This window comes from Typha latifolia, chromosome 5 (assembly GCF_019914945.1).
Source record: "Typha latifolia isolate L0001 chromosome 5, TyphaL0001v2, whole genome shotgun sequence".
Lineage (NCBI taxonomy): Eukaryota > Viridiplantae > Streptophyta > Magnoliopsida > Poales > Typhaceae > Typha > Typha latifolia.
Genome location: NC_133090.1, coordinates 5,832,637 through 5,904,725, shown reverse-complemented (window position 1 = coordinate 5,904,725; position 72,089 = coordinate 5,832,637). Strand labels below are relative to the sequence as shown.

Below are 72,089 nucleotides of genomic sequence, written 5' to 3'. Positions count from 1 at the left end.
GTTTTTCCTCCTCCTTCTTCTTCTATCCCTTAATTGGCCACATCTTAGAAATAAGGAAGAAGACATTTGAAAAGAAGTTCAAAAACAAAATCAAGTTATTATCTATAATATTACCAAAACTTACAAAAGAAATCAACATGAAAACCATCTAGGCCAAGAGCCTTCTAGTCAGCATGGACCACATAACAAATCTTACTTTTGCCTCAATGGAAGTCTTGAGGAGGTCGTCATAGTTAGAGACATCAAGGGAGTAGGGACAACCAATTATTTTTTGGGTAGATGCCAACCACATCCTAGCTCAAATTCGAGAAAAAGTTCATAAAAATTATAAAGATGTGATTGGGCTAAGTCGTAAAGTCCATATCATTGAGAAAAAAAATTAATAGAGTCCTTGTGATTATAGATTTTACTAAACAACTAATAAAGCCTTCATATTAGAGCCACCGTCATGGACCCAATTGACTCGAGATTTACTTTACCACTTGAGGCCAATTTACTTATCTACATATTGTTGCTTCAAAGTTGCCAAGGCGTGAACTGTCATCCACACAGAGAGGACTCATTGCTTCCTTAGCTTTAGATCAACAACATCAATTCTAACTTTTTTCAAATTGACTTCAAGACGACCAAGGCTATGAGCATCATGTTATGAATGATCATGTAAATGCATAATGGTAGAGGGCTGCATGAATTGAATGATACCAAAATGGGCTATACCTCTTGGGCAAACCTTTGATGTCATAGACTTCTCTAGCATGATAAATTCAATTGGTAAGACAATGCTCAGCTATGAGAGATTTTCTCATCTCATGGAGCATAACCACAGATCTAGTACCACTAAGAAACCTGGCCTACTGTTTCCAAGTCCTAAATCCAATAAGACTCAAGAATCAAATTCTTTCCATATTCTTCCATATCAATGAAGAAGGAAGGACAAATACCTTCGTCAATCTCTTGCAATAAAATGAAAAGAGATGATATCAAAATAATACCATTTCAAAAGGAGTAAGTTTCAACATCTATTAAATCATGTAGTACAAGAAGGAATGTTAAATATGTTTGACTCCAAGTTCCCTAATCAAGTAAAAGAAATAGAGGATCTTCGATATTGTGCATATCACATATTTTCTCAGCCATCCTATTGAAGATTGTAAGCCATTCACAGACTAGCTAGCAAAAGCTACCAAGGAGGATTCTATTACTTTAAATGATACTGCAAAAAATTCAAAGTACAAAGAGCTTACATTTCAATAGGCTAATGTAGTCATAGTCTCTTTCAGAGTCATTAGTACTCCATTCGCACTTGAAGAGGGACTTCAATGGATGTCTATTGATATATAAATATTTTCAAAAACTCCAATCACTTTTTATGAATTGTGACCCAAATAAAAGTCATAATCTTGCTGAATGGACTAAAATGTAGAAAGATTATAGGAGAGCTGCTATAAATTTAACACGACAACTACTAGGGGAAAACTCTAGAATACCATTAATCAAGGACAATAGAGCCAAGAAAAAGACTAAAAAATTGAAGAAACACCTAGCGGTTCAACAACAAAGCAGGGGGGATTCAATGATTATTCCAAAACCGTAGGTTCTCAAATTTGTCAATCCTTCAAATGAAAGGAGACTTACACCTGATTATAGTATAGTGTCTCAATTGAAACAAGTTCCATCTCAAATCAATATGTATGATGCTCTATGCTAGATAAAGGAACTTAGTGAAGCTCTAGTTAAATCCTTAAATGATCTCAATGCCTATAAGATCACAAAACTTATTCAAAGTTAATGTTTCTTTTGGTGACTCTTACAAAAGGTTCTCACAATTTATAAAAGGGATTTTGAGATATAATAAAGTGATCCATCCAATCACCTAAAAAGAGCTTCACTTTGTTTCATTATGTAAGGAGTTATTAGTCCAATTGCTAGTCAAATATTCATCTTATAGCATTTTGGAGGAGGAGCTGAACTAGAGGTTAGAAGGATCAGGATCCATCTAGAGAGAACTCAAAAAGCTTAAAGTTCATCATCTATAAGTTTAGGGTTCCTTAGGGAGCATATTTACTATCTATTATGAGGAAAGCCATTTATATGTCTATGTGCTACGACCTTTGGAATTAATTCATACTAATAATTGGGGATCATGTTCCTTTGCATCTAAAAATGGTTTCCGCTATTAAATCTTGGCTTTATACTTTTAAATTGCATTGTGATGTTTGTGATATTTTTCTCAATTTCTTACACAAGTTTAGAAAATCTTTGAATACTAAGTCAAATTTCTCCAACTTGATGGTGCTAGTGAATTTCTGTCTAGAAAGTTCAAGTCCATACTTTTAACTAATAGAATTTGACACCGTATTTCTTGTCCTTACACACCTCAATAAAATGGAGGCATGGAAAAAAAATCAGCACCTTCTGGAAACTGGTCTTGTGCTTCCTTTCCAATCCGGTGTACCTATGACCTATCGGAACTTTGCTTTTTAAACTATGGTTTACGTTATTAACCATCTACCCTCTAAAGCATTACAATGGATGCCACCTTGGTAAGTTTTTCTTCACAAATCTCTAGATTACAACTTTCTTTAGGCTTTTAGTTATCTCTGTTTTCCATATCTTCAGCCTTATACTAAGCACAAATTGCCACCACGTTCTACTACATCTGTGTTTCTTGGCTATCCATCAAGATACTTAGGCTATTATACCTCATTATTGGTCGCATCTACATATTATGTCATGTCTTTTTATGAGCAAATTTTCCCTCTCGAACCTCTATCTCGCACCTTCTCTCTGCTAAAAAGATCTAACCATAACTCTCTTGTCACCATCTTGTTTTCTTCTAGCATGTATTGTGATGTCGTGTTTCCTTTTAGCACGTATTGTGATGCCGACCATCAACCCTGTCCACCAAGCCTTGCCAACACCACTACCCTCCAAGGATGGTACTCTTCCTTTATTTCACTCCGTTGAGCAACTATACCATGCAAGTCCTACAATTACATTTCTCTAGCAAGTATTCAAGCTCATGCTCCTCGCCATCCAAATAGATCACCACTTATCCTCTACCAACTATAGCTCCTCTGATAGCTACTACTATCGACTACACACCTTCTTCTCCTTGGCTACCTACTATAAAAGAAGAATTGGCTACGGTACCAACAATGATTGTCGATTTGACAATGGAAAGCACAAAATCACCAATAGCTACTATGACGTGTCCTTCTTTTCCTGCCACAACATATTCACTAGTCTCTCACACCTCTACCGCTCCTTCATGTCGACATGAGATGGTGACTCCGTCTCTTGATAGCATGCTAAACATTGCCGAATTTTTAGGAGTTGGCATCCTCTTGCCTTCACATTCGATGCAGATGATATTGAACCTACCTATTTTTCTAAAGCTGCCTAAAATGTGTGACGAAGATAAACAATGGAAAATGAGTATAACGCCTTGACCTATAATGGCACCTTGGACGCTAGAATCTCCTCTACCATCCAAAAATATGATTGGTTGCAAGAGGGTTTTCGAAATCAAAAGTCGCCCTAACAACACAATCATTAGCTACACGGCTCATCTTGTTATGAAGGGTTTCAAAATATGTGAAGGCATAGATCACAATGATATCTTCAATCCGTAATAAAATCTATGACCATTTGTATAGTTCTTGCTCTTGCTCTGTCTAGAGGTCAACAACTTCGTCAATTAGACGTGAGTAACACATATCTTCATTGTCATCTTGATGTGGTTGTTTACATGAAACCACTGTCATGCAATAATCCAAAAAAGGGTGGAGGGCAGCGGAAGCGGAAGCGATTTCCATTCACCCACAAACAAAAACAAATAGAATAACTATAGGTTAGGGTAATATTAGCTTAAGATAATATCAATATCAAATAGAAAATCCACAATCAAGATGCTAGATATAAAGAACTTTAAATACTCAAGATTAATCACAAACAAGAATTCCAAATTTATACAAACCACAAGAGAGAGAGAGAGAGAGAATACCACTAGTAGAGATGTAAATACAATATTTCTAAACCTCCAATCTAGTAGGGATGCAAATATAGAGGGTTTCTAAGCCTCCAATATTTTTAAGTATAATAGAGGAGTGCTCTCTTACAAAGCCCTCCCATCGTGCAAAATCCTATCTCACATTTTTCTCCTTTTTTATTTTTTATTCTTTTGCCCTAAAACTCAACAAAAGTATTTATAAGCTTGACTTGGAAGAGAAAAAAATCGGTAGGCTATTTGAACAAGTTGACACCATTCGAACGCCCGTGCACCATTGCAAACTTGTTTCGCAGACCGTTCAAATGGGTGGATGGCATTCAAATACCTGTGCACCACTGCAAACTTGTTTTGTAGACCGTTCAAATGAGTGGATGATATTTGAACGCTCGTGTATCGTTGAAAATTCGTTCGAACATATTTCGAACACTATCCCCTTCCAAACATCGTTCAAATGCCTCCATCTTATTCGAATGGAGGTAAGCATCATTTGAACGTTGGAACAAAAAAATCCAGAACATCAACAATATGCAACAAACTCGTTTGAACGTCATCAGCTCATTCAAAAAGTTTTCTTGATTCGGGCCACCTTCAACAATTGCCCTCGAATTTTGTCAATCTGACTAACCCTAATGTTGTCTGCCGACTTCGTCATTCTTTGTATGGCCTTAAGTAAGGTTCCGATGAGTGATTTCATCATCTTAGCGCTCCTTTACATCACCTTGGCTTTGTGGGTTCCAAGGTTGATTCTCTCTCTTTATTAAATGCACCGATAAGTTCATCATTTTCATGTTGGTCTATGTTGATAATATTATTCTAACATGCACCCTAGTGCACCAATTGATGACATGGTTCAATCTCTTCATAAGGAATTTGCTATGAAAGGCTTAGGCACCCTAAGTTACTTTCTAGGTGTTGAGGTAACTTCTCTATTTCCTCATTTTTGGTAGTTTTTTGTGATTGGCAAATTTGTGAGATAGCAAAGTCTTTCATAATAGAAATCATCTAGATTTATTGTAAAGATCAATAGTACAACCTCTTTCCATTTGAAAATTAAAATTTAAGCTATTTTAGTTTGAAGAATAGTATTGCAAGAATTCTGTTCGAAATTTGTTCGAATGAGATTTAAATCGATTTGAACGAAATTTTCTGAAGCCTCACTATATCCAACATGGGAAAGACATTCGAACAAGATTTTTCAAAGAGCTCATTATATACATCATGAGAAAGACATTTGAATGAGATTTTTTAGAGAGCTCACTATAATCAATGAGAAGGGCGTTCAAACGAGATTCACAAGCATTTGGAGCATAGAAGTTTCACCATTTTCAGTCTGAATTGTTACCAAATTATGGCTTTTTGAGAGCCTATCTTTGGGATTATAAAAGAAAGTCTTGAGAAAACTATCATAAAATTTCTAGAGGCTATTGAAAATATTTTGGGAGAGCAAAATTAGAAGAGCTGGAAGAGTTGAATAGTGCGGTTTTTGTACCATATTTTGATAGAGCTCTACTAGATTCAAGATTGTGTTTGCCATTGCTTTAGGAATCACCGAGATAAGTCTTCAATTTTGAGGGTCACTAGGGCACTAAGCACGAAAAGCAGTGTATTGAGGGAGAGTCAAGCAAATCATTTCTAAAATAGTTATGGGTAACAACGAACGGAGAAGGAGTTTGAGGATTTTAACTTTTGTTTGATAAGTGGTTTTTCCACGTTAAAAATATTGTGTTTATGTATGCTCTTGTATTTCCTATTTTGACCCTTGTTTAGCATTCTAATTAAGAAAACATCTTCTACCAAGTAATTAAATATTTTTAATTGGTATTTGAGTGGAACTCTCACCTTATAGAGAGATCCTTTAGAAATAGAACTTCCTAGAGAAGGATTGTTTACTCTTAGACATCCACTACTCGATGGCTCAAACTATCCATACTAAAAAGCCATGATGCGAGCTTTTAAAATCGATTGATGAACGTGTTTGGCTTTATGTTGTTCATGGTTGTAAATCTCCAATTATTATTAATGAAAATAGAAATGTTATTTAAAAAAACCTATTTCTGAGTGAGTTAAGATGTTAAGATTGATTATAAAAACTCTAGTTTAATAGCAAAGCAATTAATGCCATTCTCAATGGGGTTAGTCCTGAGGAATTTCGTTGAATATATACTTGTGAGATAGCTAAAGATACAAGGGATATCTTTCAGAGTACCCATGAGGGGACTCCCTATATTAAACTTTCAAAACTTCAAAGGCTAACTACTAGCCTTGAGACTCTCCTTATAGAGGAGAATAAAACCTTTGATGATTTATATGTCAAGCTATCTATGTTAATTCTAGTTTTAACCTTAGTGAGCGGATACCCGACTGAAAGATTTCAAGCAAAAGTGATTGCTATAGAAGAGAGCAAAGATATTAACTCTCTTAGAGTTGAACAACTTATAAGTAATCTTCAGACCTATGAGACTACCCTTTGGCCCCCTCCCCGCGCAAAAAAAGGTAAAGAATTTGCCGTAGTGTCCATCAAAAGAGATGATGATGAGTTTGATGAAGAATTTGATCTTGAGATGATGGAGCTTATGAAGAAATTTTGGAAAATTTTCAAAACTTCAAGAGATACCATAGGCAACAAGCTCAAGGCCAAAGTCGTAGAGAAGAATAAAATTTTTAGTGAATCCCCCACTATCCCTATTACTAAATGCTCAAAGTCTAAGAGCAAAAGTCAAGTGAAAGAGGTTTAAGGTTATGATTGTCAAGGTTATGGTCACTTTGTTAAAGAGTGTCATCATAAAAAGAGAGAGAAATTTGCAAGCTACTTGGTATGATATTGAATCTGATAGTCATAAACTTGATCAAGGAATGTTTATTGCTTTTATTGCTTCATTGTTATCCACTAATAATTCTTGCGAGATGTCTATTGCGTGAACAAAGGGAAAATGATTCTGATGGTGATGGAGAGATGAACATTCAAACCACCTATGACAAACTATTTAGAGAATTCTACAAGCTTAAAAAGGCTAATTTAAAGCTTGTAGGAAAATTAAAAACAGCGACAAATGAACAAACCAAGATGATGAAGCAATATAAAGACAATATGAATGACTTATAGGAGGAGAAAAATAAACTTCAAAAGAAACTGGATAACTCTCTTTTTATCTCTTGAATTTTAACTTCTAAAAATTATTTGCTACTTAGTAAAATTAAACTTTTATAAGTGAATTTGTATAAGCAAGTTATCTTGCGAGAAAATTGGGTGAACCAACAAATTTGATGCAAGTTCAAAAAGCTTGAACCAACAACTTGGAGATCAAAAAGAAGGGATGAAGAAGCAAGGGATACAATTCAGAGTCGAAGCCTCAACTTTATAATATTTAGAAAAGCTTTATAATGTATCTCTATCTTCTTATTTTATAAAATTTACTTGCGATACATATCCTTCGTAAGAATGATGTTAAAATTGCTAAATATTATTGTGTTAAGCATAATATATCTAGGAATTAATCATAAAGTGAAATCTTTTATTTTTATTTGTCATCGATGTGATATCAAGGGTCACATTAAATCATGATGTCAGTTACCATGCGGCAACCCTTTAAACCACACAAACCATCACTCACCCAGATATAATAACTTGCATGTTCAAAAAATCAAATTTGGTGGTTTAGATGATATTTGTGACTATTTGTATACCATCCACATTTAATAATTTACACAGATCTTTTAAAAATGATGTGAAGGTAAAAAATAAGCCTGTGTAAAACAAGAAGAGTGATCTGTAATGATTTTGTATCTGAAATCAAAATCCTTCCCTGCCGGCCAACAACTTTCCTTGTGGTCACCACAATGGGTAGGAGCAGACCATAATTTCAAATGAGTTTACGTGAGTTTTCCCCACCTCTCTTTCGTTCCTTTACTACCATTGCTGGCATTTCCTGATAAACGTCGATAAAAGTTAGAAAACATCGGAAAATATGTATAATTGCAATCAATTTTGCCAAATGCCGTTAAAAGTCAATTTTGGTGTTGTGCATTCTCAGTAGGAGACTACTACTCCCAGTTAGACTGAGACTCATCATTAGGAGGGCTAATCCAATAAATTGTTTATCCATACATGAAGTCAACAAATACTCAAACCAGTCGACTATTATCGAGGCAATTGATGTATTTCACTGGGGTTCTCGTTATCTCATTTTTCTCTGAGTGGGACCTTGAAAAGTTAAACAACCTTTCTTGTGTGGAACAGATTTTATAAGGTAAGATTATCAAATTCTGGGCTGATAGATGGACTAGGTTATTACATCTTTACAAGGAATTTCCCTCTTTGCATTCTACTTCTCAATCTTGAAATCTTCTGTAGTAGATTGTCCTTTGCCAAACAATCTGATCGCTATCGAGTATACAAGATTGTCCCTCGTCCTTGAATACCAAATATATCAAAAAAAAAATCCTACAAACGTACTATGTTGGTTTCTTCTAATTAGCTTTCTTTTGTGGCAAATTTGGAAAGATTGTCTCTCTCCTAATACACCTCCCCCACGAAGCACTAGGTGTTGCTCTAAGTACACCAGTGACCCCCCTCGCCCATCTTCTTCTTCCTCTAGTGCAACAATGTGCAATTGTAGTGGGCTTTTTCTATTTTCCCCCTTTTATTTGTTTTTCAATTAATTATTCATTCTATTTTTCTTAGTTAATTTAAATTATATCATTTGGGTAGTTAATTTTTTTAAGATATATAATCACTAACATAATTATCTACATATAATTAGTACAATTAGTAATTAACTATAGCTATAAGCATTTCAACATAAATATATTTATAGCCTATATACTTTTAGAATAGTATAAATAGCTCTAGTTATAATTAGATTCATATATACACTCATATTCTTATATTCATTAGAATTGTATAAATAGCTTTAGAATGTATGTATTTCAAGCATTTTTTTATATACCATTATGTATAAATGAAATAATAGACCTACATATTTATTATTTTACATGCTTAAGTAAAGACTATTTTATATGTAATTCTTGATTAGTCAAGCAAAAGTAAGTATCACAAAATAATTATAATTAAATTTTGTATATACTATATTTCTATTTATTATTATATACATAAAAAGGATTAATCATTATATGCTTATTCTATAATTAGCAAACTAAGATTATTTATAAATAAGTACAATTTCCAATAGTAGGATATTAATATTATTAGAATTAACTATGTACTATAAATCTAGTTATTTTTAAAAAGTAAAAAGGAGTAATTAGAAACCTAATAAATCATTATATTTTATACGAAATGATTTTAATCGAATAAACGACTAACTTCATACTATTTAAATATTTTCAAATCTCGAATCTCTTATTTAAGATAGCATGGACTCTGTTAGCGATGAGTTGTTTAGTTAACAGATGTACACACATATAGTGTATTTATGATTATAGTGTGAGTAGTTATTGATACGAACCAGATCTAGATAAATATAGACATAAAAATATCATGTTCAGATAGTTACGAATCTAGTGGCTTTAGCTTCATATAAATCAGAGGTTTAGATGAAAAGTTAAAAATAAATAGTGGAAGAAGGTCATAACGAGACATAAGTGAAAATATTTGACATCGTGGGGGTCTTCGGAGGGTGGCGAACAACTAAGATGGTAGAGATAGCCATATAATATGGTAGCTCGTGGTGGAGGATGATGGCTAGAGTTTGGAAGCTTAGATTGGGTTTTATTGTTACGATCTACTCTTAGATAGATAAATAACAACGATAAAAAATAAAAATAAGATAATAAAAAAAACTAAACTCAATTCTCGTTCCACGATAATAATCAACTCATGACCACTCTTATTTATAAAAGTAAAATCCTAGGTCATATCCGCATATAGATTATTCACTTTATTTAAATTTAAAAATAATAAATAAATCTAACTAACTAACTTGACGCGACTTAAGCAAGGATCATAACGGTCTTACCTTATATTTAGTCCCAAATTATGATATATTATATATTTATATATACGTATCTTGCTTTGGCTTTCAACATAGTTATATGATCAGATATGGAGATGAACAAGTATAAACATATTCTTCATACTTTATTTACTAAGTTGATCTTTGACATATATATGCATATTATGGACATATGGCTAGAGAATACATTGCATCATGTACTTTTTAACTTTTTGACTACCTAAATTTTTAAATTGCATGCTTTATTATAATATTAGATAAATATATATCAATTATCATGTTAGAAGGAATTTATGAAGTCATATTAGTAGATAGTTGATAAAATGCTTTAGAATACCCGACATTACGGCTAGGGATGCCTCAAAAGAGTTTGATGGCTAGAGATGTGATCTCATGGCCAATATTTGACGTTAGTAGTCTATGTATATGGTAGACATCTAGACATACTCCATTTGCTAGTGCATATGTGGTGAGTCATTCACATATAATTTTCTATCAATAAGAAGGGTACTTGGTTTAGATGGATATTGATATATCTTTAATATATGACAATGTATAATTATGACTAATATACCCTTAATATACAACAATGTATGGTTTGAGCCTTCGAGCGAGATTATGAGATCGGGTATTGGGTGTGAGTCTGGTGGTCTAATTATGATTGTGTTATTTATAGTTCATATTAATGATTGAGATATTCAAAAATATATTAATTCTAGATGTTAAGAAATATATTAATTCTATCATATTTTGATATACTTAGTTGTTGAGTAGTTGTGCTTGAAATTTTTATAGCATGGTTATAGTTGTTATGCATCATAAGTTGTTATATTTAAAAAAATTATAGTATATTTATATCATAGGATATATATATATATATATATATATATTGTTGAGAATATATTTACATGCTCATTTATGACATAATATCTCCAAACTTCAAGTATTTAAAATAAAAAATAATTCACAAATTAAAAGATTTAACATTTGTGTAACATTCGCCACTAAATATAGTGAAACTCATGTGATGTCCACGTGACATATTGGTCAATGTTTCTACACAATAAATAAAAAAAAATTATATTTTTATAAATAATACAAAATAGAAAGAAACTCATAACACCCTAGGCCACAACAAGCCCAAAAAAATATAACCATAAACAGATCCTAATGTCCGCATAAGAGCTACAAGCCATCTAGCTTACTTTACAAGAATAAAATAAATAAAAAGAAACTAAAACTAGTCTTCGTTAGATCTTCAACGGGCTTAGAGCCATTCATCGATATGAAAATATTTTCACCAAAAAGTGATGAGTATAAAGCCCAGCAAGTATCCACTGCCATAATCTAAAAGTAGTGTTAAGGATGCCATAATAGGTAAATGCGAACATGCACAATATAAATAAATTAATGCATCAGTACAACATACTCATCATGTTCATCTAGTACGCACATGCATTAACAATCAATAACATAACATGCATCAATCCAGATTATCAAGTTTTCAAACTCGATGCCACACCGGACTCTACTCATAAACCATGTCAACACTACACCACATGATATGCATCACCCAAACTATCAAATCTATAACTTAGGAACATGTAGAGCTACTCCGTAGGCCACATCAATACTCATACCCGATTACACAATATTCATAAGGGAGAGTAGATCCTAGCAGTAAAATTGCTAGCCCAACATCCGACGAACAACATGATCGATTGTCTGCTATCGTAGACTAAAAACTTAAGTCATAAGCCTATCACATAGGTCAGTATTGCACATCAATACTATCATCTGAGCTCTCGGCTCCATATCATCGCATCATCGTGAGGGAATCATGAGTCGTTGCTCACGAACACCCTCACTCTACGTCATTGGGTACCGCTAAGTGTACGTCATCCTACCATTAGCTTTCAAATTTAAATACCCTAAAGGGTTTGATTTTCGTTAATCAACTATAAATCACCCATCATTCAATGAAATGACTACCTAATTATCTATAATCAATAAACTAAGACCTCAAATGTGGACCTTAATATATAAGTATAATAATATCCTCCATCCCTAACCCTAGCTAGAAAATGTCAAGTATTATCAAGACGTAGAAATCACCCCTTTTGTGGTCGTGCACATATGCAAGTGACATATTATTATACAATACAACAACCATAATAGAACATAAATCATTATTATATATTATGTGCTAGCACAGATGATCACACCCAATAGATATGCATTAATAATAGTAAGAAAACATATGCATATGTATGATATGGATGCGATGATGCCATAAGATAAGACATTATATTCTTTTACACTCTTACATTATAGAAGTTTTACTTACCTGATATTATTTTCTAGATAATTAATTATAGTTGCGCCATAAGATCATAAAACATGAGCAACACATTCCTATCACTAAATAATTAAATAATCCTACTAATATCCGCTATAGGCTTGGGTAAGTCCATTTAGGAATTCTCATATTCATTAGTCAAGTATGACTAGCAAAAATGTACCAATTCCTAACACATTATTAAAACTAATTTTAAATAATTTACTTCGGATTATCATTCCACTAATTATTATCAAGTTAAGATAAATCACATAGGTAGGATGTAAAATGATCTGCTTAATATAATTTTCCTATGGCAATTTGTACTAATTATCCAACATGAGCAATTAATACCGATATCCCAGGTCAACGACTCATTTGTTAAAATTAATTTAACTAAAATATAATTGGCCATACTAAACCCTAATTAGAGATAATTTCCTATTATGAGTTACTTATAATGGCACTCTTAGGCCAGAGTAGCCCGCCGCCCGAGTTGGGCTAGGCAGCCCAACCCACACACGTCACCTCGCCACCTCCTTCTTCTCACTTGACAGAAGACCAACTAACAAACAAACAACTGAGGCCGGTGCACTGGCTGACAGCCATAGCAGGGACGGCACCCGAAGTGTGACTCAGCCAAAGGCCGAGCAAGGAGTCATTAGCAAGGAAGGCTCCACAACGGAGAAGGAGTTGGGGGGGGGGAGGGGGGGGGGGTAATTGGCAATCTCTGCCACTGACACTCCCACCCACTGCACCACCACTACACCAAACCCACCCACATGACACACATAATCCACACAATGTGGCGCAAGGTAGGACGAGGTAGCCAACAACAATCAAGCCCCCATGCTATGGCCGACGGCTAGGGAAATGAGTCACCTGATGAACCCAACCCCGAGGGCATCAAAAGATGGCTCCGAGAGCTTCATCTTGTGAAAAGAAAAGCTTCTGACCGGACAAGGGGAGGAGATGGCATTGATAGAGACTGGATTCACCCGCGAAAGCTAGTGGGAAGAGGTCACTTGGTGTGGCCTCTCCCAAAGGCGTGAAGAACCCACGAAGGGCTCTAATCATGAGAGCTTCACGAGGTGAAGCTCCTAGGACTGGTGCGGCGGTGACCCATGGTTGCTGGCTGTCCAATCGATCGATGAGGCTAAAAGAGGAAAAAGGAAGGGGAAAACACCATAGGGCTAAATTAAAGTAAAATTAACTTCACCTGATGGGAGAGGATTCATTGGTGATCATCTTCGTGGCGACGGCAAGCTCCGGTGACACTTCGTGGCAACGAGGAGCTAAAGGGAAAAACGTCTATGGGGAGGGAGGGAAGGAAAGAAAGAAAAGAAGAAGAAAGAAAAAAAAAGAAAGGAAAAGAAGGGGGAGAGGGAAAAGAAGATAGCGCGCGTGCAAGCAATATTTTTTTAGGATGTTACAATGTGAGTTCACATATCATATTTAAGTATTTTGGTTGATGTACTCAAGAATTTCAAATTGATTTATGAATGAAGTCAAACTCATTATAAAGTCATGAGAAAATAGATATAAAAATATTTATATTAACATATTATAAACTAAGCGATTTGATGGCCCAAAATTGTTAAAAAAAAAATCCAATCGTAATGTCTTGATAATTCACTCTAGTAAAGCATGAAAACATAAGGTAATTTTAAGACATCAAACATCAAAAGGAGACACTAAACTGAATTCAAATTGAACATAATTCATATTCTTCCCTTTCAATTCAAATATTTATTATTTATCATTTTTTTTCTATTTTTCTCCACTTGTTTCTTTTTTTATATTAAATAACTATTTTGGTATAATGACAATTTTCACACACGAGTTACATAGTCTTTTTATTACAATGCACCATATTGAAAGATTATATGACTCATGAATGATATAGAGGTGCATAGTGTCAAATTAGACACTTTCAAAATGGCTTTCACACTAATCACGTGATAGCCCTTTTCATTGATATTTTAATAAGAAAAAAATATTAGGTGATGAAATTAAGTCAAAAGGTCAAGCAATGAATATCAATTTAATGATTATGATATTTAAAAAAATATCTCATGAAATAATGCTCACATTACAATAACTATAATAGATATGCATATAAGGTGGTAAAGAATATCCAAATTTAAATAATATACTTAGAGATAATATATCAAATGTTCGTACAAGTCACTATAACTCTAACAATAATGCTATAATAGGAGGATTTCATATTATAAGAGACTCTAATTCAGTAAGTGCATCAAAATTTTTAATTTTCTCATTTTTTCTTTTAAATAAAGCCAACTATAATCCAAAGGAAAAACGAAATAAGAAATATATAGCTAGGGAATATAAATAAAAAATTAAAATATATAAATGATCGACCACAAAAATTAGATATGCACACAAAACATATAGCTAGGGAATATAAATAAAAAAAATTAAACTCCCACTAGCTAGCATATCCCACTAAGGGATCATCTCTTAGAGATAAGATAAATATCTCATTAAGATAAAGTAAATACCTATCAAAGATAAGACGAAAAGTTCTTTAAATAAGTTTCACGAAGTAGCAAATTTTTTAAAGATTCGCGATTTCGTTCGAATGCAAGTTCACCCTATTCGAATGGCCTGACTTAAGTCTCTGTATCTTCAAACACTTCAAACATTTTCTAGGGCGTATTCAAACAGCTCTAGAGTGCGTTCGAACAGACTTAGTGTGTTCTCTTCAAATGATAGAGTAGACATTTGAATGCAGAGTAGTCGTTTATGTGCCCTTAGGTTTTTTTTTTTCTATTACTCCCATCATCATGACACTGTTTGAGTACTTCAATAATGATTCTAAAATTATTTTGAACAGACATCTAAATCAATATTCAACTTTAAATATTTTTTGTCAAACATATTGTAACTGGTTATAACTTATGCATATACTCATAAATAATATCTAAACACATTACATGAATAAAAATTATGTTTTGAGGTAAAATTCGTCAATCATATAAGTACAAATAAAACCTAACAAATAGCTAATTTGAAATGAAATAAGCAAAACTCGACTCAACTAAATCGATCCATTAACTTGTGCTCGGACTCAAACTCCACCTAGATCATAAAAAGAAACTACTCATTGGTTATTTTGGAAATTATTTTTATCTTCTAATTGTTATCTTTCTTTCACACTCCACTTCTCTTTCTAAATTAACTTATTTACCTTAATATTATAATGGGATTTTCCTATTTCTAACCTTTTTGTCGTGCCAATTCATGAATTAAGTGAGATGGGGGTAAAAGAGAGCCTTCTATGGTCTGCGTGTCACATTTCATTTCTCTTTTTTAAATTAACTATTTTTCTTAGTATTATAACGGGACTTTCCTATTTCTAACCTTTTTGGTGTGCCCTATAGTCTGTTGTGTATGAGCTTTTATACTATTTTATACGAGTATATGTATCTTTTATCTTGCGTAGTGGATCTATTATTGGCCTGTAATTTTTTCTTGGTTTGATGGTTTTCCATATATATCTTTATGCTTAAGATTTCTTTAGTTGTTTTAACTTTTATTGCTTGGCGAGATCAAAACATGCACAAAGTTTTGGTTGTAGGTGTAAATGCTGTGGAGCCAGTCTTAACTCTTGGTTCGGAATTTAGGGTGGTGCTGCTTGTTGCGGTTCAGGTGGCTGTAAATATGGGGGTCATTCTACCTTCAATTAACGTCAATATTTTTGAGACAGGCTCTGTGATCTTGTCTCAATTTTTGACCAAAAGGATCTCATTCCCTAGGGTTTTTTGGGACATAAGGATAGGATCATCTATAACTTGAATAGATTTAACAACACCAAAGTTAACTACGATTTTTTAGAAGGAAACTTATATTGAGAAAATTAGGAGAAACTTATTTATGGCCTTTTGGTTCTTATCACAACCGCTTATGTAAAATTTGTATCCTTTTGATGTTTCTGCTTCCCACTCCGGTCAATTTTATAATCTCAGCTCCCCATTCTGCACCAGAAAAAATAAAAATAAAAAAAATAAAAAATTGTAGTTCTGGCTTGAATGCAGAAAGATATTTCTATAGAACATAATAAGGAGAGTGTCCTGTTAGTTGAAAGTATGAGACAAAAAATAGTCCCTTTTAAAAACTTTTTACAGTTTACTTAAAAATATTTTTTTATTTTAAAATACAACTTATTTTTATAGAATAATAACTAAATATTATAATAATTTTATTCTAGAATACAAATATTATTTACATCTTATACTACACATTAACGAAATTATTCATTTACATTTAATATCTATCCCATCAACCTACTTTATATCAAATCAAATACTATTTATTATAATTTAATAAAAAATTAAAAAAAATTCTAAAAGTAATTATAACACCTTTATAAGTGAACATATAGTTATTTTTAAAATAGAGACCTTATTTTACAATAACAAATAGGAATACAGCGCATACTAAAATTGACCTTAGCTAAAATTATAGAAAATAAATTAAAGAAGTAACTCGGTACCTCTCCGATATAGAAAATAAATTATAGACCTTATTATTATTATTATTATAAAATGAAGAGAGAGTTTCCCATACCTCTCTCACTCCACGGCGATGCACATCATGCCATTTGTGGTCCTTAGATCATATCTTTATCGGTCGGGCAGGTAGGTCAATAGAACACCGTAGCTTTCTCTCGGATACAATATGTACTTTCCCGAATTGGAAATCTGAGATAAATCCACTGGCAGTTGCATCAAAAAGGCCCAAATCCAACAAAATTCCCGCCTGCACGAGGGCGCTGTAAAGCACGGGGGGATGACGTAGGTGCAGTAAATATGAAAGAAATAGTGGGTCGTGCCATCCACCAATCATATGCTGCCGTGGCGGCGCCACCACGAAGAAGCGGGTGGACGGCTACGATCGAGACGTCACGTCAGTTTACCGTGGACTCGAACTTCGAGCCCAAACGGACGGCCGCGATGCTGTACGTTTCGGCGACAAATTTACCGGTGGGCCCACGCTACATTGATAGCTGCTCCGAGATTCGAGCCCACCATCCCCAACGACAACGCCTGACCCAGACCCACATGGATCTCCGCTGGGCCCGGGGTTAGAAAGAGCCCCGCGATTTTCTGCAAACTACGAGAATGGCCCTACGACGATTAGGCAACGTGTTCCGCACTCTTGTTTGTCCGTATCTACGGTCAAATGCGCATTCGCTGACTCGTTCCTCATTAGTGGCAGCAGCGTAGTAAAGGACAAAAAGGACATCTAACGGAGTGCAGGAGCGGAGCGGAGCGGGGTTATTAGTTAAAAGACAGTTAATATAAGTAATCAGATTTAATCTATTTATCAATCCTCTCCACTCTTTCATTTGCTTCCTTCCCTCTCCCTATGTATTTTAGTTTTGAATCTACAGCAATTTTTCAGTTTTTTATTTTTTATTTTTTATTTTCTTCTTGAAATCGAATAAACACTCTGATGAAAAAAAATATACGAAAAATTTTAATTATAGGACTCGTAGATACAGAAGGTGGGGAATGTGGCAGAGGGTATAGTCGGAAGGCATGGAGGAAAAACGAGAGGACGGGGTTAAGGTCGAGGTGGGCCCCTATGCACGCTGTCTTGGTCGATACCAAACTCCGTCGTCATCCATTTGCCCTTCCTCTCCCTCATCCCCCTCCTTCCACCCCCTACCTTTGACCTGCTCTGCAACCCTAACACTTGCCCCAAAATGTGTACCTCCTTCCCAATCCCTCCACAAAGGTCCAAGAAAGGAAAGAAGAAGCAAGAATGAGGAGATGGCAAGATTCTGCGGGCGGGGAGTGGGTGAGTTGAAGTTAGTAGTGTGCATCACGAGCTGCCCATTTCTTCTGGCATAAGCGATTGAATTGAAATTGCCCTACCACTCCTATTTGAGGTTAGTAATTAACTTTAAAGGTGAATTAAGATGGATCCTTTAGCAGCGTCTTCTCATGGGCACCACTTCCCTTCTCCGTTCCACGCTCGAGACTTCCACTCCCTCCACCTCACGCCGCAATTCCAGCACCTCCAGCAATCCAAGCTGGAACAAGAGCCAAACGCTGGGAGGAAACGCGAGCTCGAGGACGACAGCAGCGGAGACAACAAGGATCTGCTCCCCGCTCAAGAAACCAACACCGGCGGTGAGAGCGAGGTCACACGCCGGCCACGTGGTCGCCCTGCAGGGTCGAAGAACAGGCCCAAGCCGCCCATCATCATCACGCAGGACAGCGCCAACGCGCTCCGGTCGCACGTGATGGAGGTGGCCACCGGGTGCGACATCGTCGACAGCGTCGCCTCCTTCGCCCACCGCCGCCAGCGCGGGATCTGCGTGCTCAGCGGCACCGGCGCCGTCAACAACGTCACAATCCGCCAGCCTGGCACGGCGAGCGGCGTGGTCAGCCTCCACGGCCGGTTCGAGATACTATCCCTCTCCGGATCCTTCCTTCCGCCTCCGGCGCCTCCCGCTGCCACCGGGCTTACGGTATATTTGGCCGGCGGGCAGGGGCAGGTGGTAGGAGGGAGCGTCGTCGGTCCCCTAATCGCTTCCGGCCCCGTGGTGATCATGGCGGCGTCGTTCGGGAACGCCGCATACGAGCGTCTCCCCGTCGAGGAAGAAGAGCCTCTTGCACCGGTTCAGCATCAGCAGCAACAACTACTTCCTGAATCGAGTTCGCCACTTCTCCATGGGCTGTCTACTAATCTACTTAATAATAACGTTGCATTGCATGGAGAGCCCTACGGATGGGCAAGCAATGGAGGAAGACCGCCGTTTTGATTCTATCATTCTTTCACTTCGTTTGTTATCGTTCAAGGTAGATGAGAAACTACAGCAGTTGGAAGTATTTGTTCTCTTTAATCTTTATGTCCGTGTTGATTTAAGAAGCTTGTGTAGAGGAAGGATAGAAACCAAGAATTAATGATGAGGAAATGAGCATTTGTTTCTGTTGACCAGCCATGGAGATTGCTCGAGTACCACTTGAGATCTGGTACGATCTTATGTTGATTTGGATTAATTTCTTTGCTAATTTGGAGTTCAGGAAAGAGAAGGGGAAAAAAGGGGAGTAGATAGCGGTAACTGTAAAGATAGGATTCAAACCTTGTGCTCTGAGCATTTCTTTCTTTCTTTCTATCTGTTACTTTGATTGCTCTGAAGCATGTAGCACTGTACCTGCATCAATGTCTGTACTGTTACTCCAGACCGACAACAGCTGCTCATTTTTTTCTCTTTCTTTCTTCAGCTTTAAACTACTTCTGGTAATATCTTTTATTTCTTCCTACCTGCTGAAAGTTTAGGGTTTCTTTCTGTCCTTTTCTTTCGAAGAAATTTAGCAGGATTTATACCATTAGTTTTTCTGTTTTCCCTATCTATACTACTGCAACAAATTATACTACTGTTGTAAATTAAGTTAAATTGGTTGGGAATGAGTCAACATACAGTAGAGGAGGTATTGGTAGCGTTTGTTTATAATTTATGGGCATTCTTTAGTTGGAAGCCTGCGGCGTTAAAAGACTGTAACGCCATCCAAAGGTATGGGTTCTCCCTGAAAGGGGTGTGAATGACTACTCTCTAGAGTTCGCTTTGGACGAGCCCTTTCCAAGGAAAAGATTTCGAATATGCGTGCAGTGACAATTAGAAGAAGACACAATCGTTCAAGTTTGCTTTTCGCGAGCACAGGATAAGATGAAAGCATGCAGTAAAGGGCCACATGGTCGACTCCTGCGTTAGCTACTTCTCTTTTTTATCTTCTTCATCCACTCCTCAATGGACCTCGATCTCTGTTCAAATTATTTTAGGAGTATCTTCTTTATTGCGTAAGCTGGTGATCTGAGTGGAGATGATCCATTCATTCTTCCTTTTCTAATTTTTTATAATTAAGTTACTGTAGTTAATGATCATTGCAATTATTTTGTCATAGTAAATTTGTGATAAAATTACTCGTACAAATTAGATTCATGTACATGATCAAAACACACTGCAGATCAATTGTGCGAAGAAATCAAAGATTAGTGTGAAGAGAATTCAGATTCAATAGATGTATTAGACCCAATTCAAACAACACTATGCTGCATTCGAACACCGGCGTATAAAAGACATACTTCACAAAAGAAAACTCAATAACGTTCAAATGACACGCGACACTTATGGGATTCGAATGACACACGTAGAACCAGAAAAGGATAGCTCTTTCTTAAATTCAGACATGAATTTTCCTCAGAGATATCCTCACGCTCTATATAAGGATTCCAAAGATATTCACAAGGATCCATTCAATCCAAGAAATCAAGGATCCTTCAAGAAACAAAGCTTACTACAAAATAAAATTATAGCGGCATTACTGAATGCTGCCTAATGAGTCATTAATAGTCACTAAATATTTTCCATCATTTGTATTTATATGCGTTCTATGCGTGCTTTGGCAATTCATTATCGACATTTAGACATAATGCTAGTAATATATTACTATTAGCGACAGTACGAAATGCAAACAAATGGTATAAAGATGCCGACATTTAACAATGCCGATATTTATGGTATCTAATAGAGGCATTTATTAATACTGGTGATTATGAAATCTTTCCTAACACTTATAAATGTTGTAAGCTAGGCATTTTTATTTACAATATTTCATGCTTTTACTATCTGATTATTACAATGAACTTCACAATCTATCTATACATAGTCAATTTAAAATATAAATACTATATAGAGGCCATAATACATATAGATACTACATAGAGGTCACATTACATATATATCAAACAAACAATGATAGATAAAAATAATAATCATTACATAATGATACAAATAGGAATTTAATCGATTTATTGATCACAAAAGTTGAACATCTAAGCTATAATTATTCATGGATCATCCCCTACATAGAGGCCATATATAGTGCATATATAAGCTATTCTTATATCAAAATAAATGTAGTTTGCATATAGACAAAATCATTACAAAAATTGCTCTACAATTTTTTCTAATGCTTGCTCTATCCTTTATAATTATAACCATTGAAACCATACGAGCTAGTAATCATTCAGTATTGCCAACTTATTATGATTAAAATCCATGTCGGATGAAAATTTATTGGGGAGAGATAAAGAGTCCTGGACCGACTATGATATGAAAATAGAAATAGCACAACAAAGTCAAAAGTTTATAAAACAAATTCAAATTGGTTCAGGAAAAATGAATTCTATTAGGTTTAGAAAACCGATTAAGAATCAAACTTTGAATCATGGCAAACACAATAACACAATATTTTTAAAATGGAAATCTCTTAGAGCATCAAGAGGAAAAAACTACGAATCTGTCCAAACAGGAGCAATCTATATTGAAAAAAAATAAATTTAGACATGTGTATGTAACTAAACCATAGGCAATGATATCAATCATTTGCTTAAATAAATGTGGAATAAATATTAAAGAGTAAAATAAAGATGAACACTAAGATTTTTATGTGGAAAAACTCAAACGGGAAAAAAATCACAGATCTAAACTCGGATTAAAACCAATCATTAAACTTATAACAATTACAAGACTGACTTACAAAATAGTTCATCGATCCCCACGACTTTGTTTCTCTCAATCTTACTCGCTAGAATCCGCGATTCACCACTTTTCGTGATTTATCTCCAATCTCAGTAGCCCTCGAGATTAATCCTTCACCTAGATGAATTTTAAGACAAAAGCTTGGTGCGTTGTAAAAGAGATGGACCTTGTTAGTGGAAGAACGTTGTAGCTCCAAAAATCCTTTTCAAAAGTAATCACTCACCTCTCTAGAGTTAGGGCATCCCAACCCTTATATAGGTTAACAAAATAAGTCCAAGTCTAAGTCAAAACATAACTCTTGTAAGTCCAAAAACTTGCATGTTACATGAATGTGTTCGAACGCGGCTCGAGTGCATTTACACAGCCAAAACGTGTTATCTGTATATGCAAACGCTTGATTTCGCATTCGAACGCGGTGTGAACGGCTGCAGGGTGCGTTTGAACCGAACTAAAGTGCGTTCGAACGCCCTGTTCAAACAACAGACTAGACAATTGAATGTAAAGTGTCTGTTTCTGTCTTTAAGAAAAATTTCATACGTTTTCAACCACCATGACAGCGTTTAATCACTTCAATAACGATTCCACTTTTATATATTCTTCATCAAATATTTTATAACTTGTCATAACTTGTCATAACTTATGCATATACTCATATATAAAATCTAGACACATTACATAAATATAATTATATTTTGAAATATAATTTATTAATTATATTAGTACAAATAAAATCTAATATATATCATGTTGTTCGTAGAAAAAAATAATCCCCTTAACAATTTGTCGTGTGTTGAAGTCCGCATCTCTTACTCAAACTCCATCTTAATTAACTACTTAACTATTAGATTGTCTCGAGTCTGGTTCCCAGTACTTCGCTACGGATCGTTTCTAAAACTCTTCAATGGTCGGTGGTGATAGATTGTCAGATTGCCTATAAAAGGTGATCGTGTTAAAAGATGGTCGTTCCAACTTAGCCTCAAATATGTAACCAAAATCTAATGGAAGATGACTTTGAAAATGTGGACCTGAACAAGCAGCCAGAGGGTCTATTGGAATCTTTTCACTCTCTTTAGTGCCCTTCATATTTATTACTGGTAGAACAAGTCATATTTCTGCAAGGATAATATATAAACATCAATCATGAAAATATTAAAGAACTTTATAAAGAAAAACCAACAAAAAATGTATTCCCCAAGAGAAGTTTAAATGCAGAATGATTTTTCAATCAAGTCCGTTATAATGACATAGAAAGCATAGGAATACTCTCGACCTGAAAAATATCTTGTAGCTGGCTAGAGAACATCACAACCTAAACATTGAGAAATAAAGTATTTTTTTTCAGAATAATGATAACAAGAACCATGTACCATCAGCATGCAATATTTTTCAAAACAGTAATAATAAAAACCATGTTATTTATAATATTAATAACAAGAACTATGTTATTCAAAAACAGTAACAACAAGAACCATATTTTCTAGAACAGTAATAATAAGAACCATATTTCTAATATTTTCAACAGTTAAATAATATCAAGCAATGGGCATAATGTTGTCGACGTGACCATCTCGAGACTCAAAATTCTCTTCACGGTATGTTTTAGCAACTTGGGTATGTAGTAAAGGCATATCAATTGTTGTCCCACGCATATCACTTCTTATCCAATCTAAACTATTATCTTCATGATTTTCTCTACTGTCCAACAAATCCTTATGAAAAGAAAATTCTAATCTAGCATACTTACAAACTTCCTCTTGCATGTAAAATAGGTCCCTTGATTTAGTGTTGACAACAATAAGCCAATCTTTATCAATAGGATCTTGTGCATGACCTGCATTGCTTGAGCAGTGAATATGAATGATTCAACAAACAATTGCTGCCCGTTAAAAAGCAAGCACTTGAAATATACTAGAGTGAAGCTTAAGTCATCCTTTTTAATTCCCCTACCCTGTGAATGAACATCTGCCCGGTCATACTTGAACAATACAATTTTGAGGTGCTCATTACGGTCTAACTCAATAATGTCCTTCAAAATCCCATATTAAGTAACATCACCTGCAACTAGGTTAGCATCTCTAACACTTGAAAAGTTTGATGTTTTTGCAGTGACAAGAACTCCACAATTTCATGTATCTCATTTTACTTCAGAAGATTTAGTATGAAACCTAAAGCCATTAATGATAAACCCTTCGTACCTACTTGCTACCCTTAGAGGGCCACGAGCAAGTAAAATGATCTCCTCTAAGTATATGCTTATTTCCTTCCTCAAGCAAGTTGTAAACCTATTTTAATAAGGTTAGTAGGTTAGCTCTATAGTTTAATATGTCTATCAAAGTAATGCATTATCTTAGTATGCTTGATAAAAATCTTGATACGTACTCGAATGAGCTCTAAACCAATCAGGAAAACTTTCATTATGCATGTGTTCTACTTCCATTTGTCTTGTGCGACAGTTCCTCCTCTTAAATATACTAATATGTTTCTTGTGATGTTTTAGTAAAAGTAAATAACCTTAAATAAATTGAAATAATTTAAATTTGGGTCAACACTTTTATAAATTATATCTTACTCGAGATATGGAGCAATAACATCATAATTGAATAAAACATAATGATGAGATTGCACCTAGGAAATATTATCTAATTTAAACCCATCTAGCTCTATGCTGCCTCGACCTCTTTCTAAGAATATGAATTGCCCAATTTGTTGGTTGCTAACATCATCTTTGTGATTCTGAATAGGCCCAATTGAGCTTTGTCTCAACACCGCCCAAGTAACATGAGCATCGTGTTAGGTTTTTATTTGTTGGCAATTGTGTACAAAATATACTAAGTATAATTTTTCATGTATATGAGCTTTACACAAGTCTAGAATATCTCTGGTTTGAAGAATTGCAAGATTATTGGAGAAAAGCCGTCGAGTTCACACCGCGTTCACAAACGCGTTCGAACGCGATGCGTTCACAAACGAGTTCGAACTCAAAATCTGCGTTCACACAGACAGAGAGCTGCGTTCACAAACGAGTTCGAACGCGAAATCTGCGTTCACACAGACAGAGAACCGCGTTCACAAACGCGTTCGAACGCGAAATATGCGTTCACACAGACAGAGAGCCGCGTTCACAAATGTGTTCGAACGCGGGTACTGCGTTCACACAGACCGAGAGCTGCGTTCACAAACGCGTTCGAACGCAACCTGAAAAATTCAAGCGGTCGCGTTCGAACGCACTCGAGCCCGTTCGAACGCACCAACAAAGTTTAAGAATATTGGACTTTCGTGAGTACGGATAAGACTCGGATTTGGCTCTATCTTGAAGATCGTGAGTATGGATAAGATTTAGATTTGGCTATATCTTGAAGATCGTGAGTATGGATAAGATTTGGATTTGGCTCTATCTTGTACTTTCGTGAGTACGGATAAGATTATGATTTGGCTCTATCTTGTACTTTCGTGAGTACGGATAATATTTTGATTTGGCTCTATCTTGGAGATGATATATAAGGATTGTGAAACCCTATCTCTAGTGGGGTTGAAGAAGCATTATTAAAGGAGACTTCTTGAGGCTACATCGGTTCTTCAACTAACAAGGCTCTTCTCATCTACAAATCTTAATATTTCGTCTTAAGGGCTATCTAGACAAAAGATCAATCTCGAGGGTTACTGAGATTGGACTTCAATCACGAGAAGCGGTGAATCGTGGGTTCTAGAGAGCAAGACTGAGAGGAACAAAGTCGTTTGGATCGACGGGTTGTTTTGAGAGTCAGTCTTGTAACTGCTACTATTCTAGTGATTGGTTTTGATCCGAGTTTGGATCCGTGGTTTTTTCCCATTTGGGTTTTTCCACGTTAAAATCTTGGCGTTCATCTCTACTTTCGTTTTTAATGTTTCTTCCGACTTTTACTTAAGCGAACGAGTGAGATCATTGCCTAGTGTTTAGATACATACTTGTGTCTAGAGGTTTTTTCACATCGAAATACACTTTTGCAATTGAACTCTTCGGGTGGCTTCGATTATTTACGCGCAAGTACCTTATTAGCGCTATAGTTTTAATGATTTACTATTTAATTTTAACAATTAATAATAAGAAAATTAATTAGTTATATTATTTTAATGATAGCAAATAACTTATAATTTGCAATTTATACTTTTCTTTTAATACAAAGAGTGAAATATTTTTGACATGTGATAGTATTTTGAACATAACTTTGATATCAATATGAATCTTTTTGATTTGGGAGGAACAATCATTTCTCTCAATTTTTACTATAGTATATAGTTTTGAATTCTCATGTTTTATTTGTCATATTTATGTCACAGTTGAGAGAATATAAAACTGTATTTTTGGCAAATATATTGTTGACATATTGCGGTTCTTGATTTAGATACAGATTGGACTCGATCAAATTGCTTCAAATTATATCATTTTTTGTCTTTCTTTAAGAAAATTAAGATGACTTTTCGCAGGTGTATTTGAACGCAAATGGAGAGCGTTCGAACGCCTAATTTGTGTTGGCACATACAGAGCACGATTTTTTATCGTTCGAACGCCTAATTCATGTTTGCACATCCAGAGTACTATTTTTGGGCGTTTGAGCGCACGATGGATAAGTTTTTTCATAATAGAATTTTTTTAGAATTTTTGAATGATTGGCTAGTCTCTAAATATGTGGAAAAGCAGCAAACTTGGAATTATTGATTATTTATTAGAACTTGTTTTGCATCTAGGCTTGAGCTAACTTCTCCCTCCTCCTTCCTCCTCCTCAGAATCCAACCCGAACTCTTGTCTACGGCCGAGGTTAATCCTCTGTTGCTTCTACCTCAGCGACCAGTCATACTTGGAAGCTTCCTTCCCCCAGTTCATCTTGTTCAAGGCACTAATCCATCCACCATAGCTATCATCATCCCCCATAACCTTAGCCACATAACCCACGTCAATCCCTCCACAGTTGATGAAGTGGCTTGGGAGCTCAAGCTGAATCTAGACTGCTTTCATAAGTTCGCACTTGGAGGACAAAGTGAGTGAATGTATGGTGGAGTAATGTGATTCGAACCTAATTGGGTCACATGGGATGATATTGGGCTCAATGAATCGAGTCTATTTATATTATTTATTTTATTTGCTTATATATAGTTTAGCCAAAGTTCTAATTGTTTAAGCTGTTTGCATTTGCATAAGCTAGTCGGATTTCATCAAAGTTCAGTAAGAAATTAGTCTAAATCTCTTAATTGTAGGAAATTACAATTTGCACAATTCAAGAAAAAATTTATAAGATACTCATATGAGGTCCAAATAATGTGAAACTAGATAGATTAGATCGATGATGTCATAATCTGCAACTTTTGTATTAGACTTTTTTCCAATTCTAACTCTATTTAAGGCAAAATATAGTTTAGATAAGTCAAAGTATTTGTTTCTTATTTGGTATATGACTCTTTCATTTTTATTCTCTATAAATAGGGTCTTATGATTTGTTTCTTGGGCATACTTTTAAATTATTGAATAGACTACTCTTTTCTTCTAGCTCTCTCAATTTCTCTTGGCCTTAGTTTTCTCTCTTTCTGTCTCCGACTTCTCTCCTTTCATCTCTCCGTCTTAACCATCTCTAGCTCTCGTATGGTTCTCGCATTGTTATGCACTGCCATGTACCGCTATATATTTGCAAGTTCACATATGTTTTTAATACAAATCTATAGAGTATTTAAGCCCGTATTTGTAATAAAAAATAATATCATTTCAAAAAATTACTATTTACTACTATTATTTTATATATACTCAAGGATATTTTAATATATTTTATATCACATCAAATATAATTATTATACTAAATATTAGAATAGCTTATACTAATATTAACTTTTTTTTTCTTCTTATATTAAAAATTAAAGTAGTTATACTTATTTCACCCTTATTTCACGAGTAAACACAAGTTACATAAATTGAATTGCCAATTTAAGAGCCTATGGGATTTTCATAAAAAAAAGGGCTAAAATAAGTGGAGCCTATAAAAAAGAAATACTCAGTCTAATATTTTTATGGAAACTTCTAGTAAGAAGAGACTAAGAAAACAAGAAACAAAGAAGGAAAAAGGAAGAGTCTCCAAAATGAAATTCCACAGAACATCTTCTCGTCCCGTCTATAATTATGTCAAAATCACTTCGTATGACATAAGTTTGGCATATCATTATTGCATGGTAACTGATTTATTTATACAAGCATATTAGGCAGGCCAGTGGTTATCAACATGGAGTAGAATAATTCAGTTTCCAGTGACCTGCAAGCTCTTTGATTGCAAACTATAAAATAATAAACATCCTCACCTTTACAATATTCACATATACGATTACACGGAGGCAGCTGACAATCTCATATGGAGATTATCAGCTTCAACAAAAGAATTGAGAAACTCTGTTCTCTCTCTGTCTCTGTCTCTCTGTCTCTCTCCATTTTAGGGGTTATAAATCAATGAGTTGTCTTCACTGAATGATTCTGAAAATTAATAAATACTTGCGCCCTCATAAGATCAAGTAGACCCAAACAACTGACACGCTAAGCTGGTCAGGCAAAGCCTTGGTACATTCAATCACTAATTCTTTGCAAAGTGCCACCACCTAAAAATTAAAACTCGGTTCTTCAATACTCTATCCGTAATCTTCTCAACTCTGCTTGAAGAGTGGGACTAGAAGACAGTGTACGGTAGGCCAGCATCCTAATATCTTCTCGAGAACAATCGCGTGAAATCCGAACAAGTTCCCACAAGGCTCCCTCACTAATCATATCATCTGCATTTACCTCTGCAAGTAATAATTGAGATTATGAAACCAAAAACATGTAAAATTTCCAATAGCTAGATCCAGAGATAAAGCGAACTTACCATGTTGTGCCAAATGACACAAGGCAAGCTCAATGTGACGTCTAATTGGTGAAGCTTCATTATTGGCATTTTTTACAATCCAAGGAAGTGCGCCATCATCAATTAAAAGAGATTTCTGGACCTTATGTCCTGCATCAATCATTCCAGAGATGACATATTTTACATCAAGATGTTTGCAAGACCATTTTAAGTTAACTAGCAATATTACCAGCAATATTACCAATAAAAAGTAGCTTAAAATGGTGTCATTATTGTTGTCATCATTAAATCTTTCCACCAAAAGTAAACTGAGCAATCAACTCATCAAAGGTTGTCAACAAGAATGTCCATCTAGTGAAACATTGTTCTATCGAAGGGAGCTATCCAAATCTGAATAAGCATCTATTGCCATAAGCATTAAGACGCTTAAATGATCCTTACATTGCAAATTAAGCGAACAGACCATTATAAGAGAGGTCAAGGATGAGTTACTTAAATGGGAGGCTGTAGCAACTTTTGTGCTCCTAAACAAATTTCAATGGATAATATGCAGGTGACATTTCAAGTAAGGGATGTCTTATGAAAGAATAATTAGGACTTAGGAGTTAAGATTCACTTAGCTAAGAATAGAAGCTTATGGAATTAAATGAATTGAGAACATGCAAGGCTCTAGTTAGAGCAAATTCTCTGTCCCTGTATCATTAAATGGATTTATGGACCCAACTACAACAAAGTTTGATTAGTTATCAGCTTATTAGTTTGTTTTAGGTCGATTTGATTCAAATTTAGTTTAGTTTGGTCCACTTGGTGAGCGATCTAGTAGTTTGAGCTAGTGCAGGTATGAGGATTATTCCCAATGATGAGTATGCAAGTTAGGTCACAAGTAGAACAGGAATGAAAGTAGAACCAAACTCAAACAATTACTTTCTTTTGGACTCCTAATTTGTCGAATTGAGGTTTAAATGTTTCCTAATTAAGGTAAACACTTCTGATTAAGACTCTTCATCTGTTTCCTACTAGATTACAAATAAGTAGGCTACAAAAAGAGACTCAAAGGAAGATATAGAAAGAGTGAATAAAGCATAGTGTTTGTAACCCTATTCTCCTCCTTTTCATCTGTCAAGTCATATTGTCTAGCCCATAAAAAAGATCCTCCAATGATTTCATTTTTAAAGAACTTTCAACACATGAAGCAAGAGATGACATCTAAGCAATTTGCTCCACCAATGCACTAACAAGAACACAACTTTGTTGATCATCCTTTGTTGTTAAGATAAATTGTTTCTTCCCACTAAAAGCCTTATTTTTTCTAACTTAAAACTTTTAAAATGGTTGATGAGTTAATATGGTATCATAATAGGAGATAAATTCAAATCATGCCAGGCCTACCTTGTCAATTAAATAGAAAAAAACTCCAGCCATTTAAATCATGTCCGCTGTAATAAGGTATATTTAACCTCCAGCCTTTTATTGGTTTCTTGATAAGCTATATCTTATATTCTTATACAGTTTTATCTCTATCAACTCAAGTGAGGGTCAGCCAAATCCCCCATTCCCATCAAATGGTTTTCTCAATAAAAGAATAAGATAAAATAAAAGAGGAAGGAAGAAAGAAACTGCTGCCTGCACACTTTGTGCGCATGCAGAGATGACTTCTGGGGAAATCCTAACAAGCAAATCTTTAAGACTTCTACAACAGAATAATATATATAGCATGATTCAAAATTATGAAATTGTCTAGAAAACAACCCTTTCATATAATATTGTCTATTGCACATAAATATAAAAGTTGATGCGATCCGGGTCAGATCGGATCAATCATAAGAACATTGAGCTCGATGGATCAAACCTATTTCTATTTTAATTGATTCATGCTTATATAAGCTCTTAAGACAAATCTAGTTAAGTCATGTAAGCCACTAAGGCAAGTTCAATTAAATTATGTAAATCACTAAAGCAAATTCAATTAAGTCATGTAAGCCTCTAAGATAAGTCCTAGTATGAGTCGTATAAGCCTTTAGGGCTAAGTTCGAGTAGGGCTGTCAAAATAATTGAGCCGACTTGAGCTCAGCCGATAAGGCTCAATCAAGCTCCGCTTGAGAAAAGACTGAGCCGAGCTTGATCTTAAAGCTAGGCTTGAAATTAAATCTAAGCCAAGCTTGATCCTGAAGCCAGCTCAATCGAGTCGGCTCAATAAGGCTCGAAAATATATATATACATATATATATAATTATTAATATATATATATATTTGGATTGCTTGTAGTTTTCTAACACAATTATCTTTATTGCTTGTAATTTATATTTTGATAATATTTATATCTTTATAGTTGAATTAGGTTTTATTTCAAGCTTGCTCAGGCTCGAAAATGGCTTGAATTGATAAGGCTTGAAATTGCTAATTGAGCAGCTCTTTTAAGCTCGAGCTCGGCTCGAGTTCGAAATAAGCTCGAAATTGGCTCCAATTGAAATTATTTCAATTCAAGCTTGATCAAAGAGCCAGGCTCAAAATTAATTTCAATCCAAGCTTGATCAGAGCCAGGCTCAATCAAGCTCGACTTATTTACACCTCTAAGTCCAAGCAGGACTCATTGTACTCGACCTTTATATATAGAGAGGTTGGGCTTTTATCCATCCTAGTATCCAAGTACATCCAAGCATTGAAAATTAATTGAGTCTATTTTATTTTAATTATCACATTTACCATTTTTATCGCAACAATTAAATCAGCTTTATCTTCATAGGAGTAGACCGTAGAACCCTTCCAAGCACCCAAACCCTAGCCACCACCTTCCTCTAGTAGCCACCCTACTATACAGCCATCCACCACCACCCTTGGCCGTCCGCCACCCTCCAACGACCACCGCAACATTGGATATTTACCGTTCTGCCCCATTTTGACCTTGCTCTACTGATTTAATTATATCTTTTCATCTAAATAATTGACGTGAAACTAAAGCCATTAGAACTCTATCTCGTAAGGCTATCACCATCTAAATTTTTATAATTTTTATCTGGTCCGTAACAAAAGTGTGTATCATTTATACTCAAAATGAAAGATACCACTAATGAGAACTATCTGGTAAAAACATACGTAATTTTTACTCCAAGTATCCTTTATAACTCCTAAATAAAAAGGAAGATATTAAGACCCCTAAACTATCGTAATTTTTAAGATAAGTTAAGATCCATAATCACTTAAAAACAGAATCTACATTCTTTATCACTTAAATGAGGTTCCAATAAGCTATCACTTTAATGATTATCTTCTTCCCTTATCCTGTTATCCATGATCCACACCTCTTCCCTTCGAAAATCCTAGTGTAGAGGCAGCAGCTGTGGTGATTTCAGATGGAGGGATGGCGGTGAATGGTTCCAAACCAATATCTTATTTTCTGTGATGACTGTGCAATGTGCCAGCCTGGCAATCATTGCCCTAGATTATCAAACATTTCAAAATAACCTCCATTTACCTATCGTTTGTTTTTCCATCGAAATCAGCATGTGAATCCTCTCTCCCCTCAAAATTTCCCCTTCTAATAGCAACCTCCATTGTTATATGCTGTCCAGTTTTCCATTACTCTCCTTCCTCTCAAACTCTCTTAACCTCTCTCCCTCCTCTTTGTGAACCTCTCTACCGCTCCCCTTCACTCCATATGCTCTCTCGTTCACAAGCTTCATGTGATATTGCTTCCAGTATGTCTTCTTGTCAATCTCCCCCAATCTTTATCAACCTCTCCCTTCTCTTGTAATCCAAATATGCACAAGTACAATGGGAAATCTTGTAAAATCAACTTTTCCATCAACAATGTACCGCTACATCTAACTTATCTTCCATCATCTTCTCCATGTGATTCATAATAAGAAAAAAAAAAAGAAAACCCTAGCATGGAGGCCGCAGTCGCAAGCCGGTCAACTTCTCCAGCTTCTCCACCCAACTAAGGAATGTCTTGATGGGATTCCATCTCCTCTGACTTCTTTGGGTTACTGCAAAAACCCTAGGCAAGTTTTTTTCTCACTCATCAGAAGGCTTTAAAGCCTTTCGGAGGAGTGTTCGTCAGCACTCACTGAGCCATGTGCTAGCCTAGCCTACATCAGCACAGTGTCAGCCGGCATAGCAATCCATGATCTAGGGGAATCTTAGTGTCAGCTTTTCACTTTAAGAAGCACAAGTGACGCTAGGTGATAATTCATGACATTTGGGTGTAATTTAGCCTAAAAGTAAATGTAACTTAATTTTTCTCTGTAATCATGGTCTCTTATTTTCTTTACCTGCCATAATCAAAAACCCCAATTCATTTCTGCATCCACAACACTAATATCTTTATATTTTTCACCAAATCCAATGCTACTGTCTACTGAAAAATCCACTCCCAAGTCCTAATACACTTTATAGGTTCAATCATATGGAATCCATGTACATACTTTTTTTTTCATAACAATTCAAATGCCCTGCAGAAAAAGATGCCTCACTATGTAATTCTACATAACACCTACCTCCAGATAAAAATTGTAAGAAATAATATGCATCAATTTAACCTTGGAGTAGCATCTCCAGACTATTCATGAGCTTTTTTATATCACATAAATAAAATATAAGATACCAAATAAAAACACAATGCCAAATGGTAAAGACGTAGGTCAGAACAGTTAGATATCATTACCTTGAGTAGCAGATCTAGACTCGCATTTTGCAAAGTTTGCAATTCCCCGTGCAACTTGGGCAAGAACATCAGGGTGCCCGCACTTAACCATCCCTAGCAGAGCTTTAATGCCACCTTCTCCTCTCAGCCTGGCTTGTAGCTTATCTGTGAAAAAAATAAGAAAAGGCAATTTAGCAAATATGTAGGCTAAAAAATGCTACTTCCTTAACGCAATTGCATCTGCATCACATATTTTTGGAAGAAAGATCAGTGGTATTCTAACAGATAGTTTATTGGAAATAATCAAATAACACACTGATAAGCTTACAGCATTTTTCACTGTCCTCTATTACCAAATTCTATGAACTCTCAAGAAAGTGCAGATCTTCTTGCAGCATTTGTAATCTCATTTTTGTATGGTAGTTCAATTTCAATATAGCAATCAGGAATCACTGGAAGCAACTAAAATACACAATTTGCAGCATCATTTGAAATTGCAAAAAAATGTAGGAAGAGTTACCGTTGCCACAAAGATTAGCAATGGCTCCAGCAACCATCCGTAGAGTTTGAGGGTCCTCAGCATCAGCTGCAGTCATGGACAATAAACTAATACCTCCTTGAGCCATGATTAGCTCTTGATTGGTTTCTGCTAAGAGAGAAAGTTAAGAGAGGAAATATTAGTATGTAAACAAAACTGTCAAGATAGACTTCTACAAGTCAGAATTTGAAAGCAAGTTCTTCAATTAAAAAGCTGTTGGATACTGTCATAATCAACTGGCAGTACTCACATACCATTCATTGCAAGGTTAGCAATTGCTCCTGCTGCTACTCTACGTATAGTTTCATCCTCTGAGTTTCTTAGAAGCATCAGCAATGAAGTGAGGCCACCAGCCTCTACAATCTTTTCCTGATTTGCTTCTGAAGAAAAGGTCATGTTAAATGTACTGATAAAAGAAAAGTTATAATGAATAGATGACACCATGAAAAAAATGAGACATGATACAGAGTATGATACAAGGATCCTAATAAATGCAATTCTTGAAGAGGTTAAGATCACTATTAGTTGGTTTTAATCATTTTAGCTTCTAAAATTGTAAAAGATGCAGTTCTATCTATTTCCTAGATGAGCCAATTCGGAAGTGAAATACGGTATCTTTCATTGACAACTTAAAGTCAACTTTCAAATCACTTTGAGATACTTGCATTCATGAAGAAAGTTTACACCTACAGTCCTTGATACAGATGAGCTCCATAAGAATGGCAATATTATTGATACTGATGTTCAGCAAATATTTTCAAGTGACAACTTAGCAGACTTATGTACCAAGTCTGCCAACGATGACATTTACAAAACTAGTGCACAACATTGGAAATGTGTTGTCTTGATGATTTTATATATGCTGAACAACTGAAGTATTTACGTGCTAAAGAGGGAGTAAGTGACATTTGATTCTTGCACTCTTTCTTCATTACTAAGTTCTCCCACTAGGTTTTCTCAGCAAGGCTTTCAATGAGGCAACCGGATTGTACTCATGACCATTATAACCTACACAAGAATTATGTGCACTTGTTTTCCTTCATGAAGTTTTTATCTCACAAGATTTCTCTTAGCAAGTTTCTTAGCAAGACATATTCCATGTACTTGCCATCCAGGGGTGAGTGTTTTAAATATGACACATGGCATAATGTGCATAGGGCGGATGATCATCACTCTTTAACTCCCACCCATTGACAACTCACCTCTTGATACACAATGCAGGTAACGTTGACCCCTTAGGTCACCCTACTATGGTTGGGTTGACCATTAACTCTTAAGACAACTTATTATGGTTGTAACCCACACCCTTTGAGTTACTATTTGTACATATATACAAAGGGATCTGAAGTTGAGATGAATAGACAACATGAGAAAATCAATTCTATTATCTCTCTTGTGCCTTGCAAGTTCATTCTTGTAATATCTCTTATAGTTTGTGCTCAAGCACATGACCTCTAGATTTTAGCACATCAAATCCTTTTTTCTTTATCCTCATTCTTTATATGCCATGGAACCATGAGGATTGATATTCCTTTCACCAAACTTGATAGATTTCAGATATTGTATCAATCTGTGTCAGGCTGTCCTCGAGCAAGCGCTTAGCTTTCACTGTGCATTCATAGAAGCATAATAGGAGGAAGAATGAAAAGAAACATTGAATCAGTTATTTCATGAAGTTTAAATTTGGGTTTCCATCACATTCATATATCATGCTCAATAAATTAGCATTTAGAGTTTACTTTTAAACACAGAACCATCTTGACCTTGTAGGAAATCTTTATTTTAACGTACCGTTGAAGTCTGAACCCTCGAATATATCCAAGGGGTATCCCAAATCTAGGACTATTTGTTTTCTATTTTTACTGTGAAAAAATCGGATACAAAAGCAAGTATCTAATACTAGTCCACAAACGGCTAGAAACAATGCTATTGAATCAGCAAGTTAGCAATTGAGGCCTTAGAATCTTCAAATTCTGTGGGAATACTGATATACTTAGATACATTTGGCCAGATCCGCCTATAAAATAATGAGTTAAATATTAGCAGTAACCATCAATACCTTCAAATTGGTATTCTGGAGGTTCATAAATGCATCACAGAAAAAAAAAAAAAAAAGCATGAGAAGAAAATCATTATTGTGGCTTTGTAGTTCATTTGGTAACTACTGCATGCTTGTATAATATATTCAATTTCGTGAAAGACTCCCTTACAAATGGAACTGAATACTAGAAAGTACACTTGGAAGCCAGTCAATCATATAGTATATATCACATAGAAGTTCTTTCAACTGTTTGAATAAAGGAAACCAGAATTTTGAATTGAGTATGAACAATGTCAAACACACCTTCAGCTGCTAAATTTGCAACCACTTTTACTGCATGAACACGAACATCAGCATCCTCTGATTCAAGCAATGACAATATCTTCTGCAACCCCACTGCATATTAAAGGACCACTCAATGAAAATACATTTATATGGTTGGTTCTAATAGCTCAGTCTAAAGGCTTGATTGTTTCTGTCTCTCACAGCAATATATAGAATAGTAAATAGATTGCACTTTCCAGAAAATAATTAAGTTCTCGAGGAACACAGTAAAAATTCACTCAAGTACCTTGCTCAAAAAGTTTAGCAATGGGTGCCTTAGGTCCATTTCCTTGCTCTCTAAGCTGTGAATTCTTAGCTTGAGACAGAAGGGAGTCTAATCCAGGAAAGATTTTTCCAGACCCGCCTCTATCAAGGCTCCTCCGCGTCTAACAGAGATTCAAAAAATTATTGTTATGCTATGATCACATAAATTTATTATAGAACAAGACACATCAATAATAAGTAATGCAGATATATGAAAGTATGAACCATAAGAATGATTACAAGCATGCCCAAGAAAACATGATATTTGCTTGAACGAAAAAAATCAGGAAAATGAACATTGTTCTATTAAATTGACATCATACATCATATGAAGGACAAACTGATTTGTGCATTTAGTACCATACCAAAGGAAAAATGGATGTTCACAGACATGGTTAATGGAGTAGATAGCAACACATAATCACTGAACCTACCTCATCAGCCTCAACACTCAACTGCAACAACTGACTCTTCAAACCTGCTATCTCTTCTTCTAGCTTATCTTTCTGATTGGCTTCATTTTCTAGCATCTTGTGGAGCTTTACGATCTCAGCATTTCCAGCTGCCTGACAAAATGGAAGTGCAGAGCAATATGCTATAAAGACAGTCAAAGTCTTGGTATGAGGTGATTATATTAATCCAACAGAAAGTATTGCTTGTTGATCATACCTCCAACTTTTTCCAGTGCAATATTTGATTTTTGAGGTCATTAACCTCATCTTCAGTGGATTCTCGCAAGATCTTTTCATTCTGGAGTAGTTTTCTTACTTCAATGAGTTCATCTGAGGCAGATGCACTTGGAACCTATGCAACACAGAATGATAATCAACATATTGAGGACAAAAATGAGAAAACATGCACTTATCAGATAAAAATCATGAATCCTTGTAAATGGATTCTTTGCAAATTGCATTGATCAAGTAGCTATAAGCGAGACGCAATTATCGACATCATCATGCAAATCCTTTCCTATTAGATATAGAGCGGACCACAACTTGAAGCTTCATTGAGATATTGTGCAATTTTAAGGCTAGCGGAATACTATCATAATTCACAATGGATTTAAAAATTGTTATCAAGAACTTAAAAGGACAAGTTCAGACAACCAACTTGGTTATACTCAAATATTGGGAGTGATTATTGGGCATGGAGCCATGGACACCTTTATTTATGTTTAGTTTAATCTCATGTAAAGATGTGGGACAGTGGGAGAGAATATAAAATGTGGATCGACATAATTCACCGAAAGTACCTATTGTACATATTTCTTTGGCACAATTACGAGAGGGTGGTCAATAAGTACCTCATCACTGCATGCTTTCTCCAAACATTGGCAATTGTGCTCAGATCTAGGCTTATCATTGCCATTGGATTGTTGGCTCACCATCCACTTCTCCTCAAGCTTCTTAATTGAATCCATATAATCTTGTTGGTACTTTAACCTCTCATTCTAGATGAAAGAAAAGAAAAGAACAATAATGCAAAAATGTCAGCAAAAAATGTACTTTAAGGATGGACCATAATATGATGGGCAGAGTATAACATTAAAACTGATATAAATTTGCTGATAAGATTTACATAAGATGGTTCCTCAAAATTCACAATAATGGCCGAGCCAACAGCATTCTGGGTGGCATGAGGGGTGTGGCACGACACCCCTCTTCTCACCTCCTAGCAGCAACCCAAGTTGTTGCGGTTCTCCATTTGCCGTCACCTTAACAGCTCGTTGTTGCCATTGCCCTCGCCATTGCCATCTTCCTCACCCTCTCATGCCCTAGCCAGAGGAGGAAGAAGATGACAAAGGCCGGATCGGGTCAGTAAAAACAATCCGCTTTGCGGATCTAAATTAAGTTTCGGCTGGTCCTCTCTCTCTCTCTCTCTTGGGGTTGGGGTTGGTAGAGCCTCTACTTTTATGGCATGGCCGACGAGTGCCGCAGCACATTATGAATGGTAGTAGGTGTTGTAGTTAAGAAGTCATTATGAACGGTAGTAGGTGTTGTAGTTAAGACTTAAGAATGAACTTCACAAAAGAAAAGGAGGAAAAACATAACTAGATTATGATCTTATACAGCATATGAGAAACTTCTCCAACAGAAAACCAGTAATCATTTCAACAAAATGTAGGAAATTCTAAATTTAGATCACTTTATTGGTATATGTGGGAGAAAATAATCTATTGTTTACTGTACAAAGCAAACCCATAGATTAATCCCAGACCTCACAAGCAAACCATCATAGTTCCAAGGAAGAAACCAAGAATGGTAATGCCATTTCATGTAGATCAATGTCAGCAGCACCAGGCAGGCAGGAAGCCAGTGAACGTGCCATGTAGCAACTCTCTCTCACCCCTTCCACTTTGCACCAGGTTGTAAAAGAAGATAAAGGAAGAAATTAGTTAGTCTCTTTTCCCTTCTTCACAAATGTGCCTGATGATGGTTAACAGAAAACTTCCATGGCAAAAGTGAAGTTGCCACTCATAGTGAGAACAGCCCATAAAATCTGACAACAAGTACCTTATTATTGATGGGAATTACTTGAGAATAATGGCTCATATATGAGTAATCTATACAACCATTTTATCTCCTAAATTCTAATTATTCAGAAAGCAATTTTTTGTAATTCAAACCTGACCTATATGAGCTGTGAGAAAATTTTGAAGCATTGTCAACTATAGTTCCAAAAAAAGTAGGACAGTGCAGCTACCTTGAAGCTAATATCAAATGCAAATTGCCAAATATTAGATCCTGACCTATTAAGACTAGCAGCTAAAATAAAATGACACAACATAGTTCAAACAAGGACATAGAAATAATCAGAACATATCAAATCCCTGATCATATCAGATCAGAAATTCCAGTCAAAAGAGGGCATATTAGTTTGGTAGGAACAAAATTGTCTTGTTCAATAGATGTTTTACACTTTCTCGTAAAAATCTCAAAACAGGAGTCTGATGGAGCACCAGTACTATGTTATCAATCCATTCATTTCCTAAAAGTAGTAACACAAAAATTATGTTTTCAATCAAGGCCAATAAGAGATTTTAGAAGATTGTAAAGCATGTTCTACCTTAAATTCAAAAGTGCCATACATCAATTTGGCAATCTCAGAGCTCATCCTGCATACAGAATTAATTTATTCTTTTCCAGACTACCAACAGATAATAAGATTGACTTGGAACAAATTCTTCTACAACTAACTCTTAGAGAGATATTATTTCTTCCAAAGTCAACACAATCATTAAAACTGAAACCATCATTACTAGAATTAAGCTTAGAACATTTCTAACTTTTGCACTTAATATCCATTCATTTATATCATATACAACCTACAGCAATTATCACTAATATCAACAATTGACTCATCTGCATGACAATATATAATTGGTTAGACACAACAAAGACTTGAGAAGGCACTGAGAAGTTATAAGATTGGGTTGTTCTTAAGAATGGCAGTCAAATTCAGCAATCCTCTAGAAAAGGACACCACATATTGACGATCGTGAAAGCAAGCAATAGAGGAAGCCATCATGGAATAGATAAGGTCATTTGGCAGGTAGAGTTATCTAACTTACAGACAATTTTGGCTCTTTGAACTGAGTATAAGCATCCTCTGGACATGAAAAGAATCTGGATTAAGGTGAAATATGATGGCATCAAGAGAACATGTCCTAATCTCTATGGCATCAACAAATCAAAAGGTCGAAGAGAACACCACCTCATAATATGGCCCATGACAAAGTACGTCAATATAGATTTCAAATATGGGGATTTTCGCATTACTCAGAAAAGCAAAAAGTGCATTATCAAGACATTTATCATTATTCCAATTAATATTGCAGGCAATAGTTTAGAAAGAATTCCTCAAACCACTACCAACATCACTCCAACAAATTGGCAACATAAATGCAATGAATACATCCAAGCAAAAGATAAGTCTCCAAGAATAAAGGAAAAGTCATTCAAGATTTCAAGGAAACATGAGGAAAAATGGTGCTACAGCAAGTCCAGAAGATAACTTACAGGTAATAAAACAATATACTCCAAAGAAGGATAAATCAAATTATCATAATGCAAAAAGCAATAACATTTTGGAGAGCATATAGTTGTGAAGTAAATCATGACAAATTTGATGAATGAAAGATGTGATTATTAGCCAAGAGAAAGAACCAGACCTCCAGAGAATTCCTATAGTTTCTTTCAGCCTCTGTAATGCAACTTTGAGCTTCTGCTCTTATCCTTTCAACCTCGTCTTCAAAAACTTTTCTTTGCCTCTCATTTTCTGTGATCAACTTATCTAACTCAATATCAAGCCTCCTGCACAAACTTTTGTAGTCAAATTCCTCCTTCAATTTTACCATGTTCTCCACCTTCATTGCCTACAAGCATGACAACATGGAAAGGAACTCAGGCACTCATAAAAGAAGAATTAGTTGTACCTCATTTGACCAGATATTATAAGATTCTTCTCCATTATCAAGATATATAGAAAATAGAGGACTTACTAAAAGTAGTATGAATTGTAATGTGGTAAACTTTTTAGTCCCTTCACTCAAAATACAAAATGGCTATATTAACTAACCAAGTACTTTAAAAGCTTAAGCTATTAGAGAAGGATAGTTCTAATCTTTTATATTCTTAACATTCCTCCTTGCTTCTAGGCTCAGGACATCTTAACATGCCAAAGAACCAAAGAAGTGAATTTGAATTAAATGAGTAGAGGTTTCATATTTAAATGAAAGATAGGCTTGGCAGAATTTGAATTTAGGACATCCTGCTATGATACATCATAGAAAGTTTTCTATCCCTTAGACACAATACAAGAAATGCATGAAAATACATCAACAGGCCCAAGTAAAACAAAACTCAAATTAAAATAACGCAATCTGAAGCAATTATGACTAATACTCTGATATAAAAAATTGTTGTTACTCTTGTGGTGAACCTTCATATTGAATAGATAATTGTTTGATCTCTCATCCATACAGTGATTTTCTTTGTGTTTTTTGTGTCACTTAGGCTTTAAAGAGGTAAATATCCAAGGATTGTTTGCCAATTGCAGGCCCTGTGACAACAAGGGATCTCTACGACATGTGTGCTGCCAACACAAAGGCCAGATAACACAGCATGACAACCATGGCACGCCTTTCCACTTTTTTCTATTTATTAGAGCTCTATGCTAATTATAAAGTATATTTATAGATTGCTATTTTTCAACCACTAAAGTGGCAACAATATTTGGGGTTAGGGATATTCAAAATAAAGACTATCATATAACAAAAGAAGTAAAGAACTACATTAAAGTTCATTAGCATAAGATAAGTATAAACTACAACTTGAGGTACATTTACCATAGATCTACATTGTAGATCTACCTCAATCATGGTACATCTATACTCCAATATAGTAGCTGACTCGATTAGAACTATCTTATTAGTTGACCTAATTGTTTAACATTCCATGATAAAGGTATGATTACCCAAATAGGTACCTAATATCTAAATGATTCAAAACACAACCATTTGGGGTTTTAGTACAATTCAGCAATCATGAGGTACTTAATTGCAAATATTTACAAAGTGACATATAAAAACCTGGATTAAAATTTAAATTAAAATCTAACATATAAAAACCCTAAATCCTCTCTTACCCACCCACCTGAGCCCTCCTTTTCTCTTTTCATCTTCTTCTTCTTTCTTAGAGTCATCACCGTGGAATCGGACCGCGCTAATAAAGCAATTGGAGACCACCACGCGACTCGTCGATAAGCCCTCTCTCACCCGTCAAATTTAATTTAAGTTTAATGAGTTAAAATAAAAATACCTAATTTTAGTGTTTCAGCTTCTTCGACAAATTGGGCCGACTGACGGCTTCGGGTCGTTGCTGCTCATGCTCAGGAGCTTTGTGTTGTGGGCCTCGTGCCATGATCGCCTTCAGGAAGAGCCCTCGTGGCTCGAGTTACCTTCGGCGAAAGGAAAGGGGTCGTTGGGCATTGTCAACGACTTCTCCTCCACCTCGTGTAGTCTGCGAAGTGGTGAGTGTGAGGGAGCTTCGGGTGTGCCCGGTGGACTGTGAACGGCGATGGTCTCCCTCCTTTTACTCTTCCTCGCGTCGATCATCACGGGGAGAAGCTTTGGTTGGGCTCGGGTTAAACCCGAGCCAACCCTTTTATTTATTTTTGAGAGTTCGGGTTTGGATTTCGAATCCAAAGACCTAACTAAAACTACTTTAATGAAGGGAGGGCTACGGGCTAACCCGCAACCCAGTCCATTATGTTTTAGTTAGACCTTGACCCAGCCCGATTAATAGATTGGTGTGGACTGCGAGCTAGCCACAGCCCAGCACAATCTAATGGGTTTAAATCAACCCATTTTAGCTATTTATTTAGTTTTAAATTTTAGAAATCTTGATATTATTTAATTTAAAATTTTATTGTTATTTATTATTAAAGGTGGTGACTTTTAGCACGTAGACTAGAGATTAGAGATTTCAATTGTTTTATTTAGACTCAGGTGAGTGGGTTCACTCACGTTTTTATCCATCTTGTATTTTATATTTAGTTACATGAGCATCTATTTTTCTATGTGCAAATTGAACATCATATTTCTACGTGAAAATTTAATATGATAATTCTGTGTGCATAATATAAGACGCATTGCATTGTTATACTATATGCAAAATAACAAATCCTGATGTTCATGAATATTAGTGAAAAAATATAATTGATATTGGATATTGACTTAGATAACAGCCTCGGTATAGATCGCTTGCGACTTTTTGTGGTGAAAGTTTACTTAGAAGTCTAAGGGAAAGTCGTATTTTAGATCACTACAATAACTTTCTTAGGTAACTCTGGCGGGGTTAGAAAACAATCCAGGTTAAATTGAAAGACTTTATAAGGTGACTCTAATCTCTTTCAACGGTTAGTAGAAGAGATAGGGTATATTTATCACATAGTGACATCTCCTGATAACTCTAACCGGATTAGCTATGAGGAAAAGACTCGAACGCGATCTCGAAATGACCTCTCGTTGATGTGAATCTATATGGTATAGACCCAATTGAGACAAATGGCATTATTATTAGTGAGAAATTTCAGTATGTTAGAACCAAGCATGTTATGAGATGACCACCCATATATGTGGTCACATGACCACCCATATATTGCAAACGCTTTTCACAACATTGGTAAGTGTACAATTCAAAGGAAAGAGTTGGGAATGTATTAGGAAAGAATAATACCTTGTGTAATTAAGCTAGAATTAGCTAGTAACATTGTAGGGATAATTCCCCTTAGACCCCTTGAACAGTTGAACTATTATTATTTTACACATACACTCCAAGAACTTTTTTATTATCCACATACACACCCTAAATTAAGAAAAATATTCATATATACCCCCTTGAACTAAGAAAAAAAGAAACCGTATATACCCTAATACCCCTTAGACCCCTTGAACTATCACTATTTTACATATAATCATATACATTCCCTGAACTTCTTTATTACCCATATAAACCCCTTAAACTAAGAAAAATATCCATATATACCCCTTGAACTAAGAAAAAAAGATCTAAACTAAAAAACTTTTTGGATCAGAGGGTGTATATGATAAAAATAAAGTTAAAAAAATGGTGATAGTTCAAGGGGTCTAAGTGGAATTATCTCTAACATTGTATTAGAGCACCTAGAAGTAGTAGGGGCTTCTGGATGACATTAGTAAAGTTTTTTCATTGATCAAATTGGAAGCTTAAAATAAAGACTCCCAAATGTAGAAATGGGGAAGTTTAATTTATGTTTTCTGCAATTTTTTTGGTTAAGAATGAAATCTCTTTAAGAATAGTTTTAGTGAGAGGTTGATTTTCTAAAGATAGACTGGAATTCTTTTTCTTGCTATTAAAGTATAAGTCAGTAGGACTGACTGCGGTGACCTGATTGAGTTGTATGATGACTGTAGAAGGATTGATTCTAATTACAATAAATGTATTGTTATCTTCAATTTGTATACCCAATTCGAAAAATTATTTGCTTACTCTTATGTGATAGCTTCTTTGGTTTTTAAAATGGTTTTACTTACTAAGCAACAATGTTAGTTCATTATCTTATGTCACTTTCTTTCAAATGACTCTTACAGGCTTATAAAGTGTGCAAATAACCAAAATCTCGATAAAGTCATTTTTGATAGCATACTAGTAAACTAGTGGTGATTTTGTATTGTATCCCATCCTAGTAACCTACCAAATAGATAGTAGACTCCCAAGGTTTGTTGTTCTATGTTAGAGCTTCCTATGGGATGTGAAGGGATTGGTAAACTAATTCCATCCTACATATTGCCTAAACAAACCCAACCTATGAGCCACAATTTCAGACTATTAGATAACTTCTCTTCTTCTCAAAGATTCAGGTAAAATGGAATAGAGCAAAGCAGAAACATAAGGACAAGATGCAAATATAATTGCATAGATGTAAAATTACATCCTTACAATAGATTGAGAATTCAACTTCAACTTTATTCACAAAGGATATTGATGCGGACATCACTGACATATTACACAGGCACATGTATCAATGCAGTTCCTCCTTCAAAAAATTAGTCTTAAGTCATGTATTTTTATTATACATTTGTTATTTATGGCGTTTAAGGTTATATTTACTTTTTTGCAATTGTTTAGGGTGTTATTTGCTTATTGTCATTTGTAAGGTCTATAAATAGGCCAACTGTTTACTCAATCGGGGTTAATGAAGAAATAAATTTTTTTTGAGATCTCCAATGTGAGTTTTGGGTGTGAAATCCTAATTGAGAATGGAGGTGTGAAACCCCATTCTTTTTTCTCTTTCTTTCACTATCATCGTTCCTAGAATCCTAACGATCCATTTGTTTCACATTATTTTGGTATCAGAGCAATGATTTTTTAGGATTCAAATTTTCTCCAAACCATATTTTCTGTCTCCATTGCCCACTAATTTTTCCGTGCTACCCATCTTACCCAACTTTTATTACCAATTCTACTGTATATAGATGGCCCGCCTTCCAAGTTCTATGTCGCTCTACACTTGTCCTTCATTCAACACTTGCATCACGAATGTTAAATCATTATCGCATGAGAAGATCACCATTGTAGAGGAACGAGAAGAATCAGTCATCATTCCAGAATTGAGAAGCAAAATCCAACCAAACGTGGAGTGTTCATGCATCATCCAATAGTCCATCATCACCTAAATCAAGTAATCAACCTTTTTCCTTGCCATAGGTGAGCAAAAAAAAAAATCATCAAATTTTCAATATTTAGAAATTTTTGAAATTTCCATTTTTGGCTCTTAATTTAGGTTAGAATCCCAACAAATTCTTTCTTTCCCTAAACTTCCTACCAAATTTCATTTTTCTTCTCAACATCCCAACAAATCCCACATTTCCTAAAACTCTACCAAACTACCTTTTTTTTTTTCTTCTCCTCCAATATTCCCAATTCGCAAAATTTTCATTTTTGGCTCTTAATTTCTGTTCGAATTCCAACAAATTCCTTCTTTTCCTAAACTTCCTACCAAATTTCCTTTTTCTTCTCAACATCCCAACAAATCCCACCTTTCCTAAACCTCTACCAAACTCCCTTTTTATTTTTTTTCTTCTCCTTCCAATATTCCCAATTTTCAAAATTTTTCCTCCCTAAATTAAAACCAACCCATTGAAAACAGCTCCAAGCCCAAACCCATTAGCCACCCAACCCAAACTCACTCATACCTATTAACCCAAATACTTCCAACCTAACCTAACCCCATTAAACCTAAAACCCATTAATCCAAAAGCCAAAAACCTATTAATCTAACCCCTCAACCTATTAGTCATCATCATCTCAACCCGTTAGCCATCTTCATCCCCAACCTCCTCTCACCTCACACCGAGCCTAGCCCAATTTTCCAATTCCTTCCTTCACTAGACTCCTCATAGCCAGCAACTTCTCCATCGATGTTGTCGCCACCAGTAATGCTCTCCACTGATACCGTCATCGCCAGTGTCACTCTCCACCAACGCCAACATCGCCAAACCTGCTCTCCGCTATCGCCAACGCCATCTTCTCTGAGCTCCGCCGCCTACCGTCACCTACTTGCAGCTGCCAACCCATATCCTTCACTGTCGCGGCCCCATCGACATCTTCTCTCGTCCCTATGATCGGTATCATTTTTGAAACTGCGGACAAGCATTGATATCATGAAGATTTGGGTGTGAAACCCTAGCTTGAGGGTGAATGTGTGAAACCTATCCCTAAGCATGATGATACTTGGTTTTTCTGAGAACGGTAAAGAGCCCGATCAACTAGAGAAGTATGAGAAAAGTCTCAGTCCACTACTCAAAGTCACTAAGGATAAGTTTTATCATTAGAAAAACTTGGGTGTGAAACCCTTGCATTGAGGGTGGAGGTGTGAAACATATCCCTGAATCTGATGATATTTGGCTTAATCGAAGTGACTTGGGGTGCCAGGAAACTGTGAGACTGGAGCAACCTGAAGGCTGCAGGGGACATACTCGACAGACCAACTGTTTACTCAATCGGAGTTAATGAAGAAATGAAACTTTTTTTGAGATCTCCAATGTGAGTTTTGGGTATGAAACTCTAATTGAGAATGGAGGTGTGAAACCCTATTCTTTTTCTCTTTCTTTCACCATCATCGTTCCTAGAATCCTAACGATCCATTTGTTTCATATCAGATATATTTAAGAGTGAACTGTTCATATAGTGAATAAGGTCTTAATTGTTGAGCATGCCATTCGAAAGACAAGAAATAAGAAACTTAAATTGTAGTACCTTTGCACGTTGAAAAGTTCAATATGTCAACAAGTACAAAGACAACCTAGATAATTCAATGTAAAGCATGACAAAGAAGAAGTTTGTCGAAAGACAGCACAGCCAACTGAACTTACAAGCAGACTGGTATCAAATTTCAGGGTTATTGTAACAGAAGTTTAAGATAGAGGACCTAAAATTAACCTCTAAAATTAACAAGTGTGAAAACATAAAATCCATTAACAAGTAATAACATAAATGATTAAAAGGAATTATCTTCTATAAACAATTAGATAATAGCACAATTACTCTTTGTCCAAACATTATTGTACTTGCAGTCTCCCCTCGATGGCGTGGAGATGGGCCAATTGTCACAACCAAGGAAGTTCTTGCAGTGCCTGTGATATTTTAAAATTTGTTATAGAAGCATTTCAGCATATCTAAATAAATCAACCTAGTATCCTAACTTATACATAATAAGAAAAACAAATCCTCGTCGGAACTCTGAGAGCACAAAAGCATCAATGTATCTACTAATTATCAAAATAAAATTGACTACCCAAAGAACGACATCTATAGTAATAGAGAAAGATCACTTAAAAAATCAATAATGTTTAAGTTCTAGGTTCATTAAAAAGAACAAGAAAGCATTCCCAATGATAATCATCTTCATCCTACAGAATATTTTTTTAACATCGTAATAATGTTCTATCTTTGTTAGACAATAAAGGAAGCATTTAATAGAACCTTCAAGGGATTGACATATGGTGGTACAAGAGATTTATGGTGTTCATTATATCATACTTTAATATACACCTGGGAAGCACATTAAGCAGCAGGTTAGGCAAAACCTCAACTAACATCCATAGATGGCTAAGAATCTTACCTCCAAATGAATCTTTAAGTAATCTTGTAAGCTTTGAATCACGAACAGGAACATGCGGACTATTTTCAGCAAGAGCATTGATGCATTTCCCCAATGCACTCAATGATAGGTTAATAGACTTTGCTTCTTCCAACATATGCCCCTCACTTCCTGCAAAGATCGATAGCATTCGTAACAAATAATATCACCATTATTAATAAGCTTACTTTTACCTATAGGAATCATATCCAATGATGTTCTGTGCTTTAAAAATGATTTGGTGCATCTTACAATGAAATTGCAAATCATACATTCAGATAGAAAGGCAGTTCGCAGGCATGAGGTCCCACTAACCTGAGGGCTGCAAAGGCGAAGATGACACAGTGTTTCCATGACTTAGACGACAACAATAGTTCATGGTGGCAAGCCTCAAAGTAATTTAAGGAATGCCATTTAAGGTCAAAAATAAAAATGATAATGACTAAACCATTTTTTTACTCGTAATAAATGGATAAAAATATCAGTTAAAAGATGATTTTTCATGTTCTACTTGAATAAAATCAAATCTTGGTGACAATGCATTTGCATTTATGTGGGGCCTCATTCAAACTCGTATGAGATATAATAGTTCCATAATTTGTCTTTTCTACTAATATTACATTATTACTAATCTATCTCAATATAAACCATTTGCTAGTCTTACAGGCCCCTATCAAGTCATCAAGCAACAGATCTGTCTGTGATATACTCGTTCCATATTTTGTCTTTTCTACTAATATTACTAATCTATCTCGATATAAACCATCGGCTAGTCTTATAGGCCCCTATCAAGTCATCAAGCAACATGTTTTTATCATAACCATCCTGTTTCAACTTTATGTGCAATATCCTCATTAATTTCCTCTTCTAATGAACAATAATAGATCCAAGATAACTGAACACCTCCTTCCTAGGTTCTTATCCATCAATTGCAATCCTTTCACCAACTTGATATTTTGAAGTAATAAAATTAGAAGAATATGCTCTTTTTCTAAAATCTTTACATTGTAAGTTTCTTATCTATACTACTAGCTTAATAACTAATTCAATCATCAATCAATCAATTAAAATGATATCATTAGGAATATGCACCAGAGAACCTCATCTTGAAGATTAGACATTCAATACATCTATAACAATGCAAAGAGATTAATTTGTGCAATCTTAAGCTAACAGAAAAAAATCATAGGCAAACTTCTTTTGCCTACACTTCTTCATCAGTCACCTTATCAAATAGTTAACTTACATAATCAGTCTAATTCACATTAAACCAAACTGTTTTAGAAACAATAGTTTTGCATATTTTGTTCAGTTCCTTGCTACCTACATTTAGTAGGACAACTCAGATGTTTACTTTCATGATAATTTGTGCAACCTTGTTTATGCCTTTCATTCTTAGTATTGCCATTAGAGTACTACTACACTCATTTGGTATATTTCTAGTCCTTAATCTTTGTCATATTGTTAAACAAACTAGTCAACTAAATTTAACTTGTCACGTAAACATCTCTAAACCTTTATAGGGCTACTACCATCAAGAGAGGTAGGAAGAGGGGGGTAGGAGAAAGCCTATAAAACACGGACACTTCAAATAGCATGCGGTGTTTGACACTTGTTGGACACTCATTGGACACGTGTCGGATACTTCTACGACGACATATTCCATATTTAAAAAATTATAAAATAAAGTCGGACACTCCTTAGACACTTTTAGACACCCTTGAGAAACTTTTTGGACATAAGATTTATCATATACTATAAAAGTTGATAACATAAATTATTGATTTTAGGAAATTCCTGCATATACTATAGAAATATAATGCAACAATCACAAGTTATTACATACAAGAAAATTAATATTAATGCAAATTATTGTAAAATCACAGATTTGTCTATGCTATCCACTGTAATTAAGTAATGGTAGTTAGTTATTTATTCTCAAGTAGTTAGATATTTATTCTTATAATATAGAATTGTATTATCACGTATTAGCATTATCATTTTTGGCTTTGTAGTATTGTATGCGTTTTATTTTTCTCTCATGAATAATTTATGCATGCTTGTGTATTTATACTATAAGTTTAGAAAAATATTTCTTTAAACGTATCGATAATATATATAATACTTTTATTTATTTATTTATTTTGCCGTGTCCTATTTTTTAAGATTTATCGTATCCCCGTGTTTGTATCGTGTCGTATCCGTGTCTGTGCTTCTTAGGAGAAAGCAGTGACCAAGAGGAGATAGGAAGAAGATTTGGGTTTTTGACCAGGTTTGGCCCTAACAATGCTAAAAACTAAATCTCCTAGTAGTTATGGGTTAATCTATAGGACTTTGGGTCCGTACAGGAACCTACCCAATAGAGGATAAACATTTACTGATTTACCTTTGAACAACTTCTTTCGAGAACAAAATCACATCTTCTACCAAATTCCTCTCCCATCATGGTGGGTGTCATCACTTGATCGAGGTATTTAAGATTCATAAGACATGAACATCTGTCCAAGGTATTTCTAGTTTTATAATTGAAGATTTATTCAATGCAAATATGCTAGCTTATATAAATGACAACAATATGCAACAAGGACAAGTATTACTTGCAAAAGATGATTTTTTTTTATAAGATATTTCATATACAGTTTGATGATCACCAACCTGACTTATCTATTCGCTCCGATCCAGCTAGGTCTACAACAACAAGTTTACTTTTCCTGACAATCGGTGGTCTGAAAGATGTCACCATCGGAGTTGCATGGCCATTTTCACCAGAAAAGCTTAGCTCAATGTCGTGCTTTCCCTTAATGGCCCTCCTAACATGCACCTACATAAGAAGTGGGTAAAGATACAGGAACACATTAAAATCATAAAAACTGCCGAGAGCCACCAAAAGTTGGAGAAACATTCACCATGAGGATGGCATGGCTGCGCGATGACTCTGTATTTAACTTTGTGTTTGCAGCAAAACGCTGAGCCTCTCCTAATCTTAGAAGCTCCAAAAAGCTACTCTGATCTCTAATTTCTACAATGGTGGCCCCAGGCACTGAAACATCCCCTGTCTTTGGATCTTCTACAATTGCGATGTTGTCATTTCCAGGATCAAGGAGGTCCTGGATTGTTTCCATATATAGCTGTAACAAGCAATAAAATTCAAGAGATGTCTCAGTGCCTGAAAAAGGGTATTATGCACACTTTGTATTAACTAAAATAGCTAATGATATAAGTCTATTATAATTAATCATGTATTTCTTATAGAAGATTAGTAATGATAAATGATAGGATATTGATCTAAGTGCACGGGATACCTGCAGATAGGATACAGATATGCAATCAACATCTGGCGATGTATCTGCAAGAATATCTTCCATTGCACGGACCATTATTCCCCGGGCAGCAGTGTCTTCCTCTCCAAGCCTTCCAAGAGTGAAAGTTTTCCCAGTACCTGTCTGTCCATAAGCCATAACTGTGCCATTGTATCCCTCTAGAACGCTCTGAAAAAAAAAATATCATGATCAACCAGATATTGCAAGATAGAAAATACAAGAAAAGATCACATTGAAAGGAAACAAGCAGATAACATACAGCGATCAAAATGACATCGTCCAGTGAAAACAGGGCAAATTAATCAAATAGCACCAAATATTCAGAAATTTAACATAGATGAATAAGTCTACCCTGCAGTAGGTGTTGCAGGGTAGACTTATTCTTTTTTCCCCCTTTTCTTCAAATCCCATCAGAAAGTATGATTTGCCTTCATTCTCTTAGGTATTTCCATCTTTTTGCACTTTAGAAACCAATTTAGGTTATACAAATGATAGATCTAGCTTAATTTTGCATGAGATGCAGCCTGGTTATCACTTAGTGGCATGTTGCCACCAAAAGTAGAAACGCACATTAGAATTTCTATCATTTTGAATTTTCTAGTTTACAGTGCAATAGTGACAAGCATATTCCCGAATATCGCAATGGGGCAATTTCAAGGCAATTGCAAATATGCAACTTCATTTCTTCCTTTCAATGAATACTCAAGGAACAACTTAAAATAAAGAGCCAGCCAAACATATATGCCATGACTCCTTACTGAACACAATGCAAATACCTAAATTATTATGCATTTGTATATGAATACATGTTGGAATTAGTATTACTGACATGACATGACATGACATGCAATGAGTCGTAAATTCTTTGATCTTCCAATTCCTAAGTTATCTATGTCCCACTATGATTACCAACATGATTGACGCGGACATCAATAACATATTACACGGGCACATGTATCAATACAGTTCCTTCTTTAGAGAAAGTAGTCTTAGGTCAATTATTTTTATTCTATATTTGCTATTTATGGCGTTTAGGGTTATATTTACATTTTGTATAGTTGCTTAGAGTGTTATTTGCTTATTATCAATTGTAAGGTCTATATATATGCCAACTTTTTACTCAATCGAAGTTAATGAAGAAATGGAATTTTTGAGATTTATCTCCAATGTGAGTTTTCGTATAAAAACTTAGTTGAGAATGGAGGTATAAAGCTCTATTCCCTTCCTCTTTCTAACCATCATCTTTTCTAGAATTCTAACGATTCCATTGTTTCACATCATTTTGGTATCAGAGCAATGATTTTTTAAGATTCAAATCTTCTCCAAACCATATTTTCTCTCTCCGTCGCTGATTAATTTACTAGTGCTACCCATTTTCCCCAACCTTTATCATCATTTCCACCTGTATAGATGGCTCGCCTTCCAGGTTCTATGTCACTCTATACTTGTCCTTTGTCCGACACTGCATCACGAATGTCGGATCATCACGAACTCTACCACATTCGTATGAGGAGATCACTATTGCGGAGGAACGAGAACCAGACATCATTATGATATCGCGAAGCAAGATCCAACCAGACATGGAATGTTAGTGCATCATCCAATAGTCCATCATCACCTAGATCAACCTTCTTCTCTGTCATAGATTTCAACGAATCATTTTTTTTTCCTAACCTTCCAAACAAATCCTAACTATCCAAAAACTACCCAAGCCTATCCTAAAGTTCGAATTTTAATTTTTTCCTTCCAAAATATCAAAATTCCCTTTCTTTTCTTCATTACCATATCTACCAAAATTTCAAATTTTAACTTTCCCCAAAAATACCAAAATTCCCTTACCTTCTCTAACTTATTAAACTCAACTCACCTAAAACGGAACCAATTCAACTCACCAACTCAATCCTCAAATCTATTAGCACCCAACTCAATCCAACCCATTAGCCTTAACCCCAACCCATTCCCACATGGTAGCATTAAGTCATTTTGAAACCTCAACATATCTAAACTTGCCCTAACCCAACCCAATTCATTCCTTCACAAGACTCCCCAGAGCCAGCAATTTTTCTACCGACGTTATTGCCACAAACAATGCTCCCCACTAATATTGTCCAAGGTTCCAAAAATCGGTATCGGGATTGGGATCGGCCGTCCAGAAAAACGATACGTATTGGCCGTATCGGCCGTATTGGCCGCCTGTATCGGATCGGACTATTTTAATTAAATAAAATTCTAAATATTATTAAAAATGTTGAGAAATTTCTAAAAATTTAGAAAAAATTATAAGAAAATAAGAAATAATAATTACTCACATATAAAGCCTAAAAAATAAAAATCTCTCTTCCTCCCTCTCTTCTTTCCTATCCCTCTAACTGTTAGTCTGAAATATCCATTCTCTCCCATACTTCTTTTCCTATCTTTCTCTCTCTTTCTCACCCTCTTTTTTTTTATCTTTCCCTCTCCCTCACTCTCTCTTCCTTTTTTTTTCTCTCTCTCTCTCACCCTCTTTTTTTAATCTCTCTCTCTCTTTCTCTCTCTCTTTCTCTCTCTCTCTCTGACAACTACTACAGCTAGCTGCTGTCAGCAGCAGCTGACAGTTGCCGTCACAGCAGGTGTCTACTGCTGCTGCAGGTGGGTGTACAGGCCGATCCCGATCCGTTTCTACCGATCCCACTCGGGATAGGCCGAAACTGGAATCCTTGATATTGTCACCACCAATGTTGCTCTCCACCAACACCAACACCACCAGAGTCACTCTCCGCCACCGCCAATGCCATCTTCTCTGAACTCCAATACCTACCGTCATCTGCTTGTAGCCGCCAACTCCCATCTACCACTACTGCGTCCCTCCCCATCAACTTATCCTCTCGTCCCCATGATCAGTGTCTTTTCTAAAACTGATGACAAGTCTTGACATTAGAAAGATTTTGGTGTGAAACCCTAGCTTGATGGTGAAGGTGTGAAATTTATCCTAAGCATGATGATACTTGGTTTGACTAGAGTAACTTGGAACGGTAAGAGCTTGACAAGCTAAACCAATATGAGAAAAGTCTCAATTCACTGCTCAAAATCACTAAAACAAGTCTTATCATCAGAAAAACTTGAATGTGAAACCCTTGTTTGAGAGTGGAGGTGTGAAACCTATCCCTAAATCTAATGAAATTGGGCTTAAACGAAGTGACTTGGAGTGCTAGGAAATTGTGGGACTAGAGCAATATAAATGTTGTAGATGACACACTTGGCATAGTCGAGTTCTCTCCTACTCGGGAGAATAATGAGAATATCAATGACATATTACACGAGCACATGTATCAGCGCAGTTCCTCCTATAGAGACATTAGTCTTAAGTCAATTATTTTATCATATACTTGCTATTTATGGTGTTTAGGGTTATATTTACTTTTTTACAATAGTTTAGGTGTTATTTGCTTATTGTCATATGTAAGGTCAATATATATGCTAGCTTTTTACTCAATCGACATTAATAAAGAAATGAAATTTTTTTTAAAATTTATCTCCACTGTGAGTTTTGGATATGAAACCTTAGTTGAGGATAGAGATGTGAAACCATGTTCATTTTCTCTTTCTAATCGTCATCTTTCCTAAAATCCTGACGATCCCGTTGTTTCAAATTAGTGATACATGAGAATGTAAATTATACTCCAACACTAAGATTCCCACCTTACAACTTCAGATCCACTATATTTTTTGGCCCACAAAGAAAGATAATTTTATTATGCTAGTGATTGGGTGAAGATCCTTAGTGAGTTAGTGGACACTAACACTTGTTAGATATGAAATGTAAATGTATATAGCAGAAATCTTCTATTTGTGGGGAACTTAGGGCTTGAGGACAACCAAATATTACCTGAGGTCAATAGACAGCGGCCTAATTTTGGACTCTATGCAATAAATATAAATGATTTAAGATTTGGCGATGCACATGCATATTTTGGTGGGAGGAGCAGGTCATTTGTGTCCATTGGCAGGAAAAATTAAATTGGTAACAAAAGTTTGCACAGTGAAAATATAGCTCAAGGTCCATTTCAGTTTGTGGAGATACAAAAGTAGATACTTAAAGTCAGCACTTTTGCTATGGCAGACAGGACTTAGGACTTAGCAAAGAGAATGAACCCAACAAAGAGAATGTCTTCGAACATTTAACAAGTTATGAAGCTAATAAGAAAGCTTACCTTCTATATTAAGAGAAGACCACTATACCATATCCTAATTGTGGCAGTCTGACATAATTCAGTGTAGAAATAATAGTAAAAAGGGTACTGAATAAAGCAAATTCTTTGACACTATTACCTCGACAACTGGTTTTGCAACAACTTCATAAACTCGTTTTTGTGAAGCAAATTCTGTGAGCACCTCATCAAATTCATAAGTTTCTGATTCCCAATTGTTCTTCCGAAGCTTCAATCTTTTCATCTGCATCATGTAAAAGAAATTTCCATCATTAAGGTCCAAGGCTCCAGATGGTTAAAAGCATGAAACTTCTGCTGGTTCTCTGTATATCTCATGTGAAGGGTGTTCAAACCTCTGGCTGTAACTCAACGCAATCACCAAAGTCAGCATCTGCTACTAACTCCTCTGCATTTCGAGGGCGCAGTCTTACAGCTACTCGAACTCTGCCTGGAACTGCTATGATAGAGGACTTATGGGTTAGAAGCCTCAACAAAGATACTAGACATAACTATCCATGTCTCAAATTTGCAACAATACAATGAAAGGTGCAATCTTCCCTAGATTTCTCATTTCAATGAAAAATAGCAATGGCCTTTCCAAAACTTAAGTTGAATAAGTTTCTACTTTTTTCATACTTAAAAAGATATAAAGCATCAATGGGAATATCAAATTGATATTCACTACCTATTGGTGTAACCAGACATGGGTAACATGGTAATGGCATATGTTGTGACATATGTATTATGTAGATAAAATTAAACTCTTATTTCAATAATACTATCTTGATATCCTGATATCCATATTCCCTATCTTGTGCAATAATTTTTTACAGTTGGTCAAATAATGTAGTTGCTCTCATCATATATCAATCATTGAACTAATGAGGACAAAGTCACTATTAGATCAATCTATGTGTGTTCTAATTCTTTACCAACTATTTCAAGGAAACTACTACCAGAAAGAGGCCATTCTTGATTCAAGTGGAGCATCTTGGTGGAATGGCCAAAGGGAATAACCTCACTCTACACACCTTCAAAAGCAAGAATATGTGTCGTCAAGTCTCGCTATCTCTCACTACAATTACAGAAATTCCTAAAGCCTACTATTTTGGTGATCCACTCTAAATTAAATGCAAGTTATTAGGTGTTCCTCAGTTCTTACTCCCTTCTATGATAAAAGGACTTTGTATATTCGTGGATCTCATATTATATCATCCGATTAAATGTCTGTACAGCATAAAAGAAGAAAATATAAAATAACTCTGGGAGATAACTCGGTGGCTAAAATAGGAACAGGTATAAAGAGAAAATATTGAAAGATTAGATTTTATGCGTGGAAGAAACGAACTGGGAGATGTGCAATTGGCATTTTTTTTTCCTAAGCAGACTACCAGTGCTATTAAGAATGAAAAAGATAGCCTTAATTGGTTCCAAGGATAAAAATACAGTGGCGGTACAGATATTAACTAAAAATAGTATCATTTAGGAGGATTTAAAACAAGCGCAATCCGATGCCTGCAAAAAATACCCTAATGATACTCTACAATGCATCATCTCAGATTGCTACAGGGGAGCCACTAAGAACTCTATCGGCAGCAAAATGGCCACCCAAAATGATAACAATGCTGAAGCCAGACAGGCTTTAGGTTCAGAAGATCTGAAGGAAGTGTACGGAGAGCATCAATTCAAAATAAAGTGGTCAAGAAGCCCCAAGGGATTCATAGGAGGCAGTCAACATTTCATCAAGAGCACCAAAGTACGGAACAATGCACCTCGGCACGACATCAGATCTAACAATCGCAACCACGAAAACACTAATTTCCCCTTCCGTCCAACCATCAGATCTCCCAATCTTTAAAGACAAATAAAAGACAAAACCGAACCTCCGGAATCGCCTTTTCCCGCTGCTGACGAGGAAGGAAGAGGCCCGGAGCTACTCCGGCGGAATCCTCCAGCGGGAGGCTTCGATTTGACGGAGGACCTGGGAGTGGCGTTGGCGCCGGAGTTCTGCCGGTCGAGTTTCGCGCTGAGCCGCGGGGCTGCGCCGCCTCCGCCTCCGATTCCTCCGTTTCTGTAGCTTCCGGAAGCCATGGACGCCCTTCTTCGTCAACCTGATCGCGGAGGAAGAGAAGAGAAAGAGGGATTTGGGAAGGATCGGAGGTCACGAGGAGAGGGAGGAATGCAATTAAAATGGTGGGGCTTCACAAGGAGGAGTCTTGACTCCTGAGAGAGGGAGAGAGAGGAGCGGTGGGGGCCCGCAAGGAGTGGGATGAGGTAGCTGCCGGTGTACAAGGGGAATACTGGGAGGAAGGAAGGAGGGATGATGAGATGGGAAGAAGAGAGAGAGAGAGAGAGAGAGAGAGAAGGTAGGGAGATTTGGTCTCGTGGGAGTTTTCTCTTTGCCTTGCTTGCTTTGTGAGGAGTTACCGGAAGGTGTCTTGTTCTGTCGCTTTTTTTCGTCTATTTGGGTTTGAAATTTTTCGTTCTTTTTTGGGGTTTCGGTTTTACTCTTTTTATTGGGTTCTGGTTTGATGTCTTTTTCGTCCCTAAAGAATGAAACTGTTCGAATTGCCGGATTCTAAAATACATGTAATAACATAATAAAAGGACAGCGACATTGACACACACACACACACACACAAAAAAAACATGTTTTATGAATATATATATATATATATATAATCGTTTTTGCGTTTTACTCCCTATAAGCTTCATATTTTCATATGAATCCCTTAAAATATTTGGATATCACACAACCACAAGCTTTTTCTTAACCGAATAGGACTATTTGGTGGTATATGTACAAAGATTGGATCTATATTTATTATATTTTATTCCTGATTTATTTACTATTAGATCACATCAGACTCGAATCAAAATCAAATTCAATAGGATAGTGGATCGGATTTGAATTCCTCACAAATAATCAGTATACTATAAAATTTAAAAAAAAATCTTATTTGAAAACAACAATTCACAATTATTAGCAAAAATTTGAGCATTATATTTTAATCATCTCACATAAAATGACATAAGCTTAACATATGTTTTTAAAATAGACACAAGCTTAATAAATTAAGCAAACATAATAATAGTACAAATATTTTTTAAAGAGATTCGAGATTATTCATATTATATAGAAATTACAGTAATTCAAGACTTCTATATTTATAGTTTTAAGTATTGGACTATATATTCGCTATCTATGGACTTTAGAAAAAAAATAACATAAAATACTATATATTCATCAGAGCTTCAATACTCGTCTTTATCTTTTATAACCTTTAGATCGTCATTATCTTCAAAGGAGTAGATCATAATCCTAAATTTATTCAAATCACTTAAATCCTAACTACCATCTTCCTCCACGAGCCACCATACCTTACAGTCACCCATCACCATCTTTGGTAGTCTGTCACTCTTCGATAAATTTACCATTATGTCTAGATTCGACATTCATTCATTGTTTTATTTTAAAAATTTTACCTCAATCTCGGATTCATGTGAAACAAAAGTTGTTAAATCTATACTCATGAGGTTACTACTTATAAAAATCTCATAATTTTCTTATGTCTAAATTGATCGAGATCTAGTTCATAATAATTCAGCTTGAAGGAGATTGATTATTCGGTTTCTATTCTTTAGGTAAGTCTCCACTAAGGCCACAAACGAGACAGGTTCAATGGTTAATGCTAGCTAGGAGGTGCATAACCATAGAGAGCTTGGAAAGAAGTAAGATTGAGGCTATTGTAAAAATTCATATTGTGCCACCATTCAGCCAAGGAAAGTCAACTTACCCACTTTTTCAGTTTTAAACTTGTCATACAGCGAAAGTAGGACTTTAAGGAACCATTCACCCTCTCCATTTAGCCATCAAATTGGGAATGTTATGTTGTGCTGAAATGAAGCTGATACCCAAACAACCAAATAACTCCTTCCAAAACACATTGAGAAAAATTAACTTACAATCACTAACAATAGTGGATGGTAAGCCGTATAACTTGTGAACATGATCTATAGAAAGGTTGGCTACTTGTGGAACTATAAATGGGTGAGCTAAGGCTATGAAATGATCGTACTTGCTGAATCTGCCAACAACCACCCATATCACATCTTTACCCTCTAACTTGGCCAATCCTTCTATAAGATCCATTGAAATATTGGTCCATAATTATTCCGGAATAGGTAAAGGCTATAGGAGACCTACTAGATGGGTGTTGGCATGCTTGTTCCTTTGACAAATATCGCATTATTGAATGAAGTCAACAATTTGATGTTTCAACTTGACCCAATTAAAGAATTGGTCGACCCATTTGTATGTGGCTAAACTTTGGAATGACATACAAGAAATGCGTAGAGAGTTGAAATAATATAATCTATACCCAAGTGTTGTTTGCGGTCCTGTCATGGTATCGAATAATTCCCTTATGTAAAAAGTAAGCGTCAGCCAACTCCTTGATAGCTAACTGAGATAACTACTCTAGTGCAAGAGCATATGAATGATAGAAATTAAAACCTTAACTAGACAAGCTATGGTAATAGTAGAGATAGTAGCTAAGGATGAATGCACTTCTAGTAATCTAGATAAAGCATTTGCTACCTTGTTCAACCTCTCTTGCTTGTAGTGCAATTCATAGTAAAAGCCTAATAATTTGGAAAGTCGCTTCTATTATAGGGATGTGTGTTATTTCTTCTATAAAAAAATCTTCTACCAAGTGATAACCATCTGATAGGCTACGGAACGATCCCTTCAAATTCTGGATTGATTATAGAAAGCAGTCCGCACAACTAAAGAAAAATATTCTCCCATAGTCAGAAAATTACGAAACCAAGTTAGATCGATCCGTAACTTCCTAATTATGTTTTTCGTATTTATGCCATTTGTAGATTCAAACTGCAATTGGGATGAAAACACAATAGAGTGAGGATGAAGATGGTGGTGATGGGTGGAGTGGATGTTAGGGTTATGGATAATAATGGAGATGAGGGTGGATAGTTGATGTAGTTTAAGGGATAAAGATGAAGAGAAAAAAGTGGTCGAGATCCCAAAGAAGAGGGAGGACTCAACAAACGAGGGAGATTAGAAGTTAGATAAGACATTGCCAACGATAGAGGTGGCTGGTTGGTGAAGAGAGAGGAGGGATATTAGAGTAAAGAGACTAAAGAGAGGATAGAGGAGGAAAGAAGCTAATATTCATTAAGCATAATAATTTTGATTGCCATCCACACGTTTATAAAGACAAGCCAACAAGCCAAAATAATAATTATTAATCCTAATTTTAGTGGACTCCCGCTAATCACGTTCAAACACGCCTGACCGCGTTCGAACGCACAAAAGACGTTCTCTATGGATGTGAACTAATGCACGCGTTCGCATGCAAGCGTTCGAACGTGCCCGACCGCGTTCGAACACACTTTTTTGCATTCTATGTTGTTGTGAACTGAGGCATTCGCAAAGGCGTTCGAACACCACCTACAAAAAAATTATTTTAATAAAAATAAATAACTAATGCAATAAGAAAAGACTCTAATAAGATAACTCCTCATAATGTGAGTAACTCCTCATAAATGGTGAGTAACTCCTCATAAATGGAATAAGATCTGATTTTGGGACTTATAGCTCAGTTGAAATATGCAATAGGGTGTCCAATTTTAAATTGCTTGGAGAAGTCAGACAATGCTAGAACTAGTGTGGTTGTCATGCCCTTCTTGAGGGCTAAGAAAAGACCATTTCGGCCTTAACATTCCAATGAAAAGCGTCTTTCTTGAGGAGTTCCATAAGAAGCTTGGCAATCAATCCATAATTCACGAGAAACTTATGGTAATAACTCATCAGCCCCAAAGATCTATGTAATTTTTTGCATAGAGAAACCAAAAATAGATGACAAGATTGTTCAGTAATATTTCCCTCAAGAGTAATTTTCTACCTATCCTTATAGAATGTGAGCTTAATTTTTATCAAGATAAAAAAGAATAGGGTTGTGCTTCTTTATCCAATCAATTCCCAAAATCATATTACATCCCTAACTTGAGAACTCTCACGTCAGCGGAGAATGAGTATTCTTGCATGAGCTATGTTAGATTTGCATACTTAGATGAACTCACTAGACTTTGCCCATTAGCTACTACCACGTAAAGTAGGGGTGGCAAAACTTGACCCAACTCGATAACCTGACACGATAACCCGGCTATTAATCGAGTTTGGGTTTAGGTTAATCGGGTTCAGATCATAAACGGGTCAACCCGCCTATCGATTATTAATCGGGTCGTGTTCGGGTTTATGCCTCTGACTCGCTTGACCCGTTTAACCCGTTTAAGTAAACGGGTCGGGCGAGGCGGGTCGACCCGCTAACCCGCCAACCCGCCAACCTGCCACACACATATATATTCTAAATTTCTAATTTTACCCAAATACCCTCATACCCTAAAACCCAAGTCACCCAAAGTCCCAACTTTATTTCCTCAATCCCCACACCAGCCCGCCGTCGCCCCCTTCCCATCGACACCCGAGCTCCTCGTGCCGCCGGACATTGTTACCCTGTAGTTAAATCCAAGGAAATTTCAGAAGCTACAGTTTTGTAAAGTAAGAAACTTTTTATTGCCTTCTCTATTACTACCAAAGAATGCAGTCAGTACTCAATATATGGTGGACCATTTCCTATTGATATGTTCATATGAATCTAACCCAGATCTGTCTTCATACATTGAGGACTTGAGGTTCTAATACATTTTAGTCATGATATTTTCAGATTTATTTTTAATTTTAAAAGGTAAAGTTTTATCTTTAATTCACCATGATTTGTACTTTTGGTCTTTGGATGATCTGTACTTAGTGTCATTTTCTTCTCCAATTTCTCATATAAAGTTTCCCTGAATATTTTTCAGCAAAGCATGTCTAGCTATATGTTATTGTTGTATTCACTTGTTTTGCGATCTTTCTTAGCATAGACGTGAAAAGGATTGGAATACGAGATGAACCATGACTGTATACTCCAAGTGATTAATACAACACGAAGTATAATAATGCTGGTAAGCCTGGTATCGTCCAATTAGCATCCAGTTACACTAAAATCAAACATACGCATTTAATATGCTTAGAAATAATCGCCTTCTTATTGACAGCAGACCATCAATTCTACTGGTCTTCCTTTTTTTCCTCTATAGCAACAAACCTCTTCTTGGTTTGACTATTTGCATGATCTTAACTCTCTCTCTCCCCCTACTTAAATAGATGTGATTGAGAGTTTTAATTAAGTTAGGGTATGAGTAAGTTATAGAAGGAGGGAAATATGAAAAAAAATCACGAAGCAGGGAATCAAGAAATAAGAGAATGGTTGGTCCCTCCAGCAACTGTCACTAGTTATAATTTTGTCATTGTGCTTATCACCTAATCTACCTCTAGCCCTTTACATCAAGACCGTATCCTGCTTTGAACCTTTGCGGCTCAGTTGACATGTTATTTAAATAGATCAATAGTCCTGATTTTTTTTTCAGAGAGAAGGAAGGATTCTAGTGTTATAATAAAAATTTGCATAGTAGCAAATGCAAGTTCAGAAAGATCTATTTTAGAATTCCAATTAATTAGCGATTTAGCACACCATTTATATTTAGCACACCATTTAGCCAAGTTCAGAAAGATCTATTTTTTTAATTTCTTGTTAGATCTATTTAGTCAAGTCCATCTTACTTAATTTTAGTTCAATTTAATTTAGTTTCATAGCTTTGGTTCCATGTTATGATATTATTTTTCTTGCTCTCATCTTAATTATGGGTGATGATAATATGGAGATATTTCCTAAAGATGAAGAAAATATTTCTGAGAAAGTTTCTCCTCCCATAGTTGGTGGAGAGAATTCTAGTAGTAAAAGAAAAAGAAAACAAACATCCAGTATGTGGGAAGTGTTTGCGGAGCTACCAAAAGAAGAATATGGGTTAAAGAGAGCCACATATAAATTGTGTGGTGTTATATACATATCAGATAGTAAGTATGGGACTGGAAATATGAAATGTCATATACCTGTATGCCCAAAGTTGAAAACTAAAGATATAGGCCAATTATTTCTTGCCAAATCAGAAGGATCAATGTCTTTATAAGTTTCTAAGTTTAATTAGGAGAAATACCGTGAATTGCTGACAATGACAATTATTAAGCATGAATTGCCTTTTCAATTTGTTGATTATGAATTGCACAGTTACTTATGTGATGAGGTCAAACATATTAGTAGAAATACAGCTAAGGCAAATATTTTGAAAATGTACAGAAGGGAGAAAATAAACTTAAAGATTGGTTACATTCTATTCTAAATTGGATATTCTTAATTATTGTAAATCCAATCAATTTCGATATCTAGATCTTTCTCTCATGGCATGCGATATATTAAGTATTCTTATCTCCACAGTTGCTTCTGAATCTGTTTTTAGTGTTGGTGGTAGAGTACTTGATCAATATAGAAGTTCTTTAAAGTCTGAAACTATGGAAGCTTTAATTTGTACTCGAGATTGGTTATTATATACTAGAGGTAAGTATATTATTGTTTTCTTATATAAATATTCAAAAAGTTTAGTCTACTAATTATTTTATCATATTATGATAGATAATTTGGTAGCATTGGAGGAGCTAACAGAAGATATTATAAATTTGGACTTAATGGCTAATGCAAGTGAAGTTGTAGAATCTGGTGATGCTCAAATGCATAAATCTAAATCCGGTGAATGCTCATTGACTAATGTAAGTGAAGTTTTGTATATATCTTATATTTTAGATGTTTACTTTTTGTTCTTTTTGGTAGTGTCGTGATATTTGGAGATGGAGAGTTTAATGATAGTGTTTGCATATTTGAAACTATTTGTAATTTGTAATTGATTGTAAACTCTAAATTTTGTTCTAATTGTCATGAGATTGAATGGACTTTGTTGGAATTTTGTTGGAACTTTATTTTAAACTATATTGTATGAATTATTATGATTGTAATTTTGATATTGTATAAGTTTTGAGTTGGAAATATATTATTTTGTTTGTATGAATGTATGATACACTTTTTGAGAGTTGAAACTTTGTTCTAAACTCAATTGGATGGATTTTGTTATGATGAATTATTAGGATTGTAATTTTGATATTGTATGAGTTTTGAGTTAAAAATAAGTTATTTTATTTATGTAATACACCATTTATATATAATAAATCAGTAAATATTAAATTTCATATAGAATTTATATTAAACGGGTTAGACAGGTCGTGTTAGCATGTCGTGTTAGCATGTCGTGTTAACTTGACCCGTTTATTAAACGGGTTAGGTGGATCGTGTTGTGTTACTCGTTTATTAATTGGGTCATGTTCGTGTTTACTAAATACAACCCGTTTATTAATCGGGTCGTATTCGTATCAAGGTAATATTGACCTGACCCGAACCCGCTTAACTCGACCCGATTGCCACCCCTAACGTAAAGAGGAGCTGGATGTTCTAAGATGCAATGACCGTCGTGGATGACGTGAGGATCAATAAAGCTATGAGTACTGCCATTGTCCACTAATATACAGTCTTCTCTTGTTGAGGTAATCTTAAATCCTAATGGTGCTAGGAGATGAATGTCCTTCAAGTGCATTGAGGGAAATTTACATTTCTTGGTCAAGCTGCATAATCCAATTTAAAATTGATTTTTCAACATGAACTTCATCCTCAAACTTCTCATCTTTTAGATTAATCATGTCTAACTGTTGCCTAACACAGTGATGTCCCTTATTGTAAACCTCATCACATTTATAGTAAAATCTTCGTCTCCTCTTACTTTCATTTCGGTAGGAGATAACTTGTGGATAGGCAAAGGAGAGTGTTTTGTTCAGTTGAAAACTGGTTATTTGACAGCAATAGAACTTGTGGAAGAATTCTAAGAAAGGAGAGGAGCATGGGGGTTTTACTAGAAGAATGTGTAGTGGGAGTAGTAGGGGGAGTAGTAAGAGGAATTGACAGTTGAGCTATGGAAAGGTAAATAATTTCTGGTGTAGGATGGAGCACCTCCAAACAGTTTCTTAGAATTAGTAGTGGAATCAACCACACTCTTCTGCATCTTAGCAATGGAAATTGTCTATTGAAAATCTGACGGTGAAACATATGCACAATATCATCCCTTAACCCGCTAATGAAACTTTGGATGAAGTACTCATGAAAATTTTATTTTTAACCAACATTAGTACCTTTAGCTCCTCAAATTTCTCTTGATAAGCTATGAACGTTCCTTCTTGTTTGAGTCTGTTAAACTCCCCAATCAAATTGTCATACCTCAAGTCATCAAACTTCAAACACAAGTCTTCCTCAAATTCCTCCTGAGTTTAGCTTATGCTTAGTTTCTTAATAATTCTGAAATAATGCTTTAGCTTTGCCTTCCAAATAAAGTGAAGCATATAATACATTTTGATCCTCTAGAATAGTTGTGAATAGGAAAAAACCTCCAACATCTTCTGTATCGCTCCCGTCCGGCATAGGCACGTGCACGCCCACGCCACGCACCCACACGGCACGCGCGGCACACACAACAGGGACGGGCGGAGCCGTCACGCACAGATACACTCCTGTGCACATATATCATGACATCATCAAATACTACCTGCTAACATATCTATGCTCACATAATCCAACACAAAATAAATTATACTATTGACCAAATAAACTTGTTAACATATGAATATCCAAGTCCGCAATAATATACACTAGACCACTATATAATCTGGCAGAACCCATATAGGCGACAACAAACCATCAAAATACAACTAAACAACTGATACACGAGTACACTATAATCTGACATGTATTATACAAATCACCGTCTAATACAATAAAGTATAAATATCAAATAATTGTACAACTCAATATCTAGTTAAACTATCTTCTATACCATCTCACGTCTATAGCTCACCTCATCCTCACTCTAAAATATCTCCTCAAGATATCTCAAGTCACTATCATGTACCACATATCTGAAAGGGTTAGAAAAGAAATAAGAGAGTCATAAGCAAAAGGCTCAGTGAATAGACCTTACCCCAAATCAATGATGCCAAACAGAGAGTAAATCATATACTGAATAATATAAATCAAAAAGAACATCATGTCATGAATAAGTATATGAATGTTCCTCAATAATACATAAATGAAAAATAAATAACATGTCATCATAACTAATAAAATATATAATCCTCGACAATGTATAAATAAATCTCCATGTCATACCATCATCATAACTCTCTTTCAAATATAACATATATGATGCATGCCGATCATGATCATGCTATGATATCAAATGCAACCACCTATGATGCATATAACTATTCGATAATCAGGTATAACAGATGATAATAAAATCATATGCATTTCTCAACATCATGATCATTACCGACATCTCGGTATAATATCATCATATTAGACCACTGTGCACAGTCAACACCCGGTACCCGGTCTCAACATCATGTCTGAAGGCTCAGAGCATATTCTGCTACCCTCAAGAGTATCTCAAATATAATCATATCCCGCCACCTGCTAGGGTATCGACATCCATCCAGACCGAGCACCCTTCCTAGCTGATAGAAACCTCATAAGGATAACTCGTCACATATGCCCTAGCGAACGACATGTGTCCAAATATCTGCTGCGCACACAGATTAACGATCTCAGACGTAAGGCCAATAGGATCGCGACTATGTCGAGCGATCAATCATCCACCAAGTGCGTCCTAACCCTCGCGCCCACTTGAGTATCCTCACGCTTTTTATCAACTATCTTATCAATCACATTTCATGTTTTTCTTCTAAATGACAGATCATATGCATATATCTAGTATGATAACAAGTCAATGCATAACAGAAATATAGGTGGAACAGAAATTAAGAGAAAAATGATGCAATATAGTCTTCAACTATGTAATCAACATATGCATACTCATGCTAATTTATCACAAGCATACTCATGCTATAGATCAACTCGGTATACAAGCATAATAGTAGAATTATCTCCAATTATCTCTATATATATCACTAATGTACTCATATCCCAGATCAGCATAATCAAATGTATGATAAAATATGCTCGATTGTAATCATCTCTAGATAAAATCATATAATCATACTAGAGGCCAAAATATACATATACATAATATATAATATAACCTAATTTGAGAAAGGCGTCTAGGGGATAAGACTACTCACACTGATTAGAAGACACAAACCATATATCTCTTACATCCGTCAATTAACCGAGTGACACTCATCGCTAGCAAGGTTCACGGGGTCTCAAATAAGGGATTCGGAATTTGAAAATATTTAAGTAGCATGAAGTTAGCCGTTCATCTAATTAAAATCCATTCATGTAATATAAGATGATTTAGTAGGTTTTAGAATTTCTACTTATCTTTATAACTAGCTCAATTTTTAATTATAAATATAAATATAAATATAAATATAGATAAAAAATCTAATTATAATTATATCTTTATTAATTAGAGACTATGTAATCATTACCTTATAAAATAATAAATAAATAGATAAGCCTAGTATTTTATTTGTTACAAAATAATAATGCATAATAAATTATTAGAATTACTTAAAATGTATCTCATAAGAATATTAGTATATAAATTTGATAATTATAATTTACAAATCTATATATTAATCTAATAGAGATATAAATAATAAATATAAGTATTACCTATATTTATACCTAATTAATCATTAATTATACAAATTATAATTAATAATAATTATATTGAAGAATATATAATATTATTAAAATAGTTAATGTCTAAATAATCTATTTGCATTAATTAAGAGAAAATACCTAAATAAATAACATAAATAAAATAATAAATCACTGCCATCAGTGCTAGGCTCAGCCCACTGCCTGCTACAGTGCTAGGTCGAGCCCAACACTGTGCAGAAAGAGAAGGAGAAGAAGCCGAGGAAGAAGAAGAAGAAGAAAGGAAAAAGAAAAAGAAAGAAGAAGAAGAAGAAGAAGAAGAAGAAGAAGAGAAGGGAAGGGAAGAGAGGCTCACCTAGGCTGCGGCGGTGGCGGCGGCGACGGCGACAGCGGCAGGCTGGCGTCGGTAAGAGAAGGGAAAGAGAGCTCGAGAGAGAGAGAGAGAGAGAGAGGTGATTGAGAGAGAGAGAGAGAGAGAGCTCTCTTTCTCTAACTCCAACTCTCTCTAACTCCCTCTCTCTCACTCACTCTCTCTCTTACCCTCCTCTCTCTCTCGAGCTCTCTCTTTCTCTCCTTCCCTTGCCAACGACGACGAGATGGAGAGAAAGAGAGAGGTGCTAGCGAGAGAGAAAGAGAGGAGGGTAGGAGGGAGAGTGAGAGAGGGAACGAGCGAGTTAGAGAGAGAGCTATAGAGAGAGATAGTGAGGGGGGTTGTGGTGGCGACGACAGCCGCAGTGGCGGTAGGCCGGCGTTGGCAAGGGAAGGAGAGAAAGAGAGAGCTCGAGAGAGAGAGGAGGGTAAGAGAGAGAGTGAGAGAGAGAGAGTTAGAGAGAGTTGGAGAGAGACCTATAAAGAGGGGGAGAGAGAGGGGCGGTGAGGGGGGTGCGGCAGCAGGGTGGGGCCCGGCTAGCTGGTCGGGCAAGTGACGCATGGCGCCCCAAGCTGCATGGCTGGCGCTGCATGGGCACGAGGCCAGCCACACTCTAGCCGGCCACATTGTGCCCAATTTTTTTTTTTTAAAGATTGGGTTGTTACATTTTCTATACCACACACGAGGGTTATTTTCATCGAAATGGGGTAATTCCACTCTAGGAATTTGTAAGACTGTATCAATGCCACTATGTAGCCTCTCTAGACAGCCTCATTTTCAGATCTAAGAATTCCTCCATCATTGCTGATTGCTCTCCTTGACCCATCGACATCGCTGAAACATGGCACATAGTGTCTTATGTTTCAGCTTGCTTCTCCTTAATACGAAGCTCATTCAATCCTCGCAATAATACTTCAATCTGGGCACAAATTTGGGACTAAAATTACTCCATTGAATCTTTCATCGTCTTAAGAGTGAATCTAGAATTTAATAACTAGCTTCTGAATTTGCTCATTACTATTTGAGAGCTCAGCTAGAGTTACTAATAGTGTGGAATTCGCCATGACTGAAGTTGTCCCGAAGTCAACCATGGATCAAAAATCTGCTCTAATACCACGTGTGATGGTCTTTGATCATCACTGCAGCTGAAATACTTCCAGAACTTGCAATCCACACATAAAGGCAACAAAAATAATAGAATCTCTCACTAATTTGAATAAACTCACCTCTCCAACTCAGGATAAGGCCACTTTATTGATGCATTTAATAAGCTTGCTTCATAAGTTAGGGGGTACAACTTACCCTTTAGATCTTTAATTTCACCTTCAACTAATTGAAATTGATTCAAATTTTAGACTCAACTGTCACCACATGAGAAGTGCATGCTAACTTATAGACCCTTAATTAACCAAACTCAGACTTCCCACAACCAAACCATCAGCACATGACTTATAGGTAGGGGTGGAAAATTTTAACCCGACCCGATAACCCGACATGATAACCCGACTCTTAATTGGGTTTGAGTTTAGTATAATCAGGTTCGGGTCATAAACGTGTCAACCCGTCTAACCCGTTTAATAATCGGGTCGTGTTCAGGTTTATATACGTGACCCATTTTGACCCGTTTGACCCGTTTAAGTATATGAGTTGGGTCAGGTCGAGTCAATCTGCTAAACTGCTAACCCACAACCCATATATATATATAAGGTAAAGTCTAAAACCTAAATCACCGTCTCATTCTCCCCACTCTCCACCCTCCAGCCGTAGTCGCCTCATCTCACCAAAAAGGGAAAAACATTTTGCCGCGCCTCCTCTCTCTCCTCTCTCTCTCTCCGACCGTCGTTTGCTGCCTGCCGCGAGTCGCCCTTTCCTCTTGAGCACCCGTTGCGGTGGCCCATGATCTCGGTGAAGACAGATATGAGATCGCCGACATGACTGAGGTAGACGCAGTGGTCACAGTAGGTGGTGATGATGGCGTCAGATAATAGGTTTAGTGATAGCAGCCTCCGTGCTGACTTCAACGACCTCCTAGCCGTCGTAGACATGGTAGAAGCCACGGATGAGCTTTGCCTTGTATAGGGAGTTGAAGGCGATCTCCATCCGACACATGGTGGACATGGTTTGGAAGGAGAGGAGCTCGGAAGTGGTCGTGTCGATGGAGCAAGAGGGGGGATTGATCTGGTTGCCGGTGAAGGGGGTGCTTGTCTCGATTGTTAGGGTTTCATCACCGGAAGCGGAGGAGAAGCTATGAGGAGTGACGGAGAGGAAGCAGATGGAGGAGGTGGAAGAAGAAGAGAGGCGACGGAGGAACAGGAATACCATGGCCGTAGTCTCCTGAAAAATGGGAAGGCGGAGGAGGAAGAAGAGCAAGTATTTTATTATTATTATTATTATTATGAAATTTAGGAAGAAAAGCCAGTAGATGAAATGGATTAACACTTTGGTGGGAATGTGACACATGTTTGGCCTGAGGAAATGAACATATATGGATTATGATTGTAATTTTAATTATGTATGAGTTTTGAGTGGTAATAAGCTATTTTGTATGTATAATACACTATAAATCATAAAATATTGAATTTTATATAAGATTTATATTAAACGGGTTAAATGGGTCGTGTTAACGTGTCGGGTTAACACAACCTGTTTAAATATACGGGTTAGAGGGGTCGTGTTAGCGTGTTGTGTTAACCCGACCCATTTATTAAATAGGTTAGGCGGGTAGGGTCGTGTTACCCGTTTATTAATCGGGTCGTGTTCGTGTTTACCAAATGCAACCCATTTACTAATCAAGTCGTGTTCGTGTTAAGCTAAAGTTGACTCGACCTGAATTTGACCCGACTCGAACCCGCTTAACCTGACTCGATTGCCACCCCTACTTATAGGTGCTAACTTAAGGATCAAATTTTACTATAATCGACTAATATAGGACCTATATATAAAAATACCGTCCCTCTCAGACTGATACAAGACTTTATTAGAATTTTTACCTTCTTCCTCTAAAGTCTAACATTAGTCATGACACTTCTCCCTATCTCTCTTGCGCCTCCTTCTCCTTCCTTAACCCTAGCTGCTACCCTAACTAAGGCTATCGGCCCTCCTACCCCTTCATCCGATGATCCCTCTAGTCCTATAGGGTCGTCCACACTCTCCCCCTTTTTCTCTCTCAAATCTATCAGCTACCATTACTCTACACTATCATCCTTACTGCGCATCTATCAACTCTTGCGCCACCTCCACTTACCACCAATAGGACCATTAGGTCCTCATCCGTATTAAACTCACATA

At 35.8% G+C, this 72,089-nt stretch overlaps 2 protein-coding genes across 2 annotated transcripts; one reads left to right on the top strand and one right to left on the bottom strand.

Annotated features, from left to right (window-relative positions):
- The first annotated feature begins 17,950 nt into the window (after positions 1-17,950).
- Positions 17,951-19,575, top strand: LOC140789858 (AT-hook motif nuclear-localized protein 24-like). The gene has a single exon (XM_073139732.1). It carries the CDS (start codon positions 18,273-18,275, stop codon positions 19,119-19,121), a length of 849 nt encoding a protein of 282 aa, XP_072995833.1. The 5' UTR covers positions 17,951-18,272; the 3' UTR covers positions 19,122-19,575.
- Positions 19,576-28,063: 8,488 nt separating this feature from the next.
- On the bottom strand, positions 28,064-58,135 carry LOC140788862 (kinesin-like protein KIN-UB). Its single transcript, XM_073138338.1, has 19 exons — positions 57,635-58,135; positions 56,105-56,205; positions 55,873-55,995; positions 51,547-51,732; positions 51,151-51,372; positions 50,900-51,065; positions 48,227-48,376; positions 47,650-47,738; positions 40,734-40,937; positions 37,866-38,012; positions 37,232-37,366; positions 36,997-37,128; positions 36,546-36,684; positions 36,278-36,370; positions 34,188-34,313; positions 33,916-34,041; positions 33,417-33,560; positions 28,775-28,903; positions 28,064-28,694 (listed from the first exon to the last, which is right to left on the bottom strand). The coding sequence occupies exons 1-19, from the start codon at positions 57,840-57,842 to the stop codon at positions 28,534-28,536; spliced, it is 2,781 nt and encodes a 926-aa protein (XP_072994439.1). The 5' UTR covers positions 57,843-58,135; the 3' UTR covers positions 28,064-28,533.
- Positions 58,136-72,089: the final 13,954 nt, after the last annotated feature.

Excerpts from the sequence above, each read along its gene's own strand:
- LOC140788862 (XM_073138338.1), bottom strand. The coding sequence starts at position 57,842 with ATGGCTTCCGGAAGCTACAGAAACGGAGGAATCGGAGGCGGAGGCGGC. Across the intron at positions 33,561-33,915 it reads TGCTAATCTTTGTGGCAACG|ATAAGCTACAAGCCAGGCTG; the intron begins GTAACTCTTCCT and ends TTTTTTTCACAG. Across the intron at positions 28,904-33,416 it reads GTCTAGATCTGCTACTCAAG|GACATAAGGTCCAGAAATCT; the intron begins GTAATGATATCT and ends TGATTGATGCAG.
- LOC140789858 (XM_073139732.1), top strand. The coding sequence starts at position 18,273 with ATGGATCCTTTAGCAGCGTCTTCTCATGGGCACCACTTCCCTTCTCCG.